This window comes from Capricornis sumatraensis, chromosome 6, assembly GCF_032405125.1.
Source record: "Capricornis sumatraensis isolate serow.1 chromosome 6, serow.2, whole genome shotgun sequence".
In the NCBI taxonomy this organism is placed as follows: domain Eukaryota; kingdom Metazoa; phylum Chordata; class Mammalia; order Artiodactyla; family Bovidae; genus Capricornis; species Capricornis sumatraensis.
The window spans coordinates 121624200-121691806 of NC_091074.1; the positions used below are offsets into that span (position 1 = coordinate 121624200).

General features: G+C 46.2%; 1 protein-coding gene across 1 annotated transcript; it reads left to right on the forward strand.

The window, feature by feature from the left end:
• Positions 1–22203: 22203 nt before the first annotated feature.
• FAM110C (family with sequence similarity 110 member C) lies at positions 22204–58694 on the forward strand. The gene is made up of 3 exons (XM_068973667.1): positions 22204–22345; positions 50809–52175; positions 55823–58694. Exons 1-2 carry the CDS (start codon positions 22204–22206, stop codon positions 52149–52151), a joined length of 1485 nt encoding a protein of 494 aa, XP_068829768.1. The 3' UTR covers positions 52152–52175; positions 55823–58694.
• Positions 58695–67607: the final 8913 nt, after the last annotated feature.

Below are 67607 nucleotides of genomic sequence, written 5' to 3' on the forward strand. Positions count from 1 at the left end.
ACTTTTTAATAGTTCGAATTCATATTGTCGCTTTTCTCATCAGATAGATGGTGCCAGCGTACGTCTGGTTCTTTGAGCTTCCCTCCTGGCTCAGTGGTGAAGAATCTGCCGGCCAGTGTAGGAGCTGGGTTTGATCCCTGAGTGGGAAGATCCTCTGAAGAAAGAAATGCAACCCACTCCAGTATTCTTGCCCAGAAAAATTCCATGGACAGAGGAGCCTTAAGGGCTACAGTCCACGGGGTCATCAAAGGGTCAGACACGCCTTAGTGGCGAAACAGCAGCGGGTATGGCTCGTCACCAACGTAGTGACGATACCGCTTTCTACTTTTCAAAGTTTGTAAACGGCACATGTTTTGCTCTCATTTTATTAATTCTTGGTAACTGATGTTTTATGTTTTTTCGATTATACTGCTCGGTTTCATGGTGTTTATGAATTATTTCTAATTACAAGCCCCTGACGCGGAGTTCACTGTCTGGAGAATCCAGCCCTGAGGCCCTTAATGGGAGCTGCGGCTGCTCCTACTGCTCCATACCTCGTGTGTGCAGCACGGCTCGCCTTCACTCCGAGGGTCCTGGGAGTCACCAGCACTGCCTGGCTCGGTTCAGCACGACGGCTGTCCAGCCTGCCACTGAGACACTGTCGGCCCTGTGCTCCTGGCGGGTACTGGACGGTCCTCTTCCGATGACTTTCCGGCGTCCAGACAGACGATGGCATCGCGAGCTGGGGAAGCTAGCGCGTAGTTTCTGATCACCGTGTTTTCAGGTCAAGAGGAGGCTTATCTTCCGAAGGCTCAGATCTCCAAACACTGACTCCAAGGGAAAATGAGCATGCTTGCTCTAAGTCGACTTTTGTTTTAATAGAAACAGCAGCAATGCTCTGGGCCACTGTAAGTCACTGGCTTGATGTAAATTAACCGAAGAATTCTTTAGGGTATGGTTTAATCATTCCAGCTGTCCAGAAGCCTGGGGATGAAAAGGACTATGGTGAGCTAGAACAGGCAGTATAGGGTTTTAGAGAGCCCCGAGAGTCGGACACGACTGAGCGACTGAGCCGAACTGAACTGATTGTCAGCGTCGTGGCACTTGCACCGAAGGGCTACAGCTCACAAGCAGCACTAGGATCTCCCCATTTACACAGTGTGTCTAAAACCCTGAGGTTTTGCAAGGTTGTGATGTTGCAAGCTGATCTCCCTAACTTCCTTCAAACATTAGAACAGAACGCAGCGCTTTCTTGTGCTTTTCTGAGGAGGAGGAAGTGGCGCGGCCGCCGTGCTGGCTGAGAACTCCTGCTGGCGGCTGTGCACGTACCGCTGCTGTGAGGGCGCCGCATCTGCTCACAAGATCCTAGCTGACGTCACCGCAGCCCAAGCGCCCGCTTGTTCCTCAACAACGAGTAATTTGGAATTCCTGCAGCTTAGTTCCGAAAATACAGAAGTCTAGCATTAATTATCCTGGCCATTTGGAACGGGAGGCAGTGCTGACCCGTGACCGAAGCCCAGGCCTGGAGGGTCGGCAGTGGAGAGATCAGAGCACAGGCTCCTGTTCGGAGTCCTCCCTGTGGGGCAGTAGCTGCCCCCCACCTTGCCCACGAGGCCTGGTCCCAGGATCATCCTACAGCTCCAGGCCTGGTCCTCCAGGGGGCACTGAGTTCTCTTGAGGCCGTTATTCCAGTGAGCTGTCCTGTCCAGCTCAGCAAGTCCTGAGCCTGTCATCACACAGCTTTACAGCTCATCGTTGGGATATGAGCCACGTGTGGAGCATTAAGGCATGATGGTCGTGCGTCAGCCACGGGCTCCATGGCCGCTCCACTTCACAGGTGCCACGTGGAACCGTTCAGTTCCAGATGTGTCTCTTCTCATGAACGGCCCGATCCTACAAGTGAGTTTTATTTCTGCTCACAGATTTCCGGGCTTTGACACAATTCCAGGTGAGCAGAAGCACAGAGTCTCCATGCTTTCTTTAAAAAAAATGTCTTTGAGCATTAGTGAAAAACCACAGATATTCAATTTCTGTGGAAAGCAGAAACTACCATCATTATGAGCACTGCCATTCCTGGAACTCACCTCTTTTCAGCCCTCTGGTACGTTGAGCTTTTCAAGTCCTTGATTCAGATTACTTTTCTAAACTAAGAATGAGAGGAGACTCAGAAAACACAAGAAGTATAGACTGTGATCGGAACAAGACATTTTAACTGGTTACTTTCCATCGGCTTTCAAAAGTTATTTAGGTAACAACCCTGATGGCTCCGTTGGTAAAGAATTCGCCTGCAATGCAGGAGACCCTGATTCAGTTTCTGGGTTGGGAAGATCCCCTGGAGAAGGGAAAGGCTACCCATTCCAGCATTTTGCCCTGGAGAATTCCTTGGACTGTATAGTCCATGGGGTGGCAAAGAGTTGGACATGACTGAGCAGCTTTCGCTCACTCAGTCATTCATAGCCCAGTGGTCTCAGACTGGCTAGATGTTAGAATTATCCTGGGAACCTGAAAGCATAATAACGCTCAGATCCCTTTCAAAGTCCTCTTACCATTTTAAAAGGCATTGTTTGAAATCCATCAGTGAAATAATTCTAAAAATTTTACATAAGAAGAAAGCATGAAGAAAATATGGTTCAATTCCCTTCTTTCATAGACAAGAGCCAAGGGATTTACCGAAGTCCTGTAATTATTGAGACAAAACTTGATCTAAAATCCAAGTGAGTTTGCCCTGCATCAACTGTTCTTTGAGAAACAAGTTTTTTTGTGCAACCCTTTAGCAGAGGTCTCTTTCCATTTTCTGAGTTCTGGTCTTTTCACAGACCCTGAAGACTCTGTTGGTAGAGAGACGGCCTGCAGAGCAGGTAGGCCTGTGTCTGGCCCCCAGGTCAGGAAGACCCCTGGAGAAGGAACTGGCACCCACTCCAATATCCTTGCCTGGGAATTCCCGTGGACAGAGGAGTCTGGCAGGCTACCGTCCATGGAGTTGCAAGAGTCAGACATGACTTAGCGACTAAACCACTACTGGTTTATTCAAATTGTCAACCAAATATTAGAAGGAAACATTTACCGATTTAAGAGCAAACACTTTCATCTCTTGTTAAAAGAGGCTATCTCTGGGAACTCGGCACAACCTCTTCCAATTAAGAAATCTCTTCATAAACAGCAATAAAGTCACTGATGGAAAATATGGGTTTCCTGGTGAAATTCCGTAAGTCCCAGCTGCCTGTGGTGATTTATAACCGCTGTTCTTGGTTTACCCTTCAGCTTCTGCCAAGTGGGCCGGCCCACAGTTTAAACTCCTTCAGGATTTTGTCTCGTCTTACTCTCTGTAGGCCATAATATCTACCTTAATGCCAAAGCATAACGGGCCACACTTTATCATCTCTCTTGTGTCTGGCTCTATGGAAGGTCTTCAGGGCATAAATATGAATAAGACTTGGTGGATACATGTATATGTATAACTGATCCACTTTGCTGTTCGTCTGAAACTAATCAGTTCTGTTCAGTTCAGTCATTCAGTCATGTCCAACTCTTTGTGACCCCTTGGACTCCAGCACATCAGGCTTCCCTGTCCATCACCAACTCCTGGAGCTTGCTCAAACTCTCTTGTACATCTGGTCAGTGATGCCATCCAACCATCTTTCCCAGCATGAGGGTCTTTTCCAATGAGTCAGTTCTTCCCATCAGGTGGCCAAAGTATCGGAATTTCAGCTTCAGCATCAGTCCTTTCAATGAGTATTCAGGACTCATTTCCTTTAAGATGTACTGGTTTGATCTCCTTGCAGTCCAAGGGACTCTCAAGGGTCTTCTCCAACACCACAGTTCAAAAATCATCAGTTTCTCGGCGCTCAGCTTTCTTTATGGCCTAACTCTCACATCCATACATGCTGCTGCTGCTAAGTCACTTCAGTTGTGTCTGACTCTGTGCGACCCCATAGACGGCAGCTCACCAGGCTCCCCCGTCCCTGCGATTCTCCAGGCAAGAACACTGGAGTGGGTTGTCATTTCCTTCTCCAATGTGTGAAAGTGAAAAGTGAAAGTGAAGTCGCTCAGTCATGTCCAACTCGTAGCAACCCCATGGACTGCAGCCTACCAGGCTTCTCCGTCCATGGGATTTTCTAGGCAAGAGTACTGGAGTGGGGTGCCATTGCCTTCTCCAATAGCTTTGACTGGATGGACCTTTGTCGGCAAAGTAATGTCTCTGCTTTTTAATATACTGTCTAGGTTGGTGATGGCTTTTCTTCCAAGGAACAAACATCATTTAATTTCATGACTGCAGTCACCACCTGCAGTGATTTGGAACCCAAGAAAATGAAGTCTCTCACTGTTTCTATTGTTTCCCCATCTATTTCTATGAAGTGATGGGCTGGATGCCATGATCTTCGGTTTTTTAAAGCTGAGCTCTAAGCCAGCTTTTTCACTCTCCTCTTTCACCTTCATCAAGAGGCTCTTTAGTTTCTCTTCATTTCTGCCATGAGGGTGGTGTCATCTGCTTTGCTGAGGTTGCTGATATTTCTCCTGGCAGTCTTGATTCCAGCTTGTGCTTCATCCAGCCTGGTATTTCATATGATGTACTCTGCGTATAAGTTAAGTAAGCAGGGTGACAATGCACACGCTTGACCCACTCATTTCCCAATTTGGAACCAGTCAATATGTTGTTCCATGTCCAGTTCTAACTGTTGCTTCCTGACCTGCATACAGATTTCTCAGGAGGCAGGTAAGGTGATCTGGTATTCCCATCTCTTGAAGAAGTTTCCACAATTTGTTGTGATCCACACACTCACAGGCTTTGGTGTAGTCAATAACAGAAACAGACATTTTTCTGGAACTCTCTTGCTTTTTCCATGATCCAGCGGATGTTGGCAATCTGATCTCCGGTTCCTCTGACTTTTCTAAAACCAGCTTGAACATCTGGAAGTTCTTGGTTCATGTACTGTTGAAACCTGGCTTGGAGAATTTTGAGCATTGCTTTGCTAGCATGTGAGATGAGTGCAACTGTGTGGTAGTTTGAACATTCTTTGGCATTGCCTTTCTTTGGATTTAGAATGAAAACTGACCATTTCCAGTCCTGTGGCCACTGCTGAGTTTTCCAAATTTGCTGGCATATTGAGTGCAGCACTTTCACAGCATCATCTTTCAGGATTTGAAATAGCTCAACTGGAATTCTATCACCTCCACTAGCTTTGTTCGTAGTGATGCTTTCTAAGGCCCACTTGACTTCACATTCCAGGATGTCTGGCTCTAGGTGAGTGATCACCCCATCCTGGTTATCTGGGTCATGAAGATCTTGGTTGTATAGTTCTTCTGTGTATTCTTGCCACCTCTTCTTAATATCTTCTGCTTCTGTTATGTTCATATCATTTCTGTCCTTTATTGTGCCCATTTTTGTGTGAAATGTTCCTTGGCATCTCTGATTTTCTTGAAGAAATATCTAGTTTCTCTCATTCTGTTGTTTTCCTCTATTTCTTTGCATTGATCACTTAGGAAGGCTTTTTAAAACTCTCCTTGCTATTCTTTGGAACTCTGCATTCAAATGCTTATATCTTTCCTTTTTTCCTTTGCCTTTCACTTCTTTTCTTTTCTCAGCTATTTGTAAGGCCACCTCAGACAGCCATCTTGCCTTTTTGCATTTTTCTTTTATGGGGACAGCCTTGATCACCACCTCCAGTACAATGTCACAAACCTCTGTCCATAGTTCTTCAGGCACTCTGTCTATCAGATCTAATACCGTGAATCTATTTCTCACTTCCACTGTATAATCAAAAGGGATTTGACTTAGGTCATACCTGAATGGTCTTGTGGTTTTCCCTACTTTCTTCAATTTAAGTCTGAATTTGGCAATAAGGAGTTCATGATCTGAGCCAGAGGAAGCTCCTGGTCTTGTTTTTGCTGACTGTATAGAGCTTCTCCATCTTTGGCTGCAAAGAATATAACCAATCTGACTTCACTGACTGGAGCTAGAAACGTTCACCACATCAGTCAGTCGGATGGCATCGACCATCTGGTGATATCCCTGAGTAAAGCCTATGTTTCGCTTGTATGTCATATTTCTAAAGAGTGGGCATCATACTTCCAACTCTGGGGCTGCAGACCCATTGTCTTTCCAGCTTCCTGGGAAAGAGTTCATCCTCCTGGGAACTCTGTCTTTCCCCAAGATGTAATTACCCAACTTGGAGTCGTGCCCTGTTTTGGATCTGTAAGAGATTGTCGAGTGCTTATCCCAGCTTGTCACAGGTACAGGAACCAAGGCCCCAGAAAGCTTAGCGTCTTCTCAGGTTTCTAAAGGCGGGTCGTGGTAGAGGGAAGGTGGGGACTGAGTGTTCCGGCCCCAGGCCTGCAGTTGCGTTGAGTGCTTTGCATATCCTAGTTGGATATCATTTTGACAACAGTAGTTCTTTCCTCTAACACAGTATAGCAGAAGGTTGTTTAAAATTGACTCACAGTGAGTCAGAAAGAGAATAACGTTTAAGTCATTAGGGACGTTGCAAAATGACAGAAACAAGCGTGAGCCCTGTTAGAGGGCTGTGTGGCGACGCTTCCAGCCCCAGTGATGGCGTCTGAAGTGTTGCTCTTTGCTTTTCTCCTCTTTCTGGGGCACTGCATTTGTCCTTCAGAAATGTAGCTGCGGGCTGCACAGAACAAATCTGTCCCTCAGCGTTCCCTTCACCCTGGCAGTTGTTTTCTACTAATCAGAAAAAAAAAATGTACTTATTGCATGTATAGATTGTTTCTTTTTGAGCTTGCAACTACACAGTAATCCTCTTTTAGCAGACCAGTGTTTCTATGACTGTCAGTAACTGCCTTCAGCTCACAGAGTGCTTCACAGACAAGCAAGCAAAATACCAAGGAAGCTGGCTCTAATTTTAGCCTCAGTTGGCAGTTTCTCCATGTCCACAGCGATGGGTTTTGATAATAATGAAAGGTGCAAGCAATCCCAGGTATTCTTGGTTTGCAAATCACCAGGGGCCTCTGTTATAGTGAATATGGGGGCCCTTCCTTCTGTTACCAGGCTCCCCAACCTAATATGTCAGGTACAGAGTGGGGAAGTTAGAAGTGGTGAGCAGGTTTAACTACTGTGATACTGGAAGAGGTGGCTCATATTTCAAATGCTGGAAGAGCCTGGTAAAAAGCTCAGGATTGGCGAACTCCAGAAGCAAACCACTGAGCCCAGGTCACGTCCCCCTCTGACTGGCTCATCCTTTAGCCGCGCAAGACGCAGGGTGGCTCCAGCCAGCAATTCTTTAAGCTTTGCAGGAGGGCACGTCCTGCATATCTTCCCTGTCAGCTCTCCACTGGAGAGGCTCAGTAGGTTCAGTAGAGCACGTCTCTCTCCAGATGTTGCAGCATAACCCCCTACTCCTTAGATGCGGGCTGCGTAGGATGACTTCCTTCCGAGTGTGTATGACATGGGGGATATACTAAGTTTAAGTGAAGAAACGTGATAAACATGACCTCAGCCAGATTATATGCACTCTTGGTATGATGTGATGAAAATGGCACTTTATCTTTGTGGCCCTCCTCCCAAACCACATAATCCCAATTTAAGAGTGGAAAGGGGCATAGCGATTCTGAGTAAAGGATATCACACAAAACACTGGACCAGCACTCCTTAGTACTACAAGGTCGTGAGAACAAGGACCGTCTGAGAGACAGTCGTGGCCAAGAGAAGCTTAAGAAGAAATGATTACTTTATGCAATTTGATATTTCAGCAGGATCTTGGAACAAGGACATTAAGAAAAAATGAAGCAAATCTGAACGAATTGTTAACTTTAGTTAGTGGTGACGCATCAGCGTCGGTTCACTAATCGTGCAAAAGCGCCACTAGTGTTAATAAAAAGGGAAACTGAATATGAGATGCAGGAAAGCTTTCTGTACTGTCTCTGCCATTTTCTATAAATCGGAAACTATTCTAAAATAAAAGCCTTATTGAAAAAACGGTCACATATATGTAGCTGCTCTAGAGCTTGCTTTGGGCTCCCCGGTGGCTCAGCGGTAAAGTCCGCCCGTGATGTCAGCGAGGCTCTTCCCCAGCGCGGACCGGCCGGTGGGACCGGCCGGTGGGACCGCCCGCCTCCCCGCGCTCCCGCTCCCCGGGGCGCCCCGGAGACCCGCCGAGGGCCCCAGGGGCTGCCGTGACCCGCCCTCCCGGGGCCCCTCCCGCAGCCGCAGCTCCCGGCCGGCCAGGCCACCCTGGGCTGCCGGCCCTGGGCCCGCACGGCGGCGCTGCCACGGGTCACCTGCACCCGGGCACCTCACACTCGGGCGCCACTGCCGCGGCGGCTGTGCCCGTGGCCCGGGCTGCAGCCCCGCAGAGGCCCCCAGACTCTCAGCCAGCTTCTCCGCTGCGCTCTGAGCCCTGGGGCGCCACGCCCGTTGCCAAGAGGGGTCCCCTGGCTGGAACCTGCCCTCATGGGAAAAGGAGAACACGAGGACAGAGCAGCCTTTGCCCCCCACGTGACTGTGGTCTCCCCGAGACCCCCGCAGCGCCACCCCCCCTGCGCCCTCCTCAGGACTGGGTCCTGCACCCACCCCCACCCCAGCTGGTGCCCCTCGTTCCCCACCAAATCCTCAAAGGCCAGAGAGGGGGCTTCCCCCTCAGCTGTACAGTTGTGAGAAAATCACTGTCACAGGGACAGTGAGACTAGTTATTACCTGTAACTGCTGCACGATGGAAACCCCTCCACCCGCAAGGTGAGGGGAAGCAGAAGGTGGACCCGCCAGCATTCCCCTGAGCCGCCGGCGCTGCTGCAGCGAGGGGAAGTCAGAGGAACTTCGGGAGTTGCACAAGAAGGAGGCTGGGAGCTTTTCTTCTTCTGTAAGCTGTAGAAATGGGAACCGGTCTGGGTAAGTTCTCATAAATCGTTCTTGTCTGAGAATGCAGCCCCTGGCACCATCTTCCTGGGGGAGGAAAGGAGACTCCATCTGCGGTAAGTAAATATTCCCTTTGAACTTGAAGGTGAAGGAGAGCTCTCCTTGCCTGAGTGTAAACAGCAAGTGTTTCAGGCTCGTTAAGCCCTTGTTCTAGCTTTCAAACAAAAGTAGCCCTGGCTCCTTACATAAGCCTTATGCCAGGAAGCAGCCTTATGTCAGTAGACAGAACATAAATACCAAGTCAGAAGGACCAGAAGGGACCAAGCAATAGCAAAACTAAGCACAGCTGCTTGAGAGCCAGCCTTGCAAACCACGGGATGCGCGGGGTCTACTGGCCTCTATTACCTGAAGCATCGACTAACAGGCTGTTAGCCAAGTGTAATGGAGAGTAGTCACACTTCTGTGCCACGGTATAGAAATGGGACCTGGTGTGATTTTTTTATTCCCTTGAGCTCTGCCCCACATTCTCTGAGACCGTGAAAGAGAGACGGTCTCTGCTCAGACGAGGCGCTGCAGCAGTGTGACCCCAGGGGCAGAGTCTGCATGTCTGCCGCTCACTGCAGCCCCCGAGCCCATCAGAGGAGCACTCTGCGTCCTGCAGCCTGACTTTTGGGTCACACATGCACGTACGTGTGTGACACAGGGTTTATTGGGCAGAACCGTATTCAGTATCAGGAATCTCATCAGCATCTGCATTAGTGCCTGGGCCCCTCCTTCTCAGGCGCAAAGAGTCTTTATCGGAACAGAATCTTACAGACCTGGTTTGGATCCTGGCTAACCATTTAAAATGAAATGTGTGATTTTAGTTACACACACACACACACACAAAAGATGTCATGAAAATGTCACTGTTATTTCTAGAGGTCTCATACTAAAAAGAAATCAACAATGCATGGGGGCACTACTATATATGAAATAGACAGCTAATAAGGACCTAGCATACACACAGGGAACTCTACGCAATGCTTTATAATGGCCTATAGTAGAAAAGAATCCATCATTAAAAAAAGAGTAGATACATGTATATGCATAACAGATTAACTTTGCTGTATACCTGAAACTAATACATTGTAAATCAACTGTACTCCAATAAAAAATTAAAAACAAAATCCTTAAAGGAAAGAACAAAGAATGAAAAAGTGTAAAAAAAAAAAAAAAAAAAGAAACCCAACAATGCGTGTGGAAAAGTAAAGCAAATTTCACCTTATGCTACAGTCTCGGAAGGCTAGTTACCAGAGTATTTGTTGAATATTAGTAATGAGTATTTATACGGCCTCTGTGCCCATTACTGAGCTAGCCACAGAGACGGAGGGTACAAACAAGAGCAAACACGGTCTGTTCATCACACATGAGGAGAAGGAAGATAAATTTCTGGTGCATTCTTAATTTTAACCTCTGGTTGCCATATTTATACCTCAAAAGTGAAAAATCCTGCTGATCAAATTTTATCACCTTTCTATTCGATAACACAGAAAAGAATACGTTTAACACTTTATTTCATTCAACAAATACAATTCAAATCCAACTCAGGTTGATGCTGATATTAATTCCAATCTACTTTCTTTACCTGAAAACATCATGAAAGGACAGTTTTGCTGGTTGGCACAATGTATTACCTTTTGGAGTATTAGGAGTTATATTCTTCTTGGTTTTATATTAGGAAGTTAAAGTTTAGAGGCTGTCTGAAAAATTGCAAATTTTCTTCTGCTGTTTTTCTCTATGCTCTGGTGAATATCAGTTGCTACAATGTCAAAATGAAAAAGTGAACCAGGTAGAGCTGCAGTAGCTGAGAACTCACGTGAGTGAGCTAGTCCCTGGACACCAGCTCTCGCCAAAAGCCCATAGATGACTCAGCTGGCACAGCGGACTCCGGGAATCTCAGACTTCACCGTCTGGTCTCTGCAGCGAAAGAAAGGCATCACCAAGAGCTTTTTAAAACATAGCATATTCTCTTTGAGTATACTAATCAGTCATGAGTTTCAGTTAGAAAAAATAATCTCAATTAAAAATGACCACAATTAAAAAGCAGAGACATCACATTGCTTACAAAGGGTCTTAAAGCTTTGGTTTTTCTAGTCGTCATGTAAGAGTTAGACCATAAGGAAGGCTGAGCACCAAAGAATTAAGGCTTTTAAACTGGTGCTGGAGAAGACTCTTGAGAGTCCCTTGGACTGCAAGATCAAAACCAGTCCATCCTAAAGGAAATCAGTCCTGAATATTCATTGGAAGAACTGATGCTGAACTGAAGCTCCAATACTTTGGCCACCTGACGCAAAGAGCCAACTCACTGGAAAAGACCCTGATGCTGGGAAAGACTGAGGGCAGGAGGAGAAGGGGATGGCGGAGGATGAGATGGCTGGAGGGCGTCTCCGACTCCATGGACAGGAGTTTGGGTGGACTCCGGGAGATGGTGGAGAACAGAGGAGCCTGGCGTGCTGCGGTTCACGGTGTGGTAGAGATTTGGGCGTGACTCGGGGACTGAACAGCATCGGCATATGGGTGTAAATATAGAGACAGGCTTTTATAAAAAGTGGGTTAAATTAGAAATATCGCTTTACATGCTGCTCATTTCATTCGCACTGTATCACAACTGTGTTTTTGAAATGAAAGTGGAATTTGCCAGAACGCTGGAATCTGCTGGATTTTCTGTTTGCTCCTTGGGCACTCTGTAGTGCACCGACTCTTTTAACAAGGTCTGCAGGATAAACCTGAGACCTAACAGAAAGCTGCTCACCGGACACAGACATAGGGTTGGAAAGATTTTCAAGTCAGATATCCAGATGCTTTGTCTATGATCTGAACAGTTAACAGTTTGGAAACATCCTCATGTCTGGGGGAATGTGTGTGTGTGTGCAGGCGTGCATGTATATTAATTTGGATTAATATATAAATAATAAATGATTAATATCAGTAAGAAACATTTAAAATTTTTCCTGCCTTACTCAGTTCAGCTCAGTCACTCAGTCGTGTCCGACTCTGCAATCCCATGGACTGCAGCATGCCAGGCTTCCCTTTCCATCACCAACTCCCGGAGCCTACTCAAACTCATGTCCTTCCTATCCATGATGTCATTCAACCATCTCATCCTTTGTCCTCCTCTTCTCCTCTCACCTTCAATCTTTCCCAGCATCAGGGTCTTTTCAAATGAGTCAGTTCTTTGCATCAGGTGGCCAAAGTATTGGAGTTTAAGCTTCAGCATCAGTCCTTCCTATGAATAGTCAGGACTGATTTCCTTTAGGATTGACTGGTTGGATCTCCTTGCAGTCGAAGGGACTCTCAAAAGTCTTCTCCAACACCACAGTTCAAAAGCCCCAATTCTTCAGCACTCAGCTTTCTTCGTTGTCCAACTCTTATATCCATACATGACTATTGCAAAAACCACAGTTTTGACTAGACGGACCTTTGTTGGCAAAGTAATGTCTCTGCTTTTTAATATGCTGGCTAGGTTGGTCACAGCTTTTCTTCCAAGGAGCAAGCGTCTTTTAATTTCATGGCTGCAGTCACCATCTGCAGTGATTTTGGAGCCCAAGAAAATGAAGTCTGACACTGTTTCCACTGTTTCACATCTATTTGCCATAAAGTGATGGGACCAGATGCCATGATCTTCGTTTACTGAATGTTGAGCTTTAAGCCAACTTCTTCACTCTCCTCTTTCACTTTCATCAAGAGGCTCTTCAGTTCGTCTTCACTTTCTGCGATAAGGGTGGTGTCATCTGCATGTCTGAGGTTATTGATATTTCTCCCGGCAATCTTGATTCCAGCTTGTGCTTCATCCAGCCCAGCATTTCTCATGATGTACTCTGCATATAAGTTAAATAAGCAGGGTGATAATACACAGCCTTGACGTCCTCCTTTTCCTATTTGGAACCAGTCTGTTGTTCCATGTCCAGTTCTAACTGTTGCCTCTTGACCTGCATACAGATTTCTCAAGAGGCAGGTCAGGTGGTCTGGTATCCCCATCTCTTTCAGCATTTTCCAGAGTTTGTTGTGATTACACCTGCCTTAGTGGTACTGACCTTTGTGTCTCATTTGATTTGCTTTCAAGAAACCAGGAAATTGTTAATTTTTCTAATTTATTAGCAGTTCCTAACTAAGCCTGAAAGTCACAATGAATGAAGGGTGGAGAGGCTCTCAGGATTTGGGTTAGTTGACAGCCAACCTGTAAGTCATTACTTAAATACACACCAATTACATGAGTGTAGAACCAGCTTTTCAAACAAACACAGCCTCTTCCATTTTCCCTAATTTAAAGAATTTCTACTAATATAACATCTTGGCACAGCCAGCACTGGTTTTTGTCAGCTCGTAAGTAAACTTTACCTTGAAAAGTTTACACTCCGTGGACACTCTCTTACAAAATGAAAACAAAACTTCCTAAATTATTATGCGCCCTATCAAATCACCAAACAGAAAGCTTACAGTGGTTTTTCTAAGAAATTACAGCCAGGTGGTTTAAGTCACTAACTTAATAGGACTGTAAAACTGCCCGTATTATGCAAATATTTTGCAAAGGAAGTTAGGCAATATACAGTTTATGATTAGTTCACAGATTTCCAATTTGTTATACGGCTGGGTCAGCACAAGGATCAGAAGACAAAAACGGAAAAGCTGTGTTACGGAAACTGAATGCTGGATCAACAAAGCCCAGTTCAAGATGGCAGTGGGAATGTGCGCACTCACCTCTGCCTGTGGGAGCCCCACAGTCACAGCTCACCGCTGGGCAACCGCTGACAGGAGGGCCCTGGAGCCCACCGAACCAAAGTCGCTCCATGGCCAAAGACAAAGGAGAAGCTGCAGCGAGACCCCAGGAGGGGTGCAGCCACAGTAAAATCGGATCCCACGCCCACCCGTGGGCGACCCACAACTGGAGAACACTGGCACCAAAGAAGCTGGCATGAAGGCTCTGAACCCCAAGTCTGGCTTCCCAGCCTGGGAATACAACCGAGGGACCGGAATCCTCATGGAACCTGTCCCGGAAGGCCAGCAGGGCTTGATTACAGGACTTCCACAGGACTGGGGGAGACAGAGACTCCAGTCTTGGAGGGCAATGAGACCCAGGGGAAAGGAGCAGCAACCCCACAGGAGACTGCACCAAAGCTGCCTGCTGGTGCTGGAGGGCCTCCCGTGGGTCAGCAGGGGCTCGCCACAGGAAGGGGGCACTGGCAACAGGAGTCCATGAAGGTCCCCCTTGGCAAAAGCCCTCCTGAAGGTTGCTATTAACCCCACCATAGAGCCACAGACTCCGGAGCTGGGTCGCCTCAAGCTAAGCAACTACCAGGGAGGGAGCCCACCTCCACCCATCAATACAGGAGACATGGGTTTGATCCCTGGGTCAGGAAGATCCCTTGGAGGTGGAAATGGCAACCCACTGCAGTATTCTTGCCTGGAGAATTCTCTGAACAGAGGAGTCTGGCTGGCTATAGTCCATGGGTTGCAAAGAGTTGGACACGACTGAGCAACTATCGCTTTTTTCAGAAAAACTAAAGAACAAACAGAGGTGAATAATACACCGGAAAGAATCGGTAGCAGGATAGCTGAGGCGGAAGAACAGGTAGATGACCTGGAGGACAGAATGGTGGAAATCACTGCCGCAGAGCAGAGTATGGAAAGAAGGATGGAAAGAAATGAAGACAGCCTGAGAGATGTCTGGGACAACATTAAATGGACCAGCATCTGCATTATAGCAGTCCCAGAAGGAGAAGTGGAGAGGGCAACGCGCCCCACTCCAGCACTCTCGCCTGGGAAATTCTATGGACGGAGGAGCCTGGTGGGCTGCAGTCCATGGGGTCGCTAGGAGTCGGACACGACTGAGCGACTTCACTTTCACCATTCACTTTCATGCACTGGAGAAGGAAATGGCAACCCACTCCAGCGTTCTTGCCTGGAGAATCCCAGGGACAGGAGAGTCTGGTGGGCTGCCATCTATGGGGTCGCACAGAGTCGGACACGACTGAAGTGACTCAGCAGCACCCGCAGCAGAAGGAGAAGAGTGAGAGAAAGGACCTGAGAAAATATCTGAAGAGATAATAGCTGAAAAGTTCCCTAACATGGGAAAGGAGCTAATCAACCAAGTCCAGGAAGCATAGAATGTCCCAGGTAGGATATACCCAAGGAGGAATGCAGTGAGACTCATAGTAATCAAAATAGCAAAAATTAAAGACAAAGATAAAATATTAAAAGCAACAAAGGAAAACCAACAAGTAACATACAAGGGAACGCCCATCAGGCTATCAGCTGATTTCTCAACAAAAACACTGCAAGCCAGAAGGGAATGGCATGATATATTTAAAGTGAGGAAAGGGAAGAAATTACAACCAAGAGTACTCTACCCAGCATGAGTTTCATTAAGATCTGATGGAGAAATCAAAGCTTTCCAGTCAAGCAAAAGTTAAGAGAATTCAGCATCACAAAACCAAGGGCACAACAAATGCTAATGAAACTTCGCTAGGCAGGAAACACGAGAAGGGAAAGATCTCCAGAAAACAGACTCAGTGCTGGTTAAGAAGATGGTGATAGGATCATAGGTATCAATAATTACCCTAGATGTAAATGGATTAAATGCGCCAACCAAAAGACATAGACTGCTCATCCTGATGCTGGGTAGAAACCAATACAATATTGTAAGGCAATTATCCTTCAATTAAAAATAAATAAAAATTTAAAAAGCTAGTTAATTAATTAAAAAATTAAAGAACAAAAGACAGACTGGCTGAAGTGAGGCCTGGGCGGCCAGGAGGGCAGGGCTCAGGACCACGTCTGCCCATCCCCTGGGCTTGGGGATGAGAGCAAAGGCACCAGGCCTTAGAATGGGCCCAGCTCTGTGGAGCCCCCCGGCAGGACCAAGGCCCGGCTCCCCCAGAAACCAGTCAGTGAGTCCCTGAATCTGACACCTGGAGAAGTGGATTGAGGCCTGACCAGAGCCTCAGCCTGACACTCCACATCGCGGGTGTGCGTGTGCTGTGGAAGTCCAGGATGCTGGTACCCCCTGCCCAGAAGCCCCTGCTTGTCACTCCACTTTAACTTTCTACCTGGAGCACCCCCACCTCACCTTGCTGTTTATTGCTGTAATTTAATGACCTCAAATATGCTGTGTAACAGACTTCATTCAGAGCAGGGAGGCTCCCCCACACCCTTGGTGGGGCCCCATGGGCCCAGGTACCAAGGGGAGTCTCTCTGCTCACTTCCCTCCCCTGCACTGGGGAATGGGTGCTGGCCCGTTCACAAATGCCTCGTTGAAGAAGGGGATGGGGTTTCTCTGTTTCATTGTGCAGGAGGGGGATTACGTCCTGCTAGGCACCCTTCCCAGAAAGGGGGTGCCGTGATCAGACCCTGTACAGGCACCACAGAGCGCTCCCCTCCCTCCAGAGGCCAGACTGCAGGTGCACGGCCTCCAGCGCTGCAGCAAAGCTGGCCCGTGGCCTCTCCGGTCAGCGTGCGCCCTTAGTGTGCACTGGCCAGACACTGCCAGTTCATCATCTTGCCGTTCAAAGCCTGATTGAAAAAGACTGATTACTTAAAAATAAAAAAGAGCAAAAGACACAGACTGGCTGGGCAGATGGAAGCGTGTGGCTGTGTGCACTTCCACTTACCACGTCTCTCTACTTGATCACACAAAGTGTATGCGATCATGTCATATTTTTAGGGTAATCACGTTCCCATTATGGTTTGCAATTGTGATTATCTTTTATTTTTGTCTGGCTCTTGATTGTGAAAATCTGATAAACATCTTTTGCTCTTGTGATTATGTAACTATCACTCACTCAATACCACTGTAGCGTGATTGGTCGACAGGAAAATAATTGAACTCTCGATCACCAAAACTAGGATTAAAGAAAACCCTGTAATCACTCTTTAAAATCCAGATGCATATCAGAATTGTGTTGCTCAGTCTTCCAGTCGTGTCCGACTCTCTGCGACCCCACGGACTGCAGCACGCCAGGCCTCCCTGTCCTCCACCAGCTCCCGGAGTGTGCTCAGACTCACCTCCACTGAGTCAGTGTTTCCATCCAAACGCTCATCTGCTGTCATCTCCTCCTCCTGTCCTCAGAGTTTTCCAGCATCAGGGTCCTTTCCAACAAGTAGGTTCTTCTCATCAGGTGGCCAAAGTATTGGAGCTTCAGCTTCAGTCCTTCCAATGAATATTCAGGGTTATTTCCTTCAGGGTTGATTGGGTTGATTTCCTTGCTGTCCATGGGACTCTTAAGAGTCTTCTCCAATACCACAGTTCAAAAGCATCAACTCTTCAGGGTTCAGCCTTTTTTATGGTCCAGCTCTCACATCTGTACATGACTACTGGAAAAACTATAGCTTTGACTAGAGGGACTTTTGTTGGCAAAGTAATGTCTCTGGTTTTTAATATGCTGTCTAGGTTGGTAATAGCTTTTCTTCCAAGGAGCACGTGTCATTTAATTTCATGGCTGCAGTCACCATCCACAGTGATTTTGGAGCCTAAGAAAATGAACTCTGTTACTATATCCACTGTTTCCCCATCTATTTGCCATGAAGTGATGGGACCAGATGCCATGATCTTAGTTTTTTTTTTTCTTTTTTAAATGTTGAGTTTTAAGCCAGCTTTTTCACTCTCCTCTTTCACTTTGAACTTCCCTTGTGGCTCAGCCAATAAAGAATCCCCCTGCAATTCGGGAGACAGGAGTTTGATCCCTGGGTTGGGAAGATCCCTGGAGAAGGAAAAGGCTACCCACTCCAGTATTCTGGCCTGGAGAATTCCATGGACTGTATAGTCCATGGGGTTGTAAAGAGTCAGACACGACCGAGCGAGTTTCACTTCTCTTCTTTCACTTTTAGAGGCTCTTTAGTTCTTCGCTTTTTGCCATAAGGGTGGTGTCATCTGCATATCTGAGGTTACTGATATATCTCCTAGCAGTCTTGATTCCAGCTTGTGCTTCATCCAGCCCAGCGTTAAGTTAAATAAGCAGGGTGACAATATACAGCCTTGACGTACTCCTTTCCCAATTTGGAACCAGTTTGCTGTTCCATGTCTGGTCCTAACTGTTGCTTCTTGACCTGCATACAGGTTTCTCAGGAGGTAGGTCAGGTGGTCTAGTATTCCATCTCTTAAAGAGTTTTCCAGTTTGTTGTGATCCACACAGTCAAAGGCCTTGGTGTAGTCACTAAAGCAGAAGCAGATGTTTTTCTGGGATTCTTTAGCTTTTTCCATGGTCCAAAGGATGCTGGCAATTCTATCTCTGTACTAAACCCAGCTCGTACATCGGAAAGTTCCCAGGTCACATACTGTTGAAGCCTAGCTTGAAGGATTATGAGCCTCACCTTGCTAGCGTGTGAAATAAGTGCAATTGTGTGGTAGTTTGAACATTCTTTGGCATTGCTCTTCTTTGGGATTGAAATGAAAACTGACTTTTTCCAGTCCTGTGGCCACCTCTGTTTTCCTTATTTGCTGGCATGTGAGTGCAGCACTTTCACAGCATCATTTTTTAAGATTTGAAATAGCTCAGCTGGAATTCCATCACCTCCACTAGCTTTGTTCATAGTGATGCTTCCTAAGGCCCACTTCACTTCATAGTCCAAGATGCCTGGCTCTGGGTGTGATCAAACCATCATGGTTATCAGAATTCTCTTGATTTTTAAAAAAATATAATTGGCCACCTATTGCTCCAGGGCTCCAGATACGCTTTTGACGAGCAGTCTCGTTTAAAAACAACGGGACTATATGTCGACCTCCTCCTTTTATTTAGTCTGCTTCACTTTTTCTATTTCAAGTATCTGATGAATGGCTGCAGAGGCTGGATTAACTCGCTGTGTCTGCTTTTTGAGTTTTTCACTAAAGATGAGTCATTCTGAAGGCCCTGGAACCTCATGCACCCCACTGTCCCCCAACTGTAAATACACTCGAGGACAGTAAATACGCTTGAGGCTCTGTGACCTCAGCAGCACACTGGACATGTCTGAATCCCAGCAAGAGGAGGGCTGAGTGTCTGCCCTTGAGCTTGAGAGCCACTTGTAGGCAGCCACCCACAGATGCTGGGCAGGTTTTCCCAGATATGCCTGAATCCTGCCTATGAAAGCTGAGACGTTTTCTACATTATGCTCAGAATTTGAAAAATTTTAACAATCTTAAATGTTGTAACATAAAACTACTTTTTTTCATAAACTACATTCAAACAATGTCCTCTGTTATCATATTTTTAACTGAAAGTTGCTAAGAGTTACTCACCATCTCAAATTTTTAAATTTAAGAATTTAAAATTAGAAAATTCTGTCAATCTTTGAAAAAAATCACAATTCAAAAAAAGAATCCTCCTAGATTTTTATGAAAGAGAAATGAGTTTATATGTTCACACAAAGACAGTTTTGTAATTCAAAGTAATAATAGCAAGAATGAATGTTTTTCTATACAGCTTCTAGTTTACGGAGTTCAACAGTTTCCTAATTAATCTCTGTTACTGCCTTTAGTAATACCTTTCATTTGCTTTCTTTTGATTTTTTGTTTGTTTTCTTTCTAGCTTTTTGAATCAATGGACTAATTTTTTAATCTTTAGATATAAGTATTTATTGACACAAAATTTCTTTTGGTGATTGCTTCATTTAGCTCTATAGATTCAGATATTATATTATGTTGTTATTGTTACTTTCTAGAAAATATGAACTTGCATTAGTTAATAGCATGTCTTTTGGTTATAATTGGGTGAATGAACCTTTTTATACTCATCATTAATTTGTATTTTTAGCTCATCATTGTTGGAGAATGTTAATATTTAAATTTATTGAGGTTTTGTGTCTATCAGTTTGTGTCTTCCAGTTTTCTGGAAGGTTTCATTATTTGAAATAAAATAGTAGTCTTTTCCATCAGAAGCCTGAATTTAATATATCCATAAGAGCTATATTATTGATTATATAATGTTCTTAATATATCTTGAGCTGAGAGTAGTTAAGTCTGATGTTTCAATATTTATTTTATTATTTCTATTTTTCCCTACAACCTTTGTGGTTTCTAGTTTGTGGAGGTTGTTACTTTATTGTTTTCTCAGATTTACTGAGATATAATTGGTATATAACATTGTGTAGCTTAATACACCACCCTAGCCTCTGCCATTTGTTACTTTACTCTGTATGAATTCAGCATTTTTTTTTAAGATCCCACATATAAGTGATAGAATACTGCATTTGTATTTCCCAATCTGGCCTGTTTTACTTCGCACAATGCCCTCAAGTTTCATCCATGTTATCACAAATGGCAGAATTTCCTTCTCACTCAAGACTGGATAATCTTCAATGTGTATGAGAAGTATCTGTATCTATATTTCACATCCTCCTGCTCTATAATCAACAAAAGTGCAAATCATCTGGACTTCTGAAGAAACTGTTATTATTATTAATAAAAGGAACTAAGATTAAAAAAGTTTAACAATATATACACGTGTGACCTTTTCTAAGAAGCAGCAGCTGTCAACAGCATTTGACAACATAAGGATGTTCACATTGTTTTGGCGTTAGATAAAGAAGGCTAATTGCTATTTTCAGTCTTAAGCCTTCACGGGTTCTGGCAGACTTCATCGCAACCAGGTTTACAGTTTCTTCACGGCTCCCTCATGACTAGTAGCTTTGGACTTTAGGGTCTTTCCCACCAGAAGTCTTCCTCGGGTGCACACGCTTGTTCTCCGACGTTGCTCAACCATTTCCTCGTTGCGGCCCTGAGTCCTGCCCCCTTCAGGACAGGAACTGCGGTTAAAGTCGAAGGGGAAGTGGCTGCAAAACCCCAGCAGGCCGCGGCCCACACTGCCCCACATGAGCCTCCCTGGGCCTGGACCCCCAGACCCGACCCGAGGCCTCCGCACCCCCTCCACGGGCTTGCTGCTTTTGTCCTGGGTCTCCCCACAGCAGTCCACTCTGCTCATCTCTGGCCTTGGCGACCCGACACTTTCTCCCAGTGAGGTTCCAGCTGGACTTTGCAGTGGCCGTCCCACTGACACGTGTCTGTGAGCTGTCCAACCTCAAGTTGATTCTGCTCATGAACTTAAACCTTAGCCCCAAAGCGCTCTCTTATTCAGCTGCCTTAGCTCCCTCTGGGAGTCCAGACCCTGAAGGCTGGAACTGGAGTCCCACGGCACTGTGTTATTCCCCTGCTCACGGAGCAGTCTTTCTTTCTTCAGGTCATAACGTCAAGCTCAACTTTAATTGGTGCTTGCAATGCTCGCTACCAATGAGAACAACAACCTTTTTTTATATATTGCAGAACATTGTGTTTTATAAAATCCTTTCACATGTCTTTGTGATAGAAGCATGATATGATTTATCTTCTGTCCTGAAAACAGCAAAAGCACAATTCTGAGAAGCTAAACAATCTCTTCAAAGGCATGCAGCTCCTAAGGGACAGAGTAAGGGCCGGGGTCCCAGTTTTTGACTCCAAGCCTTGCTTTTCTGTTAAAGCATAGCTGCCTAGGTTGCAGTGATTTCCTATCGCGGAGTGACAGTGCAGGATGCCACTCGACCTCGCAGTTTTATGAATCAGAATAGGTGCTGTTTACTTGTGTTACTTGAGAAACCCATATGCAGGTCAGGAAGCAGCAGGTAGAACTGGACCTGGAGCAACAGACTGGTTCCAATAGGAAAAGGAGTCCGTCAAGGCTGTATATTGTCACCCTGCTTATTTAACTTCTATGCAGAGTACATCATGAGAAACGCTGGGCTGGAAGAAGCACAAACTGCAATCAAGATTACCGGGAGAAATATCAATAACCTCAGATATGCAGCTGACACCACCCTTATGGCAGAAGGTGAAGAGGAACTAAAAAGCCTCTCGATGAAAGTGAAAGAGGAGAGTGAAAAAGTTGGCTTAAAGCTCAACATTCAGAAAACAAAGATCATGGCATCTGGTCCCATCACTTCATGGCAAATAGATGGGGAAACAGTGGCTGACTTTGTTTTTCTGGGCTCCAAAATCACTGCAGATGGTGATTGCAGCCATGAAATTAAAAGACACTTGCTCCTTGGAAGAGAAGTTATGGAAAACCTAGACAGTATATTCAAAAGCAGAGACATCACGTCGCTGACAAAGCTGTCATATTATGTATGGATGTGAGAGTTGGACCATAAAGAAGGCTGAGCATTGAAGAATTGACGCTTTTGAACTGTGGTGTTTGGAGAAGGCTCTTGAGAGTTCCTTGGACTGGAAGGAGATCAAACCAGTCAATCCTAAATGAAATCAGTCCTGAATATTCATTGGAAGTTCTGATGCTGAAGCTGAAACTCCAATACTTTGACCACCTGATGGGAAGAACTGACTCATTGGAAAAGACCCTGATGCTGGGGAAGACTGAAGGCGGGAGGAGAAGGGACAGAGGATGAGATGTTTGGATGGCAGCAATGACTCAACGGGCATGAGTCTGAGTGAACTCCAGGAGACAGTGAAAGACAGGAAAGTCCCGCAGTACAAGAAGTTGCAGTCAGGACAGAGGCGCCTGGCAAGCTGCAGCCCGCAGGTCACACAGAGGCGGGCACGGCGGAAGCTGCAGCCCGCAGGTCACACAGAGGTGGGCATGGCGGAAAGGACTAGCACGAAGCACGGCTGTGTGTTGCTCATGTTAGCAAAAGCAGTTTAGACTTTGGTTCCCACAACCAGACAATGCTTTTTCCTCCAAGACTCTGTTTAACTGTCTTTCTACTCAACAGAGGTAGTTTGAAAAATTAAAGACAACTCATTCTTATTGAATGGGAGTCTTGGAGAGACAGCAGCATAGCAGAATGGTGTTGCCCAGCCTTTGGAATAAGAGAGACATCGGTTTGAATCCTGACTCTTGAACTAACTAAATATATAATCTCATGTTGTGCAATCTTAGTTTTCTCATTTGTAAATCTGGAATATTGTTATTTGGTACCAAGTGCCTAGTATATATCAGGTGCCCAATTATCATTTAATAAATAATATATAAACATTTTACAAGTGTTGTTAAACTGGGGATTGCATGTATGAGTGTGTGTGTGTTGAGCTCCAGGTAAAGTGTATGTAACTAAATCATAGCACAACGGAGTAGCACATGAAGGGCCTGAGTTATGATATGTTCTCTGCAACCTGGTTGGCTTTATGAGGTCCTAGGATATGAAAAGGCCTCCCAGATGGCTCAATGGTAAAGAATTTGCCTGCCAAGGCAGGAGACAAAGATTTGATCTTGGGTCAGGAAGATCCTCTGGAGGAGGAAATGGCAACCCACTCCAGTATTCTTGCCTGGGAAATCCCATGGACAGAGGAGCCTGGCAGTATACACTCCATGGGGCTGCAGAGTCAGATACGACTGAGCATGAAGTAGGTGCTCAGAGAATGGGAAAGGCGAAAGGTTACACATCTTCTCAGTTTTAAAGTTAAAAGACAATCTAAGCAATATTCAAACGAATCCTTTCACTTTACAGATAGAGTTTATTGCTAATGTTGGTAAGAGGCGTGTAAAAGAATCAGTAGAGACATCTCAGTCACTGAAGTTTGTAACAGTCGAGTCTCACAACCACCTAGGAGCTGGCAGAGCAGATACTGAAATCTCCTTCTACAGGCACTTTGGGGAATTAAAGAATTAGCCAGAAGTCTCACCCAGGAGGTGCAAAGACAGATTTCAATCTTTGTTATTTGGCCTTAAGATCCACTGTTCTTTCTAGAGTTATGAATTTTTAAGTCAAGAAACATTAGTCCCTTTCACCCTTGGCAATAATTCTGTGTCACTAGAGTTGTCATATACCCATTGCTATCTGCTATTGTGTCTTGCTCTTCTTGCTTATATAATAGTCATGATAATATCAATATTTAGATAAATAGAAAGAAAGAAAAATGCACCGCTTTGCATTTGTGCAAGGAGGAAGTTCAGAGGGTCTGTAGGCAGTGCATGTCTTCTGAAGTCAGTAGTTAGAACTTTGCATATTTTTCTCTTGTTTTGACGAATGCCTACTGGTTTTTCCACTTCAGGTTTCCTCAGAATATTCCAAAACACTGACAACTAATAAGAGAATAGGTGGCCCTGCTTGTTGGAAGTGCTGGGAAAGCTGGCCTGGTGTTTGGTAATTACCAGTAGCAGCTGGCACGGACTTGGGAAACAGTCATTAGGAAACAACCATGCTTGAATCCAGAAAGGTCTGCTCAGTCATGATCCCACTTGCAACGATTCTTGAACTGAAAGCCATAGCCTTAATGCTAGTAGATGCTGGCAACATGCCTTAATGCTAGGCATGCTCCTTTGTTTTCCTTAGCTTTGTATTTTCTGCTTTCCCTGCATGCAAGTGAGATTCTTAATAGAAAATTAGCATAATTTTCTTTAGGAAAAACACTTGAGCAGCCATGCTAAAAAAATGCAGTGGAAGAGTGGCAAGACTAAATATTCAGAGTGAAAAAAGAAGCTTGGTTTCTGGCTTTAACACAGACTTAATGAACTTGAGCAAATTGCTGAGCCACTCTTGGCTGAATACTCTCTTAGGGAAAATAAGAATTGTTAAACAGGAGTAAAACATAGATGAAACTTGCAAAGGTAAGTTAGAAGAACTTTGTTAAATATGAAGCAATTTATGAATTTAGTGGTGCTTGGGTGAGACTTTCGGCTAATTGTTTAATTCCCCAAAGTGCCTGTAGAAGGTGATCCTGGCATCCGCTCTGACAGCTCCTCTGGTAGCTGAGGGTCGGCTGCGCTCTAGCACGCCTCCTTAGTGCTGCCTGGGTTACCCCGGAAGCCCTCTAATCATCCTCGTGTTACAGACAGGGAGGTCACCCCAAAGGTCCGCAAGCTACATCAGAGTAGAATAGTGCGAATGTCCTGATCGTGGAGTTACAGATTAGCTACCATTAGGGTCAGATGAACAAAATATGTTGTGTATGGTTTGAAGCAAATTTCTTATTGGAAATTAGCTGAGTATTAAATTGTTCTCTGCACATCAGTTCTTTTTACATCTTCACAGATTAGATACTTAGCATGAAATTGAGGGTAGAGAAAGGTTAGAGGCTACAACATAATTACGTACCAAGCTGCCAGCAGGCCTTTTAAAAACCATATATAAAGAATTATTAGGAGAATAACAACATATTTGGGAAAAGCCATCTGGTGGTTTTTTTCAATCCTTAATTGCTTGCTTCTGGAGTTAATTATAAAACTGAGGAAAATTAAATAGGATTTCAGTACTCCTTGGAGAATAGAAGGAAACTTCAGCTCGAATGTGAGGTCCAAAATGCACCTGCTGCGTCTGGGGGACAAGTCCAGATGCTTCACCCCAGCTTATGGAGACTTTTAAGTGACACAGTGGGAGATGGGTGTGAGCTCTGAGAGAAAGGCCACCACTCAAATCCCACAGCTGAGCTGGCGTTCTGCTCGTGAACATCAACACCAGGTGAGAAGGATGACAAGGAACCAGGCTCTCAGGAATGTGTCTGAGCAGACAGACGCAAACCTGGTCTCCACCGCAGAGCAGCAGCTGGGGTGAGTGACGGCAGCCTCATCACCCTCAGCAGCCCAGCATGCCTCCTACTCAGGCTTGTTGAGACCCTCCACTCGTAAAACTGCCTGTGGTTTTTAGGCCTGGAGCCTCAAGCCCAGACAGAACTTCCCCAGACTACCCCAAATCACCGAACACAGCCCAAGCCAATAGGGTCCTTTCTACCAGCCTCGTGGGAGAAGCCTGAAGGCCCCCCTGCAGCGGACCCTCCTCCTTGGTGAGTGGTAATTTGTGCCTTAGTGATGCTTGGCAGAGAGACGTGAAATCAGGACACGTCCTCTAGGAGACGCTGATGGCCTCTCCTTCCTTGGTGCCAGTGGCAGCCACGCTAGTGTTCACGTGAAGTCGCTCAGGCGTGTCCGACTCTTTCCGACCCTGTGGATTGTAGCCTACCAGGCTCCTCCATCCATGGGATTTTCCAAGCAAGAATACTGGAGTGGATTGCCATTTCCTTCTCAGGAGATCTTCCTGACCCAGGGACTGAACCCAGGCCTCCTGCACTGTAGGCAGACGCTTTACTCTCTGAGCCACCAGGGAAGTGTTCGTGTAATGATTCATTAAAACCACACGCTTCTGCTTTATGTACTTTCTTACGTATGATACTTTGTGATTAAAACTTTTTTAAAAAATTCTGCATTGGGTTAGGGATATGTCTCTAAGCTAGGAATAAGATATCTCCTTCTGTCAACTTATTGGGCAAAGTCATACATAAATATCAATAATGAAAATATTTTTAAATCTTAGAAACATTTCTGTCGTGTTTAGATATTAATAGAGTGGGATAAAGAAAGAGGTGCAGTAAACCAATATTCAAAAATGTAGTGACAGCTACCAATTCATCCAAATTAATGGGTAAAGAATATGAGCCCACATGCACGACAAGCCGTGGGGGAGACAGGAGAACTTGCCTTTCACATTCGAGTAACAGTCAAGAATGCCCAAGATTGGGTGTTTTGGACCAGGGGAAAGAGCTCAGCATCAGCAGACTTGCAGGGACTCAGCCTGAGAGTGACTGCGCTCTCTTCCAGCTGTGCTCTAAGTCCCGCTGAAGGCGGCTCCATCAGGACCTAGCAGCCGATGGGGTCAAGGCCAGAGTGATCAACAGCGATCAACAGGACACATTTAAGGGCCAGCCCTAAAGGTGTGCACATCGCTCTGTCCGTGTTCCGTCGACTGGGACTCAGCTGCACGGGTCCCCCATGCAGGATATGCTGGTGAACGCAGCCCTCATGGGCAGCAACTTCTCAGCAAACTCCCTGCACTGCAGACGGGGTCGCACATCTTTGGCAGAGTCTCCACACCTACCACCCTGCCCCGATGTGAGCCAGGAAGGTGACTTCCGTTACGTGACGCTCCTGTGCTGTTTTCTCAGCATGATCACTGGTGTTTCCTTCTTTACTGAAACCACAGAGAAGAGTCCATGCCTCAGAGGACGGCTGCCTGACATCAGCTGTCTAGGATCCAGATTTGGAAGCAGGGAGAGAAGATAAAGAAAGCAGCAGATAATTAACTCAGATGGGTCTTCAAGATACACGGCTATTAGACCCTGAGAATAAGCTTCTTTGTTTTTCCAAAAAGAACAGTGTGCCTGCCATGAACAGGCAGCGTGCTGAAAGCTTTCTCTTCCTTACAAAACCTACTAAACTCTCACAAGAGCGCAGAGGCTGCTTGCTATTCCACACGCAGCTAACGCAGAAGGACGGTGGAGCATTCTAACACACCCAGTGCCCCTCGACCAGCAAGTCGCAGAGTCAGGATGAAGGAGCCGTGTGGCCCCACGGACCCTCTCTGAGCTCTGGACGCTGTGCCTTGCTGCCCCAGGGACCTGGGCTCACCCAGGAGTAAGTGAGGCGTCATCTCCAAGGCAGCCGAAGGGCTGGCATCAGGCCACGGTGACCAAAGCCCACAGTTCTGAGGGAGCACAGGACAAGAGCCACACGTTTCTCCAAACGTTATGGGTGGGTGGCTGCTGTGGCTCAGTTGCCAAGCCGTGTCCGACTCTCTGTGACAGCACGGTGACCTCCGTGCCCTGCAGCACTCTCGTCTCTTCTGTCCTCTAGCGTCTCCCGGAGCTTGCTCAATCTCATGTCCATTGAGTCGATGATGCCATCCGGCCATCTCATCCTCTGCCATCCCCTTCTCCTCCCGCCTTCAGTCTTTCCCAGCATCAGGGTCTTTTCCAGTGAACTGGCTCTTCGCATCAGGTGGCCAAAGTACTGGAGCTTCAGCTTCACAATAGTCCTTCCGATAAATATTCAGGACTGATTTCCTTTAGGATGGACTGGTTTGATCTCCTTGCAGTCTAAGGGACTCTCAAGAGTCTTCTCCAGCACTACAGCTAGAAAGCATCAATTCTTCAGGGCTCAGCCTTCTTCATGGTTCAGTTCTCACATCCATACATGACTACTGGAGAAACCATAGCTTTGATTATACGCACCTTTGTTGACAAAGTGACGTCTCTGCTCTTAAACATGCTGTCTGGGTTTGTCATAGTTTTCCCTCCAAGGAGTACGCATCTTTTAATTTCATGGCTGCTGTTACCATCAGCAGTGATTTTGGAGCTCAAGAAAATAATATCTGTCACTGTTTCTACTTTTTCTGCTTTTATTTGCCATGAAGTGATGGGACCGGATGCCATGATCTTGAGCGCTCCTGATGGCTCAGGTGGTAGGTTTTTCAACGTTAAGTTTTAAGCCAGCTTTTCCCCTCCTCTTTCATACTCATCAAGAGTCTCTTTAGTTTCTCTTCATTTTCTGCCATTAGATGGCATTCTTCTCATTTTAAAAATTAGGAAAATAAGCCCTAGAAAAGGCCACATGCCTTGCCCGAGACTTCACCTCTATTGACTTGGTGGAACTTGATTTTGAACTCCTGTCTCTGACACATTTACCCAAAATAGAGCATTAAAGAGGAACATAAACCCAATCTATCTGACGATACTTATTTTCCATTTTTTGGATACTATTATATTTAATCACCTCACTTTAAGATACTTACTGAAAATTCCTAAATAGCACCTTTCCATTATGAATCACTGAGATTCATCCAAAGAGCATTTTATTATTCATAACTCAAATCAAATGGTCTCTATGCTAAAACCTAGTAGAAAAAATAATATTGTGCTGGCAGAATGCCAACCAGAAAGCTTCTCCAGGTGTCTCCATAACAGATGGGTGGTAGCTGCAATGCCGTTTACACTCTGATGAGACAGAACCCCGGTAAGACAGCTTTGGGGGGGTTTGAATCTGTGTTGGGCTGATCAGAAATTATATGCCAAATGACCAGAGGCCCCCGAACAGTCCCTAGCTATTATCTCCTTTTGTCATCTAGGAGACTTTCTCCTTCCCTTGGCAAAGTCTTCAGTGGATTTCCAGAGAGTTCCCTAGAGCTGCTGCTTCTCTTTTCAGTTGAGGCTGTGTTGTTTGATCTGAGGCCACAGGGGCTGCATGGAAATGAGACGGGCCGGGGAAAGGGCCGCCAGGCTGAGACCCACAGCCCAGAGTTTCTCCAGGAACAGGGGGGACCAGGTCTTCCCCATCAAGAATAAACTGACTAACTGTCAAATAAGGAAACGCAAATGCAGGGAAATTAGAAGTAAGTCAGTGCTGAAATAGCACACTGATCTTGGAACCAATCACCTTAGCCTGTCCTTTCCAGTGTCAGAGGCATTCACTCAACATTTTGCTATTCAGGATGCGCGATGTTCCACTGGAATCTGAAAGTCCACGTATCTGCCAGCACCCACTTCTGATCCCAGGCCCCAAGGCAGAAATGTTACTTTACTAACCAGAACTAGTCCCGAAACCCAGTGTATGCCCTGACCGCCTGGCTTGATTACACGCAGAAATAGCGGCCCGCCTTTTGTCTGGGACACAGGCCATCCAGCGGCTGACACCAGTGTCCCTGACCTCTGCACTGTGGGCGCTGTCCCCAGGGATCTCTCTCTCCCACACATACACACACATGCCCGTTAATCCAGCCTGGAGAAGGCAGGGATGGCGATAGGAGGAGAGAGGAACGTTCATCTGCCTGCTATAGAAATGTCTCAGTTCCCACTGTGATGGTGGAGAGAATCCCTGCTGCCGCCGCCGCCGCCGCTGCTGCTGCTGAGTCACTTCAGTCGTGTCCGACTCTGTGCGACCCCATAGACGGCAGCCCACCAGTCTCCCCTGTCCCTGGGATTCTCCAGGCAAGAGCACTGGAGTGGGTTGCCATTTCCTTCTCCAATGCATGATGGTGAAAAGTGAAAGCGAAGTCGCTCAGTCGTGTCGGACTCTTAGCGACCCCATGGACTGCGGCCCACCAGGCTCCTCTGTCCATAGGATTTTCCAGGCGAGAGTGCTGGAGTGGGGTGCCATTGCCTTCTCCGGAGAGAATCCCTACAGGTCCTGAAAGGTCCTTATTCTCACAAAGTCACCAGTGACCTGCTCTTTTGCCTGCTTCATGAAAGCACAACATTTCCAAATCTCTTAGGCTGATGGAAAGGAAAGTTTGCTTTATTTTGGATGCTGGCAACTGGGGAGGAGGGTGGACTCCTGTCCAAAGGCCACCTCCCTTCCGCTGACAATCAGGGGGCAAGAACTTTTACAGACAGAGGGAGGGAGCTCCATGTGGAAACAGCACAGTCAGCTCTGACAGTCGTCTTGAAATTGGTCGTCTGTGGCCTGATCAGCGTCATCTTGATTGTTTCAGAAACAGTTAGTCTTCAGCTCCAGGGTCGGTGTGTTCCTGGAGGCCAGTTCTCAGAATTACGACACCTTATGACACGCTACAGCCAGGTCACCGCAGAGTCAGCGCCTCCACCTGGCGGGGCTCAGGGTCTGCAGGACAGCTCGCAGGTCGTGGCTCAGAGCGTTATCCACAGCCCCTGAGGAGGAGCTGAAGGTGCTTGGCTCTGCTTACTGACTTCATATTTGGTCTCCTTCGACTGTTTCATTGGTTTCTGCTGTTCTCACTTCTCTGACTAAACTCACCTGTGGCTAAAGTGTTTCCATAGACAAAGCCAGGCTGAAGGACACGGGGGCAAGGACCACAAGGCCCCGTTTCCAAAGCACCACACCTCTCAGGAGGCAGGAGCAAGGGAGCAGCAGAAGGGCAGCTGGCGGCCCGCGGGCCTGAGTGAGCCACGTGCCCGCCTGAGGCCAAAGCGCTGGCAAGGGCCTCGGCCCTTGAGGAAGGAACTGCAGGGTCAGAGCAGCGGGCACAGAAGCAGCGAGAGGTGAAGGACTGTGCCGGGAGCAGGACGCCCGTCCGGTCTGCTGGAAATGACAGTGCTCGGCAGAGCAGTCTCCGTGCGCCATTTCGTCCTCGTCTAATGAGAGCCGGAGTGAAGTCCCAGGGATTGACGTGGCTCTTTCACAGCGTGTGGGTGCACACGCCGCATCACGGGAGCCCGCGGGTGCCCTTGGGACAGAAGAGAGGGCGTTCTTGGGGAAAAAGACTAGTGTAAATCGGCTCAGCTGGAGCACCAGGAGGATGGCTGTCAGGAATTCCCGGTAGGACCCGGCGGGGACTTCGGGGAATGACGCATACTCTCCTGCCTGCTGCACCGAGCGCACTTCGTAACTTAGGGAGCCCAAGGGTTTCAGAATAGAGGGAAAGAGGATTATCTGTGGGTGAATGGGAAAAGAATTCATTAGAGAGGAGGAAAGGCTGCTGACTGCATCCGAGATTTCTCCACATACTACCCTTCACCATCCCTACAAAACCTCATGAGGAAGGTCAGCCTACCCTGTGCGGTATGGCAGGCTTTCTAACCGGTCGCTGACAGAGCCAGGACTTGGCTCCAGACTTCCTGGCTTCAAAACAGCACTCTCCTCCATCCCCAGCTGATTTACAATCAGAACCTGCTCTGTGGGCCAGACCCTGGAGCAGGCTCACACAGCCAGGCCTCCTGGTCTATCACTGCCTGGATCTTTAAGAAAAAAGTTTCCCAAAATGAATGAACTTCCTTCCAAAGTACAACATAGATTATTAAACTCTCGATTATCTCAGAAAGTCTATCTTTGTGCAGGTAATTTATTATTTTCCTTCTTGTTTAATTAATATCCAGTTCTTAGTCATCAGTTTTAGAAACTTCCCAATCCCTTTGATTCAGAGAGGGATGCGATGTTGCTAAAGTTACCAGCTTGCACTGTGTCCCAGAAGGTCACTCGTCCTGTGCTACCCAGGGTGAAGGTGCCAAGCCATTGCATTTCTTCCAACTGCCCCTTCATTACTTGGCACAGACATGGACAAAATAGTTAGGTTTCCCAATATAGATTTTTAGGTTCCTTAACCTTCATCTGCCCCCTCAGAACAACTTCACGTAACACGAGAACTTCAGTCAATTATGTGAAGTCATATTTATTGGAGATTAGCATCTGCACAAAGCCTGTCTGTCTTTACAGAGAGAATTATAAGCATGTGACCACAATTTGACACCAATGTTTTCTTCTTCTCAGGTTAAAATGTCACTATTTGAAGTATTAAACTCAAGATGAAGCACGCTAGGTTCTTGTTAAGAAAGAACAATTGGGTCACTTTATCATCTCGACTGGCTTCCAGTAATACTCCTGAGGAGTGGTGTGTTCACTTCGCTGCCTTTTTGGCAGCTGGGGATAATGTTCCCACTCTGGACGTCCTGAGAGCCCCCAGCATGCGTGGACCCATCGCCCCACGGCCTCGCTCCTGCTGGGGAGCAGCAGCCCCCCCCCTGTCCTCCTCTCTCAGCCCAATCCCCGGAGCCTTCCTGTCCACAGGACTTGGAGCTTTCTGCTCCAGGACCAGTGACTCAGCCGCCCTTTTTGTACCAGGAAGTTCCTGTTGCCTTTGTTTCTCTTTTCTGATGAACTCGAAGCTGCCTTGAGTGATTATAAGAAAGAGGTTGGAAAACTAGTGACCGCAGAGGTTGGAGAAAAGGGGGCCTGTAGCAATTCAGACCGGTGACTGGATAGCAAGAGAAAAGCGGAGGTTCTAACAGGAGTGTGTTCTCCTTGTTATTGAAGCAGGCTTCTAGAAACAGGATATTGATCCTTGTTTTCTGATTTTCTATGAAAATCAGCTAGAGGAAAAAGCTTAAATTAAAGCAGAGATATTTTAGTAGCCTAAGAGAAAGAATGTTCATCTTTTCATAATTGACATGGTTACAATGACGTCTTGCTCTACAGTAAGGAGAGGAGAGGACGTGTAGAAAACCTAGCTCCTGATGTATAATAAGAAGGTAACAAATGCATTATCTTTTCAGATCTTTCAGTATTAAACAGGTTTTTATATTGAATGATTTTGTGCTTTCTGAAGAAAGCCTGGGTCAGGGTTTTGCAGAACATTGATGCTTTGTGACACACAGGTGCAAGCACACATCTTGCTTTCCAGTAAGTTTGAAAAGTTACATGGCAACCAAAATTGAATGGCTTTCTTTAGTGTAGATGTTTAAAGAGCTATTGTGAAATCTTAGTCACAAAAGGGATAAATTAAGAGGCAATTTGTTTCTCTGGGCATTTTTGTGAATATCTTCTTCAACAATTCTGTAGACCACATGAGAAAACAATTTTCTTCCTGGAGTTGGGGGCTAAAGTAAAAAGTCCCTTTTAAAATGTGACTTTAACTTACAGTCCCCCAAATTAGAATACTCTATTTAAGAGCCCACTGTTTTGCCACTCTCCTACCCAGAAACGTTTGGTGAGCCTGTCTCCCAACATTTCAAGCCTCACCCCTGCCTGGCCCCAAGCCCTCTCCAAGCTTGCCACATTAGACCATCACTGCTCCCCAAAGCCTACCCAGGGCCCCCTTCTCCTGGGTCAGGTTTACTGTACAAGAGACACTGACCTCTGCAACTAGCAAAGCAGGCATCAGGCAAAGTTCAGAGCAAATCAAATGGAAGTTAGTAGGGAAAAAATTGCATATAGTGACTGCAATTTGAGAAAACGACTTAGTAAAATTCAAGAACTCTATGAAATTATTAGTAAAACCCCTGGACAGGAGCAAGCGTGCAGCAGAGACACACAGGGCAGGGCCAATGGCACACCCAGGAGGGTTTCCTGTGTCTGGAAGGAACAAACCTTCCAGCTGTCTCCAGCTGCCCCGAAAGAGCAGAGCAGGGCACGAGGAAGACAGAATCACCGTCTGACAGCAGCGCCTACCTGACGTACCGGGTGCAAACCTCGTAACCAGCAGCGTGCATCCTTCTCACTGCAGAGTGCTCTCAGCCATTCTCACCGCAGAGTGCTCTCAGCATTCTCACCAAAGCCTATAACCTTCCTCCTAAATTCCCAAGCTAAAGAGCTAGTCTTGGGGTGCATTTAACACCTGGACTGCACGTGACTCTGACTTCTATAGTAAAAATGTCTCATCCAAAATGAATAGAGCGAGGTCAGCACTTCTTTGTTACAGAATCATCTCAACTGGGCTTTCTTCTGTCTGCTTACATGTCGTGTCCTGCTCCCTTCACGATGGGCTCGCAGAATGCTGGCTGAAACCTCAGGAGTCTGATCTTCTGGATAAGCTAATACAGCTGTGAAGTTGATGGAAAACTTCATTTGCATTTTCAAAATACTAAAGTTTACGGATCCCTTGTATCCCTTTCGAGGAGCTCAAACCCCTGGGCCTCTGGCTGTGGGGGATGAACCGCCAGCAGGCACCTGCCCCCCGCAGCGTCCCACGCCTCACTTCACTGGTGCTCATGTGCGGACGCCCCTTTCCCTGCCTTGCTGTTGGTTAGGGTTGTTCCTTCCTGCTTTTCCCCAGCGCCCTGTCTCTGTCCTCAGATTTTATCCACAGAAGAGGTAGAGTTTATTTAACTTTATTTGTGTAACTTTAAGACCTGTGTAGGAAAATGGTTGACTGTTGACAGGGTTTTGCCAATCTTGACAAGCCTTTACAAGAGGGATGAGTCACATAGAGCTTAGCGAATATCAGCCTGCCACTGTCTGATCAAAGAGCAGAATTTGGATTTTTGTTTTATACTAAGTAACTGTTTTAACTGGTGATAGAAGCAAGATCCGATGCTGTAAAGAGCAATATTGCATAGGAACCTGGAATGTCAGGTCCACGAATCAAGGCAAATTGGAAGTGGTCAAACAAGAGATGGCAAGAGTGAACGTCGACATTCTAGGAATCAGCAAACTAAAATGGACTGGAATGGGTGAATTTAACTCAGATGACCATTATATCTACTACTGCGGGCAGGAATCCCTCAGAAGAAATGGAATAGCCATCATGGTCAACAAAAGAGTCTGAAATGCAGTATTTGGATGCAATCTCAAAAACGACAGAATGATCTCTGTTCTTTTCCAAGGCAAATCATTCAATATCACAGTTATCCAAGTCTATGCCCCAACCAGTAATGCTGAAGAAGCTGAAGTTGAAGGTTTTATGAAGACCTACAAGACCTTTTAGAACTAACACCCCAAAAAGATGTCCTTTTCATTATAGGCGACTGGAATGCAAAAGTAGGAAGTCAGGAAACACCTGGAGTAACAGGCAAATTTGGCCTCGGAATGCGGAATGAAGCAGGGCAAAGACTAATAGAGTTTTGCCAAGAAAATGCACTGGTCATAGCAAACACCCTCTTCCAACAACACAAGAGAAGACTCTACACGTGGACATCACCAGATGGTCAACACTGAAATCAGACTGATTATATTCTCTGCAGCCAAAGATGGAGAAGCTCTATACAGTCAGCAAAAACAAGACCAGGAGCTGACTGTGGCTCAGGTCATGAACTCCTTATTACCAGATTCAGACTCAAATTGAAGAAAGTAGGGAAAACCACTAGACCATTCAGGTATGTCCTAAATCAAATCCCTTATGATTATATAGTGGAAATGAGAAATAGATTTAAGGGCCTAGATCTGATAGATAGAGTGCCTGATGAACTATGGAATGAGGTTCATGACATTGTACAGGAGACAGGGATCAAGACCATCCCCATGGAAAAGAAATACAAAAAAGCAAAATGGCTGTCTGGGGAGGCCTTACAAATAGCTGTGAAAAGAAGAGAGGCGAAAAGCAAAGGAGAAGAGGAAAGATATAAGCATCTGAATGCAGAGTTCCAAAGAATAGCAAGGAGAGATAAGAAAGCCTTTTTCAGTGATCAATGCAAAGAAATAGAGGAGAAGAACAGAATGGGAAAGACTAGAGATCTCTTCAAGAAAATTAGACATACCAAGGGAACATTTCATGCAAAGATGGGCTCGATAAAGGACACATATGGTATGGACCTAACAGAAGCAGAAGATATTAAGAAGAGGTGGCAAGAATACACAGAAGAACTGTACAAAAAAGATCTTCATGACCCAGATAATCATGATGATGTGATCACTCATCTAGAGCCGGACATCTTGGAAAGTGAAGTCAAGTGGGTCTTAGAAAACATCACTACGAACAAAGCTAGTGGAGGTGATGGAATTCCAGTTGAGCTGTTCCAAATCCTGAAAGATGATGCTGTGAAAGTGCTGCACTCAATATGCCAGCAAATTTGGAAAACTCAGCGTGGCCACAGGACTGGAAAAGGTCCGTTTTCATTCCAATTCCAAAGAAAGGCAATGCCAAAGAATGCTCAAACTACTGCACAATTGCACTCATCTCACATGCTAGTAAAGTAATGCTCAAAATTCTCCAAGCCAGGCTTCAGCAATACAGGAACCGTGAACTCCCTGATGTTCAAGCTGGTTTTAGAAAAGGCAGAGGAACCAGAGATCAAATTGCCAACATCTGCTGGATCATGGAAAAAGCAAGAGAGTTCCAGAAAAACATCTATTTCTGCTTTATTGACTATGCCAAAGCCTTTGACTGTGTGGATCACAATAAACTGTGGAAAATTCTTCAAGAAATGGGAATACCAGACCACCTGACCTGCCTCTTGAGAAATCTGTATGCAGGTCAGGAAGCAACAGTTAGAACTGGACATGGAACAACAGACTGGTTCCGAATAGGAAAAGGAGTACGTCAAGGCTGTATATTGTCACCCTGCTTATTTAACTTCTATGCAGAGTACATCATGAGAAACGCTGGACTGGAAGAAACACAAGCTGGAATCAAGATTGCTGGGAGAAATATCAATAAGCTCAGATATGCAGATGACACCAGCCTTATGGCAGAAAGTGAAGAGGAACTAAAAAGCCTCTTGATGAAAGTGAAAGAAGAGAGTGAAAAAGTTGGCTTAAAGCTCAACTTTCAGAAAACTAAGATCATGGCATCCGGTCCCATCACTTCATGGGAAATAGATGGGGAAACAGTGTCAGAGTTTATTTTTTGGGGCTCCAAAATCACTGCAGATGGTGACTGCAGCCATGAAATTAAAAGACGCTTACTCCTTGGAAGGAAAGTTATGACCAACCTTGATAGTATATTCAAAAGCAGAGACATTATTTTGCTGACCAGGGTCCGTCTAGTCAAGGCTATGGTTTTTCCAGTGGTCATGTATGGATGTGAGAGTGGGACTGTGAAGAAGGCTGAGCACCGAAGAATTGATACTTTTGAACTGTGGTGTTGGAGAAGACTCTTGAGTGTCCCTTGGACTGCAAGGAGATCCAACCAGTCCATTCTGAAGGAGATCAGCTCTGGGATTTCTTTGGAAGGAATGATGCTGAAGCTGAAGCTCCAGTACTTTGGCCACCTCATGTGAAGAGTTGACTCATTGGAAAAGACTCTGATGCTGGGAGGGATTGGGGGCAGGAGGAGAAGGGGACGACCAAGGATGAGATGTCTGGATGGCATCACGGACTCGATGGATGTGAGTCTGGGTGAATTCTGGGAGATGGTGATGGACAGGGAGGCCTGGCATGCTGCGATTCATGGCGTCGCAAAGAGTCGGACTCAACTAAGTGACTGAACTGAACTGAACTGTTTTAAGGGAGCCTTTCTGTGAATTTTTGTTGAGGAAATTTGTTATCCTGAAAATGAGAGAACTAATATAAGCAACATCACTCTTGAGACCTCTGCTTTATTCACACATCAAAATAGTAAAGGTGAACAGATCTGAGGTATCACCTAGGTCAGACTCCTCATTTTACAAATGGTGCACTGAGCCCAGTAAAAGGTAACTGATCTACATAAAGATACACACGGTGTGAGCTGGCAGTGTAACTAGAGAGACCATCCAAACGGAGGTATGTTTTAAAGTAAAGGAGCAACATTAATAAGTATGTCAATAGTATGTATAAACTGGAACTGTTCCAGGCAAACAAACATCCATCGTCCCCCTAACTATACCCAGATCTTCCACGCCTTACACTCAGCCCACCTTAACACTGATTAGTCCAAAGAGTCAGAAGCACTTTTGTGCAGCGGTTTTACTGAAAATGAAAGCAGCCTTTGATGGAGAAAATAATTGATATTTTGTTTCACAAACTCATTTTGAAAAAGTTATCTTAAAGTTTATGTAATTAATTATAACAATTACTGACTCTATCTTCATTCAGTTCAGTTCAGTTCAGTCACCCAGTCATGTCCAACTCTTTGCGACCCCATCAATCGCAGCACGCCAGGCCTCCCTGTCCATCACCATCTCCTGGAGTTCACTCAGACTTGCGTCCATGGAGTCCATGATGGCATCCAGCCATCTCACCCTCGGTCGTCCCCTTCTCCTCCTGCCCCCAATCCCTCCCAGCATCAGAGTCTTTTCCAATGAGTCAACTCTTCGCATGAGGTGGCCAAAGTACTGGAGTTTCAGCTTTAGCATCATTCCCTCCCAAGAAATCCCAGGATTGATCTCCTTCAGAAGGGACTGGTTGGATCTCCTTGCAGTCCCAGGGGCTCTCCGGAGTCTTCTCCGACACCACCGCTCATTAGCATCACTCGAATAGAATTCTGCATCATTATAACTAGAATGCAGCAAAGCTCTTAATAACACGACTCAGTGATGTCATTTTTCAAATTCCTCAGCTTGAATAAAAGAAGGCAAAGAACCCATTCATCAGAGGTTTATATTTAGCAACTTTGAAAATTATGATTTAGCTTTCACATTAGATTCAGGGATTGGCCACTATCTGTATGTGGAAACATATGTCAAGGTTTGTAAACAAAAGTACTGCAATTAGACTTCTGATTATGGAATGAAGTTAAAGCATGAAAATATGTTATAAAAACCTGAGTGATGCATTTTAATAAGCATTTAAAGAAGTCACTGAAGAGCAGAGATGTCAGTAATTAACCAACAGAATCCATACACAAACCAATTGACAAACTTTTCCAAGGCTTTTTTCCCCTCAATGTGGACCATTTTTGAAGTTTTTATTGAATTTGTTACATATTGCTTCTGCTTTATGTTTTGGGTTTTTCACCAAGAGGCATGTGGCATCTTAGCTCCCTTACCAGGAACTGAATCCACACCCTCTGCATCGGAAGGCAAAGTGCTAACCACTGGACTGCCAGGGAAGTCCCAACTGGCAAACCTACTTGCAGACACTATGCTAGTTAGGGATTCAGTTATGGAAAAATGAAGGTTCTGGTCTTGAGGAACCTACATAACATGATTAGGAAACAGTGCATAAAGTTTAAGAAACAGTACTTCTTTATTGACTATGCCTAAGCCTTTGACTGTGTGGATCACCACAAGCTGTGGAAAACTCTTAAAGGGATGGGAATACCAGACCACCTGACCCGCCTCTTGAGAAACCTGTATGCAGGTCAAGAAGCAACAGTTAGAACTGGACGTGAAACAGCAGACTGGTTCCAAATTGGGAAAGGAGAACATTGAGGCTGTATGTTGTCACCCTGCTTATTTAACTTCTATGCAGAGCACATCATGAGAAATGCTGGGCAGGATGAAGCACAAGCTGGAATCAAGATTGCCGGGAGAAATATCAATAACCTCAGATATGCAGATGGCACCACCCTTATGGCAGAAAGTGAAGACGAACTAAAGAGCCTCCTGATGAAAGTGAAAGAGGAGAGTGAAAAAGTTTGCTTAAAGCTGAATATTCAGAAAACTAAGATCATGGCATCTGGTCCCATCACTTCATGGCAAATAGATGGGGAAACAATGGAAACAGTGACAGAGTTTATTTTCTTGGGCTCCAAAATCGCTGCAGATGGTGACTGCAGCCATGAAATTAAAAGACGCTTGCTCCTTGGAAGAGAAGCTATGACCAACCTAGACAGCATATTAAAAAGCAGAGATGTTGCAAAGGTCCGTCTAGTCAAGGCTATGGTTTTTCTGGTGGTCATGTATGGATGTGAGAGTTGGACCATAAAAAAAGCTGAGCACTGAAGAATTGATGCTTTTGAACTGTGGAGAAGACTCTGAGAGTCCCTTGGACTGCAAGGAGATCAAACCAGTCCATATCCTAAAGGAAATCAGTCCTAATATTCATTGGAAGGACTGATGCTGAAGCTTAAGATCCAACACTTTGGCCACCTGATGTGAAGAACTGACTCATTTGAAAAGACCCTGATGCTGGGAAAGACTGAGGGCAGGAGGAGAAGGGGACGACAGAGGATGAGGTGGTTGGATGGCATCACCAACTCAATGGACATGAGTTTGTGTAAACTCCAAGAGCTGGTGATGGACAGGGAGGCCTGGCATGCTGCAGTCCATGGGGTTTCAAAGAGTCGGACACGACTGAGTGACTGAACTGGACTGACAGCACTAGGCAGAGTCTGAACGCCTATCGAGCTTCCTGTGAGTAGGGCTGCTGAATAGTCTCAGAGGGAGAGCAAGGACAAAGCAGAGATGGTGGAGGTGGGCTGCAGGCCGCGTTGGGGAGGGTTGGCTGAGCAGCGGGGAAACACCGCCGGCAGCGCGGCCGGGGGCTCAGGCTCAGCCAGGCCGCGGCTGGACTCGGCGTGACCCTGCCCTGTGAGTGTGTGCATCTAGGCTCCGTGGGCAGTACTGTGTGTGTTTTTTTCATTTTTATGTTGCATTTCGAATGGGGAAAATCAACCTTAAAAATGATACGTGAAAGTCACTCAGTCGTGTCCGACTCTGCGACCCCATGGACTATATGGTCCATGGAATTCTCCAGGCCAGAATACTGGAGTGGGTAGCTGTTCCCTTCTCCAGGGGATCTTCCCAACCCCAGGGTCGAACCCAGGTCTCCCGCATTGCAGGACTGTAACTATTATTGTAAATTTGACATACTGGTAGTCAAGTTGGATGTTACAAGTAGAATTTCAGCATGAGGGGATTGGGGGTGAAACTTTCCAGGGAACGGAAACAAAGGCTTCAGCCTAAAACAGTTGAATGCCATTTTCACAGGGGGATATCTGGTGACGGGAAAAGTGGAACAATTCCCTGAAAAGAAAGAAGCTGCTTCGATTGGTGAGGGGGGAGCCTCGTGGAGAAAGGAGGCAGAAAACCAGCACTGAAGGTCGTGTGTAAAGAGGAGCTGGCTGGTTGGCTGGCTGAAATACACATGGAGGCGAACACAGCAAAAGCCAGACCTGGAAGGGGCCCTTTAACTCCAGAGAGAAAACAGTGCAGTGCAGGACGGACCAAGCAAAAGAAAACAGCCTCTCCCCACATCAGGACACACGCCACCCTCTTTCCTGTTGCGGGTAGTGCTGACCAACTCCACAGAAGGAGTTTACAGGAAAACATTTAAAAATGAAAAAAGAGATTGGGTCCTGGTTTCTCTTTAAGACGAGAAATACCTGATAAACTATACAATCCAACACGCCTCTGGACTCCCTGGGGCTCAGACGGTGATGCGTCTGCCCGCGATGCGGGAGACCCGCGTTCAGTCCCTGGGTCGGGAAGATCCCCTGCAGAAGGAAATGGCAACACACTCCAGTACTGTTGCCTGGAAAATCCCATGGACAGAGGAGCCTGGTAGGCTACAGCCCATGGGGTCGCAAGGAGTCAGACACGACTGAGCGACTTTACCTTCACCTTACCTTAACACATCTTTAGACACTCACACTGCCCCATCATCAATATCAGCTGCAACTGAGGAAAAAAACTGGTGGATGATACATCAGCACTTAACGCTGAAGGCTTATCTGAGAGCAAGAAAGGGGGGGAGAAAGTGAAGCCTACATATTTTAATGCTAACCTTAAATACTTTTTTTTCTAAAAACAAACACTGTAGCTATAGTTGAAGCTCCTGTCCCATTCCGCCCCTCCTTAGAGGAAACGTCTATGATAGATTTAGGGTGCATTTGTACCATATCTTTCTATATTTTTTCTATTTTTCTATTATTTGTATAGTTTTGCATGCAAAATAGCATATCGTTTCCTATTCTTTTAGAGTTATTTTGATATCAAAATGTACATATTATTCTAAAATTTACTTTCTACTCAAATAAGAGATTCATTTAAAAAATCGACGCAATCCTTAACTTTAAACATGTATTTGAATGCGAGATAAATTAAGTTTTGTAACTCTATGGTTTATAACCAAAATTCTCTGTCTTGAGAGGAGTTTTAGAATGTTTATGATAACAAATCTTGGTAACAAGTGTCCATTTAGCTCCTAATATTTGCAGGAAAAAATTCCAGCTCTTTTTGCTCCCTTGGTTTGGATGTTCTGCCCACTCATTTACACAGGGTCCCACCAGGCTCCCAGGCTGGGTGGCAAGTGGGTTTCAGGTTGTCATTGCCTGCCTTGCCCCCTCTGGCCTCTGGTCATCCATCTGTGCCGCTTTTTGCTGAGTCCTGCCTCAGCCCTCGGGGTCCAGGTCCAGCTCTGAGGCCCTGCTCAGTGAAGCATGTGCCCCGCCAAGATACGGTCTCTAGGGAGGACACACAGACCAAGAGACAGTCTCCTGGGCTCCTCTGCCCTCAGAGCCCAAGCCTGTCACAGCTTCGTCTCATCCTTGCCCCACCAGCCAGTCTCCAGCACTCAGCTGGAAGGAGACGGGCAGGACCAAGACACCCACCGATATTAGCCTCTAAGTTCCTTTCTGATGCATCTTCCAATTCAGGTCCAGGAGATTTTGATTGAGTCTGGAGTAGAAAGGAGCCAGGAAAGTGTGACTCTTACAGCATCATGTGCTGCTCCGAACCAGCTTTATTGTCTTTGAACTGAGCTCATTCCACTTCTTCTCCAACAGCCCCTTTATCCAGGGCTGAGCTGCTGATCCCCAAATGCCAGGAGATGTCGTCTATATCTGTCTTTCTTTTGTTCTCCACCTTCTTCTGAAGCACAGAGCAAGGAATGACCTAGAGGTACCTAACTAGGAAAAGAAAGTGTATATATTATGGGTAATCAGCCACAACCACTGTTTCAGTCCATAAGCAGCTGAAGTTGTGACAATTCCATATGTGTCAGCAGCAAATAGAACTATCAGACTAATAGTGTGTGGCTTTGGCTGAGTGGTGTAAGCTGCTGTGCTAGTAACATCACTAGCACTATGATTAAATAGGATGATTTCAAGCAGTGTGTCTATGGGGGGGAATGTCTCACTACAGCAGAAATGTACCCTTTTCATGTTCTCTTATGCTCAGGATAGAATAAGCTAATAATTTTTAAAGTCAGTTCAGTGGCTCAAGAGAGTCCAACTCTCTGCAACCCCACGGACTGCAGTACGACACGCTTCCCTGTTCATCACCAACTCCTGGAGTTTACTCAAACTCATGGCCATTGAGTCAATGATGCCATTCAACCATCTCATCCTCTGTCTTCCCCTTCTCCTTCCACCGTCAATTTTTTCCAGGATTAGGGTCTTTTCCAATGAGTCAGTTCTTTGCATTAGGTAGCCAAAGTATTGGAGCTTCAGCTTCAACATCAGTCCTTGCAATGAATATTCAGGACTGATTTCCTTTTGGATTGACTGGATGGATCTCCTGGCAGTCCAAGGGACTCTCAAGAGTCTTCAAAAGCATCAGTTCTTCAGGCACCGCAGTTCAAAAGCATCAGTTCTTCAGTGCCCAACTTTATAGTCCAACTCTCACATCCATACATGACCACTGGAAAAACCATAGCTTTAACTAGACAGACCTTTGTTGCCAAAGTAATGTCTCTGCTTTTTAGTATGCTGTCTAGTTTGGTCACAGCTTTTCTTCCAAGGAGCAAGCATCATTTAGTTTCATGGCTGCAGTCACCATCTGCAGTGATTTTGGAGCCCAAGAAATTAAAGTCTGTCATTGTTTCCCCATCCATTTGCCATGAAGTGATGGGATCAGATTCCATGATCTTAGTTTCCTGAATGTTGAGCTTTAAGCCAGCTTCTTCACTCTCCTCTTTCGCTTTCATCAAGAGGCTCTTTAGTTCTTCTCCACTTTCTGCCATAAGGCTGGTGTCATCTGCATATCTGAGCTTATTGATATTTCTCTTGGCAATCTTGATTCCAGTTTGTGTTTCTTCCAGCCCAGCATTTCTCATGATGTACTCTGCATGTAAGTTAAATAAGCAGAGTGACAATGTACAGCCTTGACGTACTCCTTTTCCTATTTGGAACCGGTCTGTTGTTCCATGTCCAGTTCTAACTGTTGCTTCCTGACCTGCATACAGATTTCTCAAGAGGCAGGTCAGGTGGTCTGGTATTCCCATTTCTTGAAGAATTTTCCACAGTTTCTTGTGATCCACACAGTCAAAGGCTTTGGCATAGTCAATAAAGCAGAAGTAGATGTTTTTCTGGAACTCTCTCGCTTTTTCAATGATCCAAAGGATGTTGGCAATTTCATCTCTGGTTCCGTCTTCTTGAAATCCAGATTGAACATCTGGAAGTTCATGGTTCATGTACTGTTGAAGCCTGGCTTGGAGAATTTTGAGCATTACTTTACTAGTGTGTGAGATGAGTGCAGCTATGCAGTAGTTTGAGCAGTCTTTGGCATTGCCTTTCTTTGGGATTGGAATGAAAACTGACTTTTTCCAGTCCTAGGGCCACTGCTGAGTTTTCCAAATTTGCTGGCATATTGAGTGCAGCACTTTCACAGCATCATCTTTCAGGATTTGAAATAGCTCAACTGGAATTTCATCACCTCGACTAGCTTTGTTCGTAGTGATGCTTCCTAAGGTCCACTTGACTTTACATTCCAGGATGTCTGGCTCTAGGCGAGTGGTCACACCATCTTTGTTATCTTGGTCATAAAGATCTATTTTGTGTTTCGTCTGTGTATTCTTGCCATCTCTTAATATCTGCTTCTATTAAGTCCATACCATTTCTGTCCTTTATTGTGCCCATCTTTGCATGAAATATTCCCTCGGTATGTCTAATTTTCTTGAAGAAATCTCGAGTCTTTCCCATTCTATTGTTTTTCTCTGTTTCTTTGCATTGATCGCTGAGGAAGTCTTTCTCATCTCGCCTTGCTGTTCTTTGGAACTCTCCTCTCCAAATGGGTGTGTCTTTCCTTTTCTCCTTTGCTTTCACTTCTCTTTTTTTTCTCAGCTATTTGTAAGCTCTTCTCAGACAACCATTTTGCCTTTTTGCATTTCTTTTTCTTGGGGATGGTCTTGATTGGTGCCTCCTGTACGATGTCACGAACCTCCATCCATAGTTCTTCAGGCACTCTATCAGATCTAGTCCGTTGAATCTAGGTGTTGATAAGTCAGGGAGCCCCTGTAATTAAACACAATGGAGAGCAAAATGCCTTAGTAATTTTCCCTGGTTGTGAACATACTGAAGTGAAACAGGCTTAACGAGAAGAGGAGGGATTGGCCCAGGAACACACGCAGACACTTGGAACACTGATCATCGAGGCAGAAGCACTAAGAGTCAATCGACTTGTGAAAAAATGCATAGCCTGAAGTGCGGCTTGTGCGTATTTTCTAGCATGTTTTTTGCTGTATCTTGGCAGCTGGAACGGCGTTCCGCTCACAGCAAGTGCCAGTGAACGTGCTGCACATAAGCAGCGTGTTCTGCGACATGCTCAGGACCCGAAGGACTGGACCAACTGACACACGGATTCATTCACTCACTGGCCCACACTGCTGCTTTAGTTTTTAATTGTTAGACGTATTTTGAGATAAAAAGACAGCATCACATGCAGATACAAGAAAAAATACAGGGATATGCAGGGTGTCCCTGACCCAGTTTATGCCAATGGTGATATCTGCGAAACCATAATAAAATTTGAAGACCAGGATGCTGACAGTCATACAGCGCAGACGCAGAACGTTCCCGCCACCACAGCGGTGTCGCATCCTGCCATTTTGTGCTCAGCCCCACTTCTCTCCCACTCCTTCCCTTAGCCTTGGCACCGCCAATGTGGTCATCGCTTCAGTTTTGTCGTTGTGAGAATGCTACACAAATAAAACCATACATGTGCACACTTTCAGGGTGGACCTTTTTTCAACACAGTTCACTGTAGATTCACGCAAGTCGGGCGGATCAGTTTATTCCTATTTCTGAGTATGATTGTATCACAGGTTTTGCTTTTTTCCACTTTTTTATTATGGTAAAATATTTCTTGTTACTCGTATAACATGACAATTAACGTCTTAACTATTTCAAGTGTTCAGTTCAGTGATGTTAAATGTATTCACGTTGTCCTGCAACGATCACCACCATCCATCTCCACAACTCTTTCTGTCTTGTAAGACTGGAACTCGACCCGTTGAACAATCACTCCCCAGAATCCCCTCCCCTAGCTCAGGCGACCACCATTGAAATTTCTGTCTCCACAATTTTTTGACTCCCCTAAGTAACTCCGTAAGTGGAGGCGCACTGCATTCGGCTTTTTGTAGTTGGCCTGTCTCACTTGGCCTAACGTCTTCATGGTCGTCCATTGTTGCAGTCCACTGCGACAATCTCTTCCTTTTTCAGGCTGAGTGATATTCTGTTGGACATATACACATTTTGCTGATTCATTTATCTACTGAAGGACTCTTGGGTTGCTTCAATATTTTAGCTATTGTGAACAATGTTACTATGAACTTGGTATACAAATATCTCCTCAAGATCTTGCTTCACTTCTTTTGGATATACAACCAGAAGTGTAATTGTTGGGACACAGGGTAACTCTAGTTGTAATTTTCTTCCACGGAGGTCTCATCATTGTATACCAAGAGTGCACAGGGTCCCGGTGTCTCCGAAGCGTCACCCGCACGTGCTGCTTTCTGACCGCCCTTTCTTGATAGTCGCCGTCCTAACGGGCATGAAGTGGTGTATCTTTGTAGTTCAGATTTACGCTTTCCTAATGATAACTGATACTGAACATCTTTTCATATGCTTATTGACCATTTGTGTAATCTTTTATGGAGAACTGTCTAAATTTATCGTCCGCTTTTGAGTTGGGTTTTTGTGTTGCTGAATTTTAGGAGTTTTCTATATACTCTGGTTATTAATTCCATGTCAGATACACGACTGGCAAGCATTCTCTCCCATCCTGCGGGTTGCCGCTTTAGTCTGTGAACAGTGATTTCGATGCACACATTTTAGAACATTTTTATGAATTTCAATTTGCTTTTGTTGTTGCTGCCTGTGCCTTTGGTGTCGTATCCAAGAATCGCTGCCAATTTCAACGTTATAAAGTTTGGTCCTGTGTCTTCTTCGACGATCTGTACTGTGTTAGATCTTATGTTTAGGTTCTTGATCCAATTTGATGTAATTTCTTTTATATGGAGTTAGGTAAGAGCCCAGCTGCATTCCTTGCATGAGGATAGCCAGTTTATCTAGCACCATTTGTTGCAAAGACTATCCCTTCCTTATTCATCTTGGCACTCCCTATAAAAATTCATTCAACCATATATCTGAGGGTTTATTTTAAGAGTCTATTCTATTCCACTGGTCTTTAATCTATCTTTATGTTAACGTCTGACTTTTTGATTTATTTTGGCAGTAAGTTATAAAACCAGGAGTGGTTTTTTTTTTTTTTCTCTTTGGGGCTCCTAGATGTTTTAGACGAATTTTAGGATAGGTTTGTTTTTTTTTTTTCCTATTTCTGTAAAAATATCATTAGGATTTACATAGGGATTAGATTTTATTTATAGATCATTTGGGGTTGTACTGGGTTTTTAACAAGATTAAGTCTTCCAAACTATTAACATGGGATGTAGCTCAATTTATGTCTTCTTTAATTTCTTTTAGTGGTGTTTTGTAGTTTTCATCATAAAAGTCTTCTACCTCCTGGTTTAATTCCTGGGTATTTTGCTCATTATTTGGAGACCATAGTAAATGCAGCTGCTTTGTAGCTTCTTCTCAGATCGGTCAGTTAGTACAGATGAGTGCAGCTGATTTCTGCGTGTTAACCTGTATCCTCCTACTTTCCGGAATCTTTTTCTAACAGTTTTTTTTTTCTGGAATCTTCAGCATTTGCTACATATAAGATCACACCATCTGGAAACAGAGATTTCACTCCTTCCCGTCTAATCGGAATGGCTTTGTGTCTTTTTCTCGCCATGTTACTCTGGCTGGACTCAGGACTGCGCGGGACAGAAGCAGCGAAGGCAGGCGCCCTTCCCTGTGTCTAATCTTAGAGAAAAAGCTTTCAGTCTCTTGCTGTTGGGCTTAATGTTCACTCTAGCTTTCTCACAGATGACTTTCATTACACTGAAGTAATTTCCTTCTATTCTTAGTTTGTTGCGTGTTTTTATCTCGAAAGTATCTTGAATTTTGTCAAGTGCTTTTTTTTGAATCCTAACAGTGTATGTTTTTCTTTCTCTTCATTCTGTTGATATTATATTGTTTTATTTTCATACACTGAACCACCCTTGCATTCCAGAAATAAATCCCACTTGTAGAGAATCCTTTCAATATGCTGCTGAATTATGCTTGTTAGTATTTTGTTAAACAGTTTTGCATTAATGTTCATAAGGGATATTAATATGTAGATTTCTTATTTTATCTTTGTGTGATTTTGGTATGGGGTAAAGGTGAAGGTGAAGTCACTCAGTCATGTCCGACTCTTTGCGACCCCGTGGACTGTATGTAAGGCTTCTCCGTCCATGGGATTCTCCAGGCAAGAATACTGGAGTGGATTGCCATTTCCTTCTCCAGGGGATCTTCCCGACCCAGGGATCGAACCCGGGTCTCCCACATTGCAGGCAGGCGCTTTAACCTCTGAGCCACCGGGGAAGTGGGGTAATGCAGGCCTTATAGGACGAGTTGGCACCTGTTCCCTCCTCTTCACTTTAGGGACGGCGGAGCCTGGTGGGCTGTCCTCTGTGGGGTCACACAGAGTCGGACACGACTGAAGCGACTTAGCAGCAGCAGCAGAAGCAGAATTGGTTAGTTCCTCTTTAAAAGTTTGTCACTCAGTAATCAGGTACAAGGTTTTTCTCTGATGGGAGGCATCTGACATCTCATTCAATCTCCTACTAGCTATAGGTCTATGTGGATTTCCTATTTCTTCATGATTTAGTCTCTGTAGGTTTCATGATATTTAGCTATTTACTCAAGACTGCCACTATATTTGTCCTATTTTTAAAATTGCACATACGTCCTGATCATTTTACACTCCATAAAATATCCTATGGAAGCATGACTATACATGGTCGCGTGATGCTCCATCCCATGGGTGTGTCATCCACTATCTAACTTTCTTTCTTTTGTTGAATGTAGGTTGATTTCGACTGCTTGTGTGCAGTGAATATCTTCATACCGTGAACATCTCTCTTCTTGGTTCCACAGGACATATTCTCTGGAGGAGAGTTTCTTGATCATTGGGTCTGTAAGCATTATTCCAGCTCTGATCATGTATTTGGAGATGATGCCAGGGAGAAATGAGGCTCAAAGTCTAAGCTACCAGCTGAGCCGTGAGAAAAATTTATGGAGAAAATTTTCTTGTCAGTATCTTACTATCTATGTCTTAAATACAACTTTATAGTAGTTTTATTCAATACTCATATGTGAAATCACTAACCTTATTTAAAATGTGATAATCCACTAATCATAACCACCATAATTAAAACATTTATTTACTGAAAAGTTGGTCTGTGTTGTAAAGCAATTGTCTTCCAAATAAAAAAAATTTTAAAAAGAAAATTTGATCTGTACCAGACAGTGCTAACCCATTAATAACTGTCCCCGCAGGTGGAAGTAATGTGGTCTCGTTCACAGGGGAGCAGCCTGACCCTAACAAGAGACACTGAGAAGTCCGACCAGGCAGCCCCTCCAGAAGCTGGGCCAGAGACCGCATTTGGTGCTCACTAAAAAGCAGTGAACTCTCTAAGCTCTACAAATGAAGATTTTTACAAACGACAGAGCAAAGGCCCTGAGAGCTTTGTTTTCTGTCCAATGGAGTAGAGCTAGTAAATGGTGGACCCAGGCTCAGACAAAGTCCGGATACCCTATGCTTAGGAGTTCTCTCTCTCTGAACTGCCAGTGTAAGCACGGAAAGGAGGCATTCGGGGCTAAGCAATTAGAAAGGCGCGTTTCCTCTGCCTGAAATAGACAAGGCAGCCTGAGCAAAAGCCGGGCGTTGGGCTCCCACCAGGCCCTCCCACCACCAGCGTCCTGTCTGTCCATCCCTGGAGCTAGCAGAGGCTCCGCCTCTCTCTCTCTCTCTCTCTCTCTCTCTGTCTCTGTCTCTCTCTCTCTGTCTCTCTCCCTCTCTCTCTCTGTCTCTCTCTCTGTCTGTCTCTCTCTCTCTCTGTCTGTCTCTCTCTCTCTCTCTCTCTCTGTCTGTCTCTCTCCCTCTCTCTCTCTCTCTCTCTCTCTCTCTCTCTCTCTCTCTCTCTCTCTCTCTCTCTCTCTCTCTCTCTCTCTCTCTCTCTCTCTCTCTCTCTCTCTCTCTCTCCCTCTCTCTCTCTCTCTCTCTCTCTCTCTCTCTCTCTCTCTCTCACTCTCTCTCTCTCTCTCTCTCTCTCTCTCTCTCTCTCTCTCTCTCTCTCGCTTCAGGACCACAGGCATCTTTTCACGTCAGTGTGCCATTTTCTGGTGACACTAACAGGGTAGCCTGGTTCTCAGGAGACCTCGTTTCTTGCGTTTCTATCACTGACTATAGGATATAACCTCAGCGAAACTCCAGGTCTGAAGACCCACTTGGCACCTGCTGGGATTCTGGATGGTTGGTGGTCAGTGGGTGCAGTTTGCCAAACCTGTTTGAAATCCTTGAGCTTCTGCCCCTGCTCACTCACCACCAGTCCGGTTGTGCCCATTGGCATTTCTGTTAACAAACAAGCAAAAAACAAGAGCAGCCGGCCGGGACCTAAGGCAACCTCCTGTCTGCCCCCAGGTGTTGCGGTGTTGCCCCGCACCAGGCGCACTCAACCACCGCCTCAAAAGGTCAGCGTATTGTGGAGTTGGCTTTCACAGGAGATAACGTGGACGTATCACTGTCCGGCAGATACTGTCAGTCCTTCTTCCAGCTTTTGAAAGAATGGAATTTTGGCAACGTTTTCCCTTAGACGTTTCAGCATTCCTAGACTGATTCACTCCCCTGGTGAACCCGTGGTTTCCGTGTTACACTGATTACGGTGGAAACAGCAGTCTTCTGGGAATGTGTTCAGGGTTTTCCCGAATCCCTGAGCCTTGCCTCCGCAGTCGCTGCTCTCTCGCGAGCCCCGGCACCAGACGGTCCAGTCTGGTCGGGCCACCGCAGGCCGTCTGGCTGAGCCTGGACCCAGTCCCGGTTCCTGGCTCCCTTCTGCCTGACACACAGACTGACCTGTCCGGCGGCGCGTCCTAGCCTTTCCTTTCCTGCCGTGTAGGAGGAGTGCCCTGCGAGAGCGCTCCAGGAAATCAAAGCCACTTTTCAAACATCCCGAGGTCACTTTAAGAATCCAAAGGGCAGGAGACACCTGCCGGGGGCGGGGGCGGCGCCGGAGCCGCTCTGCCCTCCCCGCTCCGGAAGTGCCGGCGCCGGAGGGGAGCGCGCCCGCGGCCGGGAAGGGTTGGGGGGCCCGCGGGCCCGCACCGGCGCGGCCCCCCCGCGGCCCTCCGCCCTGCGCGCGCGGGGCTCGGCCCTGACCCCGGAGCGGGGCCGCGCGGAGCCCGGCGGGACCCGGAACGGGCTGGCGGGCCCGGCGCGAGGAGAGGGCGGGCCGGGAGGGGCGGGTCCGGCGGGCGGTGCGCCGGTCCGAGCGGACTCTGCCCCCGCCCCGGGCGGCCGGGCCCCGGGGCGCCGCCGCTCACGCGGAACCGACTCCGGAGCTGGTCCGCGGACGCCCGCGCGCAGCCCGAGAGCGCCTCCGCGGCGGGCCGGGCCTGGAGGATGCGCGCTCTGGACGCGCCCGTGAGCGCGCGGCTCTGGTCTCGAGACGCCGGGACCCCCGCGGCCCCGGACGCGGCCGGGCCGGCTCGCAGGAGCGCGGTGGAGAGGCTGGCGGCCGACCGCGCCAAGTACGTGCGCGGCCCGCCCGGGGCCGGCCCAGGCCCGGCTGGCGGGGGCAGCAGCCCCGAGGCGACCGGAGGGCAGGCGTGCGTCCCGGCGCCCGGGGTGCGCAGGGCTATAGCGCGGAAGCCGCTGAGGCCGGACTCGCTGGTCATCTACCGTCAGAAGTGCGAGTTCGCCCGCGCGTCGGGAGCCGACAGCCCCAGGGCAAGCCTGGTGAAGAAGCTCTTCCAGGGGCCGAGCAAGGACAAGACGCCCGAGCCTCCCGGCGCTGCCCGGGTGGGAGCGGAGTGGGGGGGCAGGGCCCAGGGGGCCGCCCGGGCCGAGCCTGGCCCCTCCACGCCCCCCGCGCCCGCCGGCTCCGTCGGGACGCCCCCCGGGGTCTCGGCTGCGGCCCGCGGCGCGGAGCTGCTGGGGGCGAGGCGCCGGGGGCTGCAGCGCTCGCAGTCGGACCTCAGCTCGCGCTGCTCCGCGTCCTTGGCCGAATCGGACACTTTCTTCCGGTACTGCGGCCTGGAGCCCGACGTGGTGGAGGCGCTCGGGCGGGAGAACTTCTCGGCCGAGTCGGACCGCGGCGCCCTCAAGGTCCGCAGCGTGAGCGTGGCCACCTCCGACAGCGGCTTCTCCCGGCGCAGCGGGGACGACCAGGGGCTGCAGGAGGAGGCGCTGGCGGAGCAGGTGCCCAGCGCCACCTCGGTGGTCGAGAGGAACGCGCGCATCATCAAGTGGCTGTACACCTGCAAGAAGGCCACGCAGGCGCCCGGCCAGGGGCCGCAGGGCCCCGCGTGACAGACACAGGAGACCCCGGCCGAGGTGTGCGTCCGCGGGCCCGGGAGGGCTGTCTGTGAGGCGCGCCTGTGAGGTCCTGGGGAGGGACCGAGCTGGGGGACCCTGCCTTCTAAAGCAACTCGGGGCCGGGAGAGAGAGCCGCAGGGCCGCCTGCGTCGGAGGGCTGCCAGACCCGGCCTGTGGGCCTGTGCCGGCTCTCCTGAGCGGGCGGCTTCTGGCTGCCAGGAAAGGCAACTCTGTACACCAAGTGCTTCCCAGTTGGCTTCTCACTGTAAAGAGAGGAGAAATCGGCATTCTAAACGCTCCATCAGAAAGTGCTTTTACACCTCTGCTCTTTCCCTGCGTTGAAAGAGCCTGAGGGCTCTGCGTGGGTCCAGAGCTTTGATGCCAGCTGACCGGTCAGGTCCGCGGGGGCCCTGGGGGGGCCGCGATCGCCCCTCCCTAGAAAGGAAGGCTGTGCGCCTCCTGGAGGCCTTCGCCGAGCCGAGAGGGAGGAGGACTTCTCTACAGGATCTTCGCAGCCATTTGACACTCATTTAGCTAAAAGATTTTTGCCTAAATTTTGTTCAGATTGTTTCGAGACCTTTCTAAGGAGATGCGTTGGGGCAGCTTTGTGCCCAAGAAAGAGCTTCCGTTTTTTGAATTGAGGGAGGGACTAGATCCCAACGAATGTCCTAGAGGTCTGCTTGGCAGGGATTCCGTTTTCTTTGCCTCTGATGATAGCAGCGGAGGTGTGTTTCTTCTCCTTGGAGTCAGTATCTCAAGCCTGATCTCAGGAAGTTTTTCCTCAAGGAGCTAAGGGATGCTTATTTTCACTGTCTCCTCTGTGGAGAGGGTGTTTCTGGGGGTAGCGAAGGGAGAAGGGAAGACGCCTTTTCAGGGTTCTCTTTGAGAACCAAGATTTTAAGCACTACAGCATCTTGTTTTCTCTGACCCTGCACTGACGACTTGCTGTAAGAGTTTGTAAAGTTAATGTGATAGAAGTATTTTGTCTGCCCTTGAGATAAACTAATTTGAGACACGGTATCCGTCTTCAGCATGGTGGGGGAGCCTGCCCTAAGTCGTGTTTGCACACAGCTCACCTGTGTTTGAGGCCTGAAAAATGCCCAACTTCCCCAAGTGGCCATGGTCTTAATACAGATGTGACAGTTCATAAAAAGAGAAGGGTTCAGTGTTCTTCTGAATTCAGAAGGGTCATGACTTACAGACTCCCTTGTAGTTTATTGAGGATTATTGCATTTCCCCTAACCTGAGTCCCCACAGAATGTATAATGGCGATCAGAATTTAAACTAAAAGCAGTAGATTGACTCGCACTTTTCACCAGTTGTCTTGGGGCCTGAGGTGAGTGACTACTGGCCAGGGTTAGGGTTGGCCATGAACACCTTGATATGGTGGAGGGAAGCTGCAGAGGCTGACTGTCCCAGAGGGTCATGGTGTAGCTGATGGAGCTCTCAGTGGGGAGCTGGGAGGCTGTATTCTGTTAGGAATCACTCCCCCACTTTTAGCTTAGGCTCCCATTGTCCATAAAATGAACGTGGAGAGCAGAGGGTTTCCAGCCTCTACACTTTGTAATTCCATATAGTCTGAAATGTGTTTGTCTGTGTTTCGTGACTGTAACCTAGAAAAGGAAACAATGATAAAGACAACAACAACAAAAATCTTGTCTATTGTGACATGACCTTCACCACAAAGGGGAGTAGTTGAGGCCAGAGGAAAGTGGCATGGGGTCAGGGGGCTGCCCAGGATGACTCTGCGGGAGAGCAGAGGTGCAGGGGGCTGCCCAGGATGGCTTTGCAGGAGAGCGGAGGTGCACTCACTCGCCAGCCGCCTCCCTCTTCACAGTGCTGCTTTTTTGAGCAGGGGACCGCATCACCTGTCTTCCGAGCTGTTTCATGTTACCGTCCAGAGAAGAGAGATGGTTGTTACACAGAACCTGCCCAGTTTGCTGTGTGTCATTGGCAAGCACCAGCTCTGTAAAGATTTTCTCTACAAATTTACTCTCATAGACCCCAAACAGCTCAAGTTCTTTGAACTTCAACCCAAGAGACCTAAGGGCTTGCTGCTTGGAGAATTGTGAGGAAGAAATGCATGTCCTTTCTCCAACTTATGGCAGGCCTCCCATTTTAATGAATTGAAGGACAGGAAGGTGATTAAACACCAGTAGACAGTGAATTTTCATGAATTTTACACTGGGCAATAGAATACTAGAATTACCAGCCATGGGTTCCAGTGGAATGTCCTCATTCTCCAAACGAGGACAGTGTCTGTCCTGACCACAGTCCCCTCGATTCACCGCCTTCAGACGTGACATCCCTCTGAAGAAGAGTCAGGACAGGCTGCAGACCCTTTGCCTTCGCTGGTGATGGTCTTCTTGCAGCCTGAGCAAAATGCAGCCAACCTTCGTCACAGGATGACTTGCCTGAGAGTTCCCTGACTTCTGGGAGCCGTGGAAACAAAGCTACAGCTGTGATTTTTCTTCAGTTTATTGTGACATTTGTGCTGGAATCCATACAGATTTGTTTTAGGATTTCATGAAAATTTCAGAAAATTTCAGATGACCGAAGATGTCTTTTCTAGGTGAAAAAGAAAATGTATTTTATGTGAAGGGTTTTGTCTCGGTAGATAGAGGTACTATAAAGTAAAATAAAAATATTTCATCCAGAATTAAATAAGAAGTTCATAAATTTATTACCCCATGGATTAAAAATATTTACTTTTCGAAAGTGAGACCATCAGAGCTAGAGAATGACTTATAGAAGCTGCTTGTGATTCCACTGGGCTCCGTGACTGACAGTTACACGTGGATAATTTTGGTATCATATTTCCCAGTGTAAAATTCATGAAAACCACTCCTGTGTCTACTGGTGTTTAATCATCTTCCTGGCCTTCAATTCATTAAAATGGGAGGCTTACCAAAATTTAGGTTTCTGGTTTTCTATCTTGTGCATAGAATATATGTTACTGATTTTAATATCGTTAGAATGGCAACTTGTCCTTTGAATTTTTTAGGGATAAATATCGTTCAATTTTAAAGCAAAAATATCAGGCATTCCCCAGCTCTTTTCACATTTCTCTTTGATAATGTTGGGTAACTGGAAGCGGGGGGGTGGAACTGTCTCAGCATCTGCACAGATACCACGGAGCATGATGCAGACAAACGGGGACGCCCCTGCCTTCCCACTTTGGTCTTTTCCAGCTTGGAAGCTCGTACTCACCAAGTAGGAGTGCGTTTAGGTGAACGTAGTGACTTGAGCTGTAATAAGGCTACCTCCATCTTCAGGCCAGCCCCTGAGTCTTTCAGACAGGACTGTGTTTGAAAGGGCAGAGCCTGTTTGCCTTTTAAATTCTGTTTGGGCCGCTTGCTCTGTGTTCCGCTTCGCTGTCCAGCTCTGTGCTAGTGAGCACTGGCCTTACTGACCAGCGTTCGAAGAAATGTTTCTTTACTGCCTCAGGAGAAGGCCTGCGGGGAAATGGACACAGAGCAACAAGATGATAGCTATGTTTGCTACTTATTTCTTTTCAAATTTTTAAATGCACAAAGGAGATGTGTGCGATACAGAAAGTATCATAAAACCAAAGACTGCAGGGACCAAACTTTGTAATTCAATGCTTGGCTTTATAACTGTTGCCTAGACTGGTGTTGATCGACAGCTTTTTCCTTACTCCTCAGGAAGCAAGACTTCTGGACGACGGGGACTCCTTGCAGTATGTCTGGATGGCTGGGACCCCAGGCCCATCTTCACTGCCAGGTTTTGTCTAGAGTACCCAAGTATCCATGTAATTGCTCTTTTCCCAGGAGTGAAACACACCACTGAAGAAGCTTGTCATTTCGGAAGGTTTGAAAGGCTGTGGAGAAGGTGGGAACACAGAACTTGGAAATTAGTTGAGTTTTAACTGTTAAGACACAGCTGAAGCTCTGGAAAATATTTTCTTGTGTTAGGTGGATCTATTTTTGCTTCCAGAGGGCAGCAGAAGAAGGAAAAGCTGCTTGGGAATATTTTCAAGGGCATCTTTCTGAGTGGCTTGCTGACAAATAGGTACCATGATACATTTTAATGATAAGTAATTTTGAAAAGAAAACAGGCAAAGAGCATGAAATTCAAACACAAATGCCATGGTGTTTACTGCTTTCAGTCATACTGGACAGATTGGCACTGTTTAAATCAAAGTTTTGTGATCATGAGAAGATGTATTCTACACAAATACTGTGGCTAACAAAGAGCACACATGTGCTCACACTTGCACACTCACACATAGACCTCCCTTTCTCAGCACAGTGGATTCCCAGCTGTGCGGTCGACCATCTTTCGAGTGAGAGCTGCAGGGTCACTGTGAGTGCCGCTCCTGCTGGGCTGTGGACATGCAGTGGTAACAGGAAAAGATAGAGTTGAAATGCTGCTAGGAAACCTTTCTGTGTACCTGGACAGTTTCTTGAGAGTTGGCAGAACACTGAAGCGTCCTTCCTCCAAATCTGTGTCAGTGGTCCTCTTCTGCGGCACCGTGTCGGATACGCCTCCTTGGATCTCTTGTCCCCAACTTCCGAAAAGGATAAAAAAGACCTCTGTTAGGCAGACCATGGACTCATGACATGTGAAATGCCCTACATTTTGGTCTAATTCGCACCCTCATCTATCATTCAGTCATTCCAAATTTGGCAGCAGTTCACTCTGTCTGAATAGGATGTTTGAAACAAAGGCCCCTTGGGCAGCTGGGAGACTGTCGGGTTGGAGTGTGACTGGTAAGGAGTTACTCTGACCCTAAACCTGTCCTGGCTCATGACACTCAGAGTAAACAAATTTCAAGTTCAGAACCTTCGGAGAGAAATTTTATATCCATGAAAACAACCCAAAGACAATCCCAGTCAAAGCTTACATGTTTCATCAAGATATATCTAAGAATATAATTATTAGAACAGGGGGGAAGAGAAATAGGTTTCTCAAAAGTAAAATATTTGTTAAACCAATTTTGATATATTCATGCATCTGTTTAATACTGTATTCTATTTTTGTAACTTTTGCTGTGAGAATAGGGCCTAGAGTTAAATACGTATTTTCACATGAGTATCGGTCTTCAGATAGTTCTCCAACATTTCGCGTGGTTTCGGTCTTACCAGTCTAATTTTGGCCGTGCTGCCCTGGGTTACCGCTCTGTCTGCTGTTTAAGTGACTTCATCTGACTGTCACTGGCACGCTCGGGACTCTGCCGCGCTCAGTACTGCAGGGACTTGCTTGTCAGTAAGTCACGGCTGTGCATTTGGGGAGGGTGCCCCTTCAGTGCAGACTCTATAAAGACAAAGATGCCCTGCTCTGAGAAAATTTTCCCTGTTTTTTTTTTTTTTTAATGCTGCTATTTTGCTATTTATTATCCACTGGATTGTACTTAATTTAAAAGAAAATGTCAAAGATGAGAATTCTCTCTAAAGGATCTTTTTGTATTTGGAGTTTCCCTATTTGCAGATTCCATTAATTTTCTATGTGAATGCTTTGAGTGAAATTGTTACGTGCCTTTCTACTGTCAGAATAGGATGAAGCGTATCCTCGGTCAGATTTATCTGAGATGAAAATGATATGGACTCTGCCGCTCACGTGGGCTTGCCTGCTGGCCCAGTAGTAGAGAACTGGCCTGCAGTGCCGGAGATGCAGGAGACGCGGGTCCAACCCCTGGGTCCCGGAGATCCCTTGGAGGAAGGCATGGCAACCCACTCCAGTACTCTTGCCTAGAGGATCCCATGAGCAGAGAAGCCTGGCAGGCTGCAGTCCGTAGGGTCGCGTGGAGTCGGACGCGACTGAAGTGACTGAGCAGCAGAAACAGCTGCCAACCACCCGAGTGACAGGTGAGAAGCAGGAGAGCAAGTTGGTCACTGTTTAAAAGCTCTGAGGTCTTCCAGAAGCATTTGTGTGTGAGTGACAGTGACTCTAGGAAGTGAATGTCAGGGTGTGTGTAAGGCAGGAACAGGGTGTCTCCAGACCCCAGCAGGATCAGGTTAACACTCCCTCTTGTGTGTCTGGATTCAGGCCTCAGCTCAGGGCCTGAGTGTGTGGCTGGAGGTGGGAAGTCCTTTCCTAACTCAGAATTAACCCAAATCGCGAAGTGACTGAGCAAATCAGACTTTGTAGCTCAGTCTGAATAAAAAAGTTTATAATTGGTTTCACAAAGAAGAACAATAGGTATTGCCGCAAAATAGTCTCATTTGTTCAGGAAAGAATAGCATATTAGGTAATAGGATTAAGTACAACGGAAAGGAAGAGTGACTGGAAAATTATTGATAAAACCTGGAAAATAGCTTGACAGTATCTAGTTCTTTTAATATATGGATATAGATTACCAGAGCCTCAGACTTAAAGGTAGTTATGTGACTGAAAGGTAGTTATATAACTGAAGTTTCCTTATTCTGCATATAGTTTTTAAACTGCTGGTCACTGATGCTGGAATAAAAAGCAGGCTTTATCAAGCGTTGGCCTTTTCAGTGGGTTAAAGCGCGGTGCTAGTTATTGCTGGCGATACCGTGAAATGTCAGGCCCGGACGATTGCAGTGGCATTCTAGATGCTCTTTTTTTACACACTACTTGCAACATGAGTGCAATATTGTATATTCTGTGTCAGAGAAATAAACTATTTTTTTCCTTTTTAATATAGCTTTGTGAATTTGTACAATATGAAAAAATTGAAGCAAGGCTATGGTTATTATAATTACTCGTATCTTTTGCTTTCTCCGTCCTAAATATTACAGCAGGTTATCAGCCAAAATGAAGAGTGCATTCTAAAACCTGAACTAGGAGAATCCCGTGGCATCTGAAGTCTCCAGTTCTCCCCGGAGCTGGAATATAATAGAATCAGTTTGGATATTTAGCACATTGGTTTCCTTTGTTTCATCAGTCTTCTGCTTATTTTTTTCCTTCATGGCTTATTCATGTTATTGTTGTAAAATGAGCTCAAAGGTGAAATGAGAGCATAGTTTGTAACCTTTCATGTTAGTTAACTCATTGGTGAAGGCAGACTCCATGCCCATCCGCTTCGCTGTCTGTATCTGCCCAAAAGGGAGACGTGGGCTTGAGCCACGGTCTCTACGTCACTGTTCTCACCGAGCCAGGCTGGCTGCCCTTTCAGTCCTACGGTGGCTTACACACAACTCCACAGAAGCAACCGGAGACCCTTAGGGGGAACCTTAAGGGTTCTTAAGGAGAATAAACGGTTCACCTTGTCTTTCCATGGAGATAATGGACAAACCCTCAGGGGCTGGAGCAGCTGTAACTTCAGAAACAGTCCAGACACTGTGCTATCTGGCTTCCATGGCAGAATCCAGCAGCAGCTGTCATTTCCTTCCTTCAGGTAAATGTGATTTCTTACTCTTCTGGTTCTCTTTGTGGAAAACAAAGTGATGCCCAGTGGTTAAGTGTTTAAACTTTGCTTGTGTTTCCAGTGGTGAAGTAAATTTATAGAATCATTGAATGTTCCAGGTTGGAAATATCAAACGAGAAGGGAATTAAGTTCTCAACCAGGAGCTTACACTTCTGGTTGTGGAAGTAGGAGGGAGCAGCTCATGGGGAGAAAATACAGAAACATCAGGAAATGTGCTCCTGCTCAGAATATTTTCCTGACTGTCTGCTACAACGCCTCAGCTCTACAGTGGTCATCTTGGCGTTATCTCCTTGAAAACTGTCATTAAAACTGAAATGCTTTCTGAAGGTGAGAATGTATTAAACCATTGATAGCTATTCATCTTTAACTCAAAACAGAACAGTAATTGTTTTAGAAAGTGAGAACCCAAGCAGCAGAAGCAGATCCGGAAAGGCAAGCGTGAGGGATGCTCAGTTTTGATCTTAAGTAAGACTCTTTATTTCCAGTGCCAGATTGGAAATTACCAGCAAACTCACACCCTGCTGCTGAAGCTCTCATGCTTCTGGGCAGTAGCAGCTGTGACCAAGGACAGCCTGCTGATGATGACAGGGTCACAGATGCTCCCTTCGGTTCAGTTCAGTCGCTCAGTCGTGTCCGACTCTTTATGACCCCATGGACTGCAGCATGCCAGCCTTCCATGTCCATTACCAACTCCCAGAGTTTACCCAAACTCATGTCCATTGAGTCGGTGATGCCATCCAACCATCTCATCCTGCCCTCAATCTTTCCCAGCATCAGGGTCTTTTCAAATGAGTCAGCTCTTCACATGAGGTAGCCAAAGTATTGGAGTTTCAGCTTCAACATCAGTCCCTCCAATAAACACCCAGGACTGATCTCCTCTAGGATGGACTGGTTGGATCTCCTTGCAGTCCAAGGGACTCTCAAGAGTCTTCTCCAACACCTCAGTTCAAAAGCATCAATTCTTCGGTGCTCAGCCTTCTTCACAGTCCAACTCTCACATCCATACATGGCTACTGGAAAAACCATAGCCTTGACTAGACGGACCTTAGTCTGCAAAGTAATGTCTCTGCTTTTGAATATGCTATCTAGGTTGGTCATAACTTTCCTTCCAAGGAGTAAGCGTCTTTTAATTTCATGGCTGCAGTCACCATCTGCAGTGATTTTGGAGCCCCCAAAAATAAAGTCAGCCACTGTTTCCACTGTTCCCCCATCTATTTGCCATGAAGTGATGGGACCGGATGCCATGATCTTAGTTTTCTGAATGTTGAGCTTTAAGCCAACTTTTTCACTCTCCTCTTTCACTTTCATCAAGAGGCTCTTTAGTTCTTCTTCACTTTCTGCCGTACTTATTGAGGGGGCCAAATACTGTGCAGTGGGGCTCCCCAGGCTCCTTGCCATCATACGCTTGCATTCTAAGAGGGCTAGATATCTAGTAAGGGGACACAGGCAGCTTGGTGTTAGGGATGGGAGACAGGAAACAGAAGGAAGGAAGGAGGGGCGGGAGTGAAGGGGAGTGAGGCTGTAGAATCAGAAGTGAAGGCAGTAAACGGAATCAGAAGTGAAGGCAGTAAACAGAATCAGAAGTGAAGGCAGTAAACGGAATCAGAAGTGAAGGCAGTAAATAGAATCAGAAGTGAAGGCAGTAAACAGAATCAGAAGTGAAGGCAGTAAATAGAATCAGAAGTCTGATTCATGAATTTCTCTATGGCCCTTTTGGTTGATGGTTTCTATTTGTTGGCCAGTCTGTCTGAACCATAAATGAAATCCAAAGTCAAGTCAAGTCAAAAAAAAAAAGTCAAGCTATGGGAAATAAAACATGCAAAATACAAATGGCTTATTTCAATCCCTGGAGGTCCTTCACCCTTCAAATTCATTTGAAGCCTAAATTGAAGAGAAAGCAGACACACTAGAAATGGGGCCTCGGAGCCTGGTCTTCAGCCAGCTGGAACCTTGCTTGCTGTAAAGGACAGTGTGGCTTTCCTGGCTTTTAGAGGAAGTCCGCTTTCCAAACGGAATAAAAAGTCAAGGTAGCAAAAAGAAGCGATGTCACAGGCCAGAGCAGACCCTCCCGCGAGTCTCCTGTGAGTGCCTTCTGAGCTGTGTCTAGGACACTCCCTTGCAGGTGGACGGCTGGGTGCAGGCCCTCAGGACCGCCACACGGACAGTCCAGAACGGGGGTTTACTCGAGGTGACTGGAGAGAGCTCCCTCCCCACTTCTTGCAGGTGTGAGTCAGGGCCAGACAGACTGCCCGTGTGAGCACATGCAGAGGTGGGCAGGGACCTGGGACCACCAACTGTCAAATGAAAGGAACGCTGGAGACCACGCATTGCCCTCCCATTCCCCAGGAGGCAGGCACCTCTCACCGGCCCTGGGCGCCTTCCCAGCGCTGCCCTAGTTGCTGAACATGAGAGGGTGGCCAGCTACCTGGCCCCTGGAAACTTTCTGGTGTCCTAGGAAAATCTTCAGTCCCTGGCAAGTTGGGAGCATTGGACACCCTAAGAGGGCACCTTGATTAACATATATCTCGATGTCAAGTTCTCAATTTCAGTTTAGTTTCTACTCTGAGGAAATCAACACCAAAACTACTGTGAGCACAGAAGAGCTTTAAGTTGTTGGCAATAAGGTTTTGGTGTTTTCACTATTGCCTTAAATCAGGGCAGCTTAGGTAGTGTGTTTCCTGTCTGGTGGGGGAAGGTCACGTGGTGCAGATTAAGAAGGGATAGGTGCTTCTCCCATGTTGGTTCTACTTCTGGGAGGACCCAGCCCCTGGAGGAAGCCACGCTTCCCAGGCACCTGCACCAGGAGCAAGACGAGGTCCTCACCTTGGTTGCTCCATGGAATCCTTGCACAGTCTGTGAGGATCACCATTGTAAATCCCCAGGTAGCCGAGGTGTAGAGACATTTAGTACCTGCTTAGGTCAAAGAATTATTAATAACATGCTGGGGAAGTAAGAGTGTGAACATATATCTGCCTGGTTCCAAAGGCAGCCATATTCTCGCTGTTAAGAAGTAAATGAGAAACCGGAATGCTTGAAGAATTCATAACTTCCCCAGGGCATAGTCTGATTCAACAGGTCAAAACCTAAGCAGGATTCTGATCCAAGAAGCCACTCCCGACCTGAGTCACCTGACTGCCCTGATCACCACCTGCTGGGTGACTCAGGCAGGATGAGGACACGGCCCCGCATCTGACATCCTGAGAACCCCAAAGCAGCAAGTGTTCATGCTGCGGGACAGGTTCTCGCTGTTTAGCTGATGCTGATCATTTTACATAAGGTGAGATGTATCTTAAAACTAGTCTTAAATAAAGAGAAAGTCAGAGGGAGAGCAAGCAAGCTATGCCGAGAGAGCTTGGAACAGTGCTGATCAGGGCCTCGTGGAGTCAAAATGCCGAGCTGGGGGACAGCTGTTGGCTGCACCACAGCTCCATTAACTGGCGTTGTGAGTCCAGAGTGCATCCACCTCATGCCCATCATGGAACTCCAAGGCCCAGGGAGAGGCTCAAGTCCTTCTGGATTGATGGTCTCAGCAAATCTGGTAGAACTGCTACTATTTCATTGATTGACTTTTAGATAAATGGGAAATGGCCAGTTGTGAAAAGAGGAGAAGCTCCTTTGAATTTACTTTGCAGCAGTAGAAAGTTTGGCACATCTTTTGGTCTGTGAAGCCTTTTCAGCAATGCAAAAGAGAAGTCCAAGATACGCACTGAGTCTCTTGCATGCGTTTTAAAGCTGTACAGACATCACTCTTCTATGGGTGAAAAGAAAAGCTGAGTCAACTGTCAACCATTTCTCCATGCAGGTGGAGGCAGGAGGAACTATGAGTCACCTTCTCTTGTTGACTCTGGGCTGAGTGAGCAACTCAGATTTGAAGGCCACAGGAAGTCATGCACCCACGGTGCCAGCATCCTCATTACTGCTCAGCCGCTACTAACCACAATTACTTATGTATTCAGGTTAGTAAACCCACAGTGGTCCATGAAGTCAGGAACCCTGTCAGAGCACTATAGAGCCTTTTCCAAGGAAGATTATTTTCTAATTAAAATGCATCTGCCAGAGAGATTGAACTCTGACCCCTGAAAGAGTGACTGTGAGTGCTGTACACGCAGCACAGCGAGAGCTCACTGGAACAAGCGCGTGTAGGAGCCGGGTGCCTCCGGCGCAGCCTGCAGAGCAGCAAGCAAACGTCTCTCAGGCTCCTTGCTGTTCAGAGGCTAGAAGGTGAATAATGTTTTTAAAGGCATTTACTGCAGAGGAGACACCGAATAGTTACCATTATTCTAATCGTATTAGTTCCCTAATGATACAATGTATGTATTTTTCACTCACTGACTTGTTTAAAATATCTATGAATCAGTTTATATATTGAAGCTTCCATCACTTGGGATCAAAATGTCTTTTCCGGAGTTCTCTGGGTTCCATGGCTGTAGAATGTGAGATTTGCTAATTGGTTCTGCATTTAGCTGGTCATTTCCCTGTGTAGAACCTACATTCAGGAGGAGAATCAGTGATAATTGGTTCAATGGGTCTATAACGTTCTCTCCCCATCATGATTTTGTAAAGTGAGAATGGGTTAGAATTTCAAAACACAGCAAAAAAAAAAAAAAAAAAAAAAAAACCGCACATTTTTTCTGGTCTAGAGAAAGTACCATAGGAAATTCTGAAAAAGTATTGTGGGACTTGCTGATCATTTAGTGAAATATCTGAAAGCTATGAAGGAATATTAACGGCAAAGCAACATTACCTAGCACTGGTCAAAAAGTTTTCAGTTCACAAGGCTATCATATCTAGTTTCTCATTCGATCTTACGGCCCTCTTTGAGGCGGCTGGGGCAAGTATTCCTGCTGCTTCTGCTTTGCAGAGGAGGAAATAAAGAGTCAAGCTCCCTGCCTGAGTGGCTCAGATGGTAGAGAATCTGCCTGCAATGCAGGAGACCTGGGTTTGATCTCTGGGTCGGGAAGATCCTCTGGAGAAGGGAACGGCTGCCCACTCCAGTATGCTTCCCTGGAGAATCCCATGCACAGAGGAGCCTGGCAGGCTACAGTCATCAGGCGCAAAGAGTCGGACACAACTGAGCAGCTAACACTTTCACTACCTGCCCGAAAGGATGCCTGCGCTAATGTCATCATTGACTTGGGGTTGTGGAGGAGCTGATGAAGAATCTATTAGCACCACCAGAGGGTTAAGTGAATCATTTGAGAGCTTATCGGAGACATCTCTGTTTTGTGTCTTGACTGTGGGATTTTTTTCTAAAGCTCTCTGTCAAAAATCCCTATATCTTTCTCATGAGATTCTTCACTAATTACCTTATCCAGTCTAGTGATTCATGTGGCTCAGATCATGAGCTCCTTATTGCCAAATTCAGACTCAAATTGAAGAGAGTAGGGAAAAGCACTAGACCATTCAGCTGTGACCTAAATCAAAGCCCTTATGATTATACAGTGGAAGTGAGAAATAGATCCAAGGGCCTAGATCTGATAGATAGAGTGCCTGATGAACTATAAACAAAGGTTCATGACATCGCACAGGAGACAAGGATCAAGACCATCCCCAAGAAAAAGAAATGCAAAAAAGCAAAATGGCTGTCTGAGGAGGCCTTACAAATAGCTGTGAAAAGAAGAGAAGTGAAAGCAAAGAAAAAAAGGAAAGATATACCATCTGAATGCAGAGTTACAAAGAATAGCAAGGAGAGATAAGAAAGACTTCCTCAGTGATCAGTGCAAAGAAATAGAGGAAAACAATGGAATGGGAAAGACTAGAGATCTCTTCAAGAAAATTAGAGATATCAAGGGAACATTTTATGCGAAGATGGGCTCAATAAAGGATAGAAATTGTAGGGACCTATCAGAAGCAGAAGATATTTAGAAGAGGTAGCAAGAATACCCTGAAGAACTATACAAGAATGATCTTCATGACCCAGATAATCACGATGTTGTGATCACTCACCTAGAGCCAGACATCCTGGAATGAGAACTCAAGTGGGCCTTAGGAAGCACCACTATGAACAAAGCTAGTGGAGGTGATGGAACTCCAGTTGAGCTAATTCAAATCCCAAAAGGTGATGTTGTGAAAGTGCTGCACTCAACATGCCAGCAAATTTGGAAAACTCAGCGGTGGCCACAGGATTGGAAAAGGTCAGTTTCCATTCCAATCCCAAAGAAAGGCAATGACAAGGAATGTTCAAACTACCACACAATTGCACTCATCTCACCCTCTAGTAAAGTAATGCTCCAAATTCTCCTAGCCAGGCTTCATCAGTACATGAACCATGAACTTCCAGATGTTCAAACTGATTTTAGAAAAGGCAGAGGAACCAGAGATTAAATTGCCAACATCCATTGGATTATGGAAAAAGCAAGAGAGTTCTAAAAAACATCTATATCTGCTTTATTGACTATGCCAAAGCTTTTGATGTGTGGATCATAACAAACTGGAAAATTCTTAAAGAGATGGGAATACCAGACCACTTGACCTGCTTCTTGAGAAATCTGTAAGCAGGTCAATAAGCAACAGTTAGAACTGGACATGGAACAACAAACTGGTTCCAAATAGGAAAAGGAGTATTTCAATACTGTATATTGTCACCCTGCTTGTTTAACTTAAATGCATAAACATCATTAGAAACACCGGGCTGGATGAAGCACAAGTTGGAATCAAGATTGTTGGGAGAAATATCAATAACCTCAGATATGCAGATGACACCACCCTTATGGCAGAAAGTGAAGAAGAACTAAAGAGCCTCTTGATGAAAGTGAAAGAAGAGAGTGAAAAACTTGGCTTAAAGCTGAACATTCAGAAAACAAAGATCATGGCATCCGGTCCCATCACTTCATGGGAAATAGATGGGGGAACAGTGGAAACAGTGACAGACTATTTTTGGGGGCTTCAAAATCACTGCAGATGGTGACTGCAGCCATGAAATTAAGATGCTTACTCCTTGGAAGAAAAGTTATTACCAACCTAGACAGCATATTGAAAAGCAAAGACATTACTTTCCAACAAAGGTCTATCTAGTCAAGGCTATTATTTTTCCAGTAGTCATGTATGGGTGTGAGAGTTGGACTGTGAAGAAAGCTGAGCACCGAAGAATTGATGCTTTTGAACTGTGGTGTTGGAGAAGACTCTTGAGAGTCCCTTGGACTGCAAGGAGATCCAATACATCCATCCTAAAGGAAATTAGTCCTGAATAAAAGAAAATCAGTCCTGAATATTCATTGGAAAGACTGATGTTGAAGCTGAAACTCCAATACTTTGGCCACCTAATGGGAAGAACTGACTCATTTGAAAAGAGCCTGATGGTGGGAAAGATTGAAGACGGGAAGAGAAGGGGATGGCAGAGGATGAGATGGTTAGATGGCATCACCGACTGGATGGACATGAGTTTGAGCAAGCTTTGGGAATTGGTGATGGATAGGGAGACCTGGTGTGCTGCAGTCCATGGGGTCGCTAAGAGTCAGACATGACTGAGCAACTGAACTGAACTGACTTTAACAGAAATCTTCAGTTCTGACTCATGGAGATTCCAATGCTTGCTTGAGGATTTGGGGCTGTGATGGCAAACGCAGCCACTGAGAGCCCCGGTTCACCTAAGGGTGAGCCAGAGTCTCTTCTCTAGGAGGCTTTGGGAGGAGGAAACGGGCCACCCCTCCAGCCGTGGACAGTGAGAGACCCTCCTACAGTCGTGACCTGGGGTGAAGGCATCTGCTTTTCTTCTCTTCTCAGTGTTTTAGGACAACACCTTTCACTTTCTATAGACCTAAAATCACTAAGTGGTCCTTGCAACTCCCTTCTGTAGGTGGAGGATTCTAATGGTTAAGAGATCGGAAGCCAACAGCAACGTGGAGGCATGTATGTTCAGTGCAAAATGACTCAGACTTGCCAGAGCTTGTTAAGTATGGATATTCTACCGTACTGGCTAACACGTAGGATTGGACCTCTTTGCCTGCTCCCTTCCTTCCCTTCTTGGTACTCTTGGAGGTGATGAAGTGAGTCACAGGGCTGCAAGTTGAATCACAGTAACATGGAGATTCATGCAAAATCCATTGCCTTGAGAGGACAGTTTGGCTGGGAGGGCCTATGATGTGTGTGTTTAGGGG

Excerpts from the sequence above, each read along its gene's own strand:
- FAM110C (XM_068973667.1), top strand. The coding sequence starts at position 22,204 with ATGAGTCTGAGTGAACTCCAGGAGACAGTGAAAGACAGGAAAGTCCCG. Across the intron at positions 22,346-50,808 it reads GCGGAAGCTGCAGCCCGCAG|AATCCAAAGGGCAGGAGACA; the intron begins GTCACACAGAGG and ends GGTCACTTTAAG.